At 37.8% G+C, this 72,089-nt stretch overlaps 4 protein-coding genes across 6 annotated transcripts in view; 2 read left to right on the forward strand and 2 right to left on the reverse strand.

The window, feature by feature from the left end:
- The first annotated feature begins 31,336 nt into the window (after window positions 1–31,336).
- LOC126600625 (transcription factor EGL1-like) lies at window positions 31,337–35,910 on the forward strand. The gene is made up of 8 exons (XM_050267222.1): window positions 31,337–32,523; window positions 32,940–33,194; window positions 33,497–33,593; window positions 33,741–33,755; window positions 33,927–33,983; window positions 34,087–34,953; window positions 35,032–35,475; window positions 35,621–35,910. The coding sequence occupies exons 1-8, from the start codon at window positions 32,423–32,425 to the stop codon at window positions 35,687–35,689; spliced, it is 1,905 nt and encodes a 634-aa protein (XP_050123179.1). The 5' UTR covers window positions 31,337–32,422; the 3' UTR covers window positions 35,690–35,910.
- Window positions 35,911–40,991: 5,081 nt separating this feature from the next.
- LOC126600634 (uncharacterized) lies at window positions 40,992–45,611 on the reverse strand. The gene is made up of 6 exons (XM_050267235.1): window positions 44,922–45,611; window positions 42,521–42,771; window positions 42,035–42,410; window positions 41,803–41,934; window positions 41,537–41,712; window positions 40,992–41,384 (listed from the first exon to the last, which is right to left on the reverse strand). Exons 1-6 carry the CDS (start codon window positions 45,471–45,473, stop codon window positions 41,261–41,263), a joined length of 1,611 nt encoding a protein of 536 aa, XP_050123192.1. The 5' UTR covers window positions 45,474–45,611; the 3' UTR covers window positions 40,992–41,260.
- A 9,521-nt stretch (window positions 45,612–55,132) lies between these two features.
- Window positions 55,133–57,032, forward strand: LOC126598355 (probable carotenoid cleavage dioxygenase 4, chloroplastic). The gene has a single exon (XM_050264710.1). The coding sequence runs from the start codon at window positions 55,155–55,157 to the stop codon at window positions 56,919–56,921; it is 1,767 nt and encodes a 588-aa protein (XP_050120667.1). The 5' UTR covers window positions 55,133–55,154; the 3' UTR covers window positions 56,922–57,032.
- A 14,658-nt stretch (window positions 57,033–71,690) lies between these two features.
- Window positions 71,691–72,089, reverse strand: part of LOC126600972 (uncharacterized) — a 5,634-nt gene continuing 5,235 nt past the window's right edge. For all 3 annotated transcript variants that reach the window (XM_050267663.1, XM_050267664.1, XM_050267665.1), the window contains one exon: window positions 71,691–72,089. This exon is cut by the window's right edge and continues 519 nt beyond it. In XM_050267663.1, the coding sequence (XP_050123620.1) occupies window positions 72,067–72,089 (23 nt within the window). In that variant the 3' untranslated portion in view covers window positions 71,691–72,066.

A 72,089-nucleotide genomic window follows, 5' to 3' on the forward strand; every position in this document is an offset into this window, starting at 1 on the left:
TACGTTGTTCAGCTAGTGCGGTTACGTACGGGTAAATTATGTTTGTGGAGATGAGATTTCATGCATGCATGCATGCATGTACAATATTAATTAGTAGCTATGTCAGGTTGATTAGTTTGATATAATTTGTATTCCTTCCCACTAGCTTTTGGGTTTGTTTGCTAGTCCTTTAATCTGAAAGCAACTCTTGCAATTAGACTGTCAATCAATACCCAATTAGCCAATTAGGCCATTAAACATGTATATCCTTTCAAATTTAAATTAATAAGATGGATTAGCCGGTAAACGCACTTAACTTATAAACATATTACTTGGTATTAGCAGCTGCTTTTGGCATAGACATATATATATATATATATATATATGGCTAGAAATTAATTATAGAAGGGATATGGTGGATGTGTACTGTATACATGTAATCAAAACCGTTAATATCATGTGAAAATATACTAAACATGTACATGCATTTGAAGAAAAAAAAAATGCTTAAGCAGATCCATTGATTGACTTGATAAATTAAAGTAACAAGAGTTTTAAGCTCAATTAACTCATTTTAAAAATAAAAGCCCCCAATATATTTTTTAAAACCTAACTTCAATGTAGTTTTATATATAGTGTTTAAATGAATTTATCCTTAACTCGAGATTCAGAAATTGGATCCCTCTCTCACAACTTTATTTGATTATTAAAATGGTACGATTATTATTTGGCACTTTAAAATTTTTATTGTGCACACAAAACTTTTGATGCATAAAAAAATACTCGTGAGGAATTCACAATAAAATCTTCAACAGTGCTGATAATAGCACCATAAAAGAATTCAACACCCACATACCAAATGAACCTCTTTCACTTTTTTTTTTAATTTTTTTTTATTTTCTTCTAAAAAAGGGGCCATTTGGTGACTTCGTCATGGCAGCCTATCATTTCGAGGGTCGAAAAAACTTATAAAGGCATTTCAGCCTCCCCTTGCCACTATTGTGCGATTTACCAGTGCTAGAAATTGAACCTAGGCAAAACATGATGTATATGGGTTTGGAATTCATCCCCACCACTGAATCACTGCGTGGTGGTTTAACCTCTTTCTGTTTTCATTTTCTGGAAAAGTTGTTAGTCTAACCGTGTAATGTAACAAGACTAAAATTTCCATATCTTTAAATATCTCATTAGAGTTGGAAGTTTCAAGTTTCAACCATGAAACCCTAAATCCGTTGTACATTAAAATCTGCTCTCAAAGTTGTACATTTGAAATCTAGTGGTACTCCTCTTTACCGGAAGTGAGAGATTTTAGGTTCGATTCTCGTCAAAAGAGAATTTAAACCACATTATCGTTAACACATTGTGAAGCTTAGCTAACTTTCTCATCCTCTTAACGTGATAATATTATTTATTAAAAAAAAATTCTAGTCCCAATAAGTAAAGTTCACAGTGAAGTCATAAATAAATGAATATGTAAAATCCCAAATCAGAGTTAAAACATTTTAATTTGCAGTAATAGTAAGTGCCATGTGGTTATATATGTAGTGCCAAAATAAATTTGTTCTTTTCTGGTTACAAATAAATAAAGAATGAAATAGGCAAAGAGAATGAGGTGGCCAATAATCCACGTCCAATCCCACATGTTTTAGAAGATTAATGTTCTTGACAAGGTCAAAAAAGTGGTTGAAAATAATGACTTAAGTTAACCAAGTATATATTATTGGCAGGATCTATGACATTACTTGGGAAGAATGACTATTGAGTCATTGACCGCTACAGTTTAAACAATGCGATAAAGTTATAAGCTATAAGATGAGAGTTGTTGGTCACATCACATGCAGAACTGGTAATTTCATTGTTTATTATTTTATGTAATTATGTGTGTGTTACGTATGATTCGCCCACATGTCTACTAATTTGTAACAGTTGAGACATTTCAATTGTGGAACCTTTAGATAGTGAAATAAACAGAGATACTGTTCGGAATAAAATAAGGATAATGCTAACTATATCAAATTCTTAAATTAAATGGTGTGTCATCAATAAGAAATAAGCACATTAATTAACATTTAAATGATAATCCAATCATCAACAATTATGTTATTTTGTTTACAAAATTTAATTTAAAAATTTAATCTCTCTAATATTACACATAAAATAAATCAATGAAATCGAGTATACGTGGTTAACCAAACCAAGCCAGCCGACTGTTTTTGGAACATACACCATTGTATTTTTAGTTCTTCTATTGACAATGCTGAGTTGTTTAAAGGATTTAAACAGTATAAAGTCGTATAAACGGCATGCAATGACACCTAACGTCACTCCACTTTACTATTGTAATTACATTTATGTTTAGGGAACTGTTATTTGCACTTCATAAATCTCATTCTACTCTTTATTAGTGTATTTTTCTTTCTAATTATAGAAAGTTTGGAATGCCAATAATAATTCCCTACGTATATTATATTTTGTAATAATTCTAAAATCGAAAATACAAAATGTATAAATCACCTCAACAATACTAGAACATGTTCTAAACTGAAAAAAGGTTGCTCGAAATATATGATGTTTAGGGATGGATCAATTTAAAGCGTTAATTTTCAGATTGCAATTCTTAAGTCATTGTGTTCAAATTTTTTAGTATTTAAAAAGTTGTTAGAGAAAATTGTGTGCTAATTTTTGTTGATTTAAGTAGAAGTACAATATTTTATGGCTTGATACAAAATGTAGTTTGTTATAGGTATCGATATTCTTTAAGATGTACGCAGAAAATTGTGTGCTAATTGTAAATACAAAATGTACGTAGAAGTACATTATTTTAAGTTGTTATAGATATTGATATTCTTTAAGATCTCAAGAGAAAAAAAGTTCAATAGCAATGTAATTTGATTGTGAAGCCAAATTAAGGTACATATATACAACTCTTATACACTCTTTCTTTGCCTCAAGCCTCACAAAAACAGAATCTGAAATCCATGCATATCCATGCATTTGGTTAGCGTCTTTACGCGTACATAGTGTTTTCATATTTAAGTTGATTTGATGGTATTTGATTTGTTAATATCTACATTTACATCAACTCTTTCAAATATTAGATGTTATGTCTGGAAGTTCATTTTTCTCCTTATGTAATATAGTGATAATAAAGTAGCAGTTGAATATGCATTGTAAGATCATGAAATGCAATTAGAGCAAAAATACCAAAAGATGAATAACATAACTAGACATACGATCTATCAGATTCAGAGAGGCTATATTCATACCCATATACATAAAGATCGATGCATATGTATCACCTAATACTTGCGCATCACCAAACCCTTCACTCACCACGTTAAAGCCAAGAACATGCTTGTGAACATTTGCTACCATGTATAAGAGAAACCAAACTGAAAGTGAAAGCTAGGTCTCAAAGGCTGCACATCATTTTTGGTATTATTTCTTTTGTTTTTCTAATTACGTAGACATAACTTTTCTTCTTTCCCTACAAATTCTGACATGATAAGACATGGGTATCTTTTTTGTATTTCGTTTTTGTGATATATTTTCTCTCCTTTCCCTAAAGTCAGATTTTATGATCGAATGTTTATAATTATAATCATTGGGTAAAGGAAACTAGAGAACGTGCATCTAGGATGGTAATGAATCTAATGATGGTCGACATATTCTCATGAGAACTTGTCCCGTATCCGTGTGAAGCATGTTGGATCAATCATTGACTTTAGATAGATCATTTTGTTTTTTAAATCAAATAAATGTGTCGCCAATGTTTCTTGCAAACCTTTCAATTAAATACGAATGTTAATTTTTTTTAAAGTGTGTTGGGAACGATTTTTACACAAGTGTGGAAGAGGAAAATAGACATGTTAGACATTGTTACACTACTATATATGTTAATGCCTAAGTTAGACTTAGTGGAGGTTAATGAATATGCAAGGTCTAGTTTATTGGTAGAGGAACATACACCTCTCCATGGTAAATGACCATGTCTTTATATAGTAACAAGCATGAACTCGACCGTGATTCTTTCGGGCACATGAGGAGTCCCGTTATTGGCTGATTTGAGACCTGCATAAACCATCTATTGAGTCATTAGTCGTTTGACTTCAAAAAAATGTAAAAATATGTGCCAATTAAGAATTTGGTTTAGGAATATCTCTTAACCATCAAATATCATGACCTATAACTGGGTTATGATTAGAATTACAATTAGGGGTGGGCATAAAAACCGCCAAACCTTAAAACCACATCGAACCATATGAAAAAAAAAAAAACTGAAAAGAACCGTGTTGACTAGAAAAGTCAAATTTGAGTAAAAAACCAAACCGAACCGTTTATTAATAATAAATAAATAAATTATATATACACACATGTTATGGTATAATAGGTTGAAAAATTAGTTTTACCAAGTTGTAAAAGGCTGCAATTTAATAGAAGCTAGAATTTTTTTTTTTTTTTGGGTGCAATTGCTTGTTATATCTGATTATCTTATGAAAGTGTTCTAATTTTTGTGTAGTATACTGAACAAATTGACCCCAGAGAAGTTTGACATCCTCAAGGGCCAACTGATTGATTCTGGAATTACCACTCCAAATATTTTAAAGGTTTGTATTAACTAAATGTCTTTGAAAACTTCTTACTCCATACTAAGCTATTACTTTCCTGCTGATGAGCTTAAGGGTTCAATTTGAATTGCAGGATGTTATCTTTCTGATATTTGATAAGGCTGTGTTGGAGCCAACCTTTTGTCCTATGTATGTGCTTTTATGTTCACTCCTTAATGCAAAACTTCCTCATTTCCCACCTGAGGAGGCTGGTGGGAAAGAAATCACGTTTAATTTATGTTCAGGATACTTGAAAGATCACATCATGTAACGTTACCAGTCCTCACTTTGAATATTTCTTTTTGCTTGCTGCTGTTGTGTTGTATGCAACTTTATATAATCAGTTTTAGAAGATGTATTTTTTTTTTGTTGAAGAGTTTTAGAAGATGTATTTGAATGCATGATGATTTGGTGTTCAAATAATTTAGTATTCAGAACCGTAAAACGGCAAGAACCGAATCGGAACCGGTGTGGACCAAACCGTAAGGTTCTAGTAATAAATTTAAGCAGAACCGCACCATACTGAACCATTGATATTTTCCAATTTCGGTTTCGATTTAGGGGTGGAACCGCACTGTGCCCACCCCTAATTACAATCCGTTGCTGATCCTGAGGAATCATTTCTTATCCAGCCTTAGAGCATCCCCAATAGGTGTTTTATCCTCCTTGAGACTATCACATTTGTAACTTTAATGAAAAATTTCATCCCCAATAGGCCAGAAAATGGGGCTACTGTAAAGTCTAGTTTTAAGTGTTTGGCTTTCCTTGTCAAATATTATATTTGTGTAACACATGTTCAATTTAGTTGTAGACTACATTATCTGATTATGGGATGCTGCTACTGGGATTAAACATTCAAGGACGTGGCTCGCCTTCGTCAAAGGTTCGTTCATGTATGTGCATCTCATACCTCTATTTGTGTTGCATTCTATCTAGGTTAATTGTCTAGTCAGTTTTGCGCATGATGCGAAATATATAAGCACACAAATTAAACCCTCTTTTTATCAATTGTAGCGAAGTATGTAAGTAGGGATCGTTCTAGGCCGGATATTAGGAGGGATTGCTAAATCGCTTGAAAACTGACTCATAACGTAAAAACAAAGTTTAAAACACTAAACTAGACTCAAAGAATGCAAAACTAAACTCTAAAACACTAAAACAAACCAAAAGACTCAAAACAGCACAGAAACACTCAAAACTGCCTTAAAAACACAATCTGGCAGTTTTGAACACAAAACACAATTTGGACGAAAATAGGTTATAACTTGACTCAAGACACTTAAAAACACAAACTAAATTGATTTCTAACTAATCTAACACTTCAAAACAAAGGGGGATTTGATTTTGACGAAATTGAAAACAAAACAGAAACTTTGTAAACTCAACGGTTTTTAAAACGAATTTGGTTAAAGTGAATGGATGGAAAGCTAGCTAAGGGGTTCTTCTCCACACATGTCACACTTGCATACAAAACGATTTCCAATTGCTTTTCAATAACCCATGAATTCTTAACACCCCAAGTTAATTAGATACGCTTAAATTAACTTTCAGATTTCCCTTAAGTCAATGAATTGGATGGAAAAAGCGCATCGCAATCAAATTATTCCTCAAAAGTTCCCTACATGAAAGCGCATAATAGAGATACAATCAAAGATCATTATGTTCAATGAAAATCATAAGTATTGACGAAGCACTCATAACTATGAAAGCGCATGAAACTTATGCCAAGAATTTACTTAACGCGATTGTGATCAACAACCTTCACTACTTATGAATATAAGTTCATAACGATTAGGTGAAAATCCCTTATATCCTAGCATTAGATTTATGCATGAAAATTAAGCGTGCACTCTCAACCAACACACACAAATCAGTTTAATTCAAATAGATAAGCAAATTGAATCCACAACTTATGAAACGCAATTGAAAGTAATCAAATCATATAGCAAGCATAAACATGGTTTCGAATCCCCCCTAGCCAAGGGGGGGTTTAGTTCCTCATATGCATAAAGCAAAGATAAATAAGTTTAGACATTGAAATCCAAAGAAAGAAAACACCTAAACACTCCAACTTGGGCAGCAGGTGCATCCATAAAGTTCCTCCTTCCTCCTTGGTGCAGCACAGAGATTATGGATAGGTTCTTGGGGTTATGAATGGTGTAGAATGGATGGGGGTAGTATGGTGGTGTTTAGGATGGATTGGTGGTGCGGCAAAGGGTGGTTTTTGGCAGGAATTATGGAGAATGGTGGTGGAAAGCTGCGGCAGAGAAGAGGGTCAGGTTTCTGGCGTGAATTTATGTGTATGATGGGTGGTAATTCGGCCAAGGAGTTAACATGAGTATATATAGGCACTTAAAACCCAAGGGTGATCAGATATGGACTTGGATAACCCAAATCTACAAGGAAAAAGGCTTAGAAATCAGAATCCACAAGGGAAAATGTCCACAAGGTACGGTAGGTTTGGATAGGGTAAGATAAGGCTTCTAGAAAGCCTTGCAAGGCAAGAAAAAGGGTTCTAGAAAGGGATAAGTGCGGCAAGGATTAGGGGAAAAAGGATAAGGCTTCTAGAAGCCCAAAACCAAGAGGAAATAGGATCTAACCCACGGCAAGGATAAGGAAATGTTCTAAAACCTTTCTTTTTGTCTTCCAACGCTTAGGAACCTTCTAATGTTGCTGAAACTTAAGGCCATTTAGGTTTAGGAAAGATCAACCCAAAATATCAACTTTTAGGCTTAACTTTCCTACTTCAAGTAGGAAACCTTGTTTGAATAGGAATCTTCATTCTTCTAGGAATCCATCTTCAACTAGGAATCCCTCGTTGGTTAGGAATCCTTCTTCAATTAGAACTTTTTCTTGGACTAGGAATCCTTCTTGGACTAGGAATCCTCAAATCTTCAAATCTTCAATTTCGTCCAAACCTTTTGTTCCAAGCATGTGCTTATTCAATCCAAGCTCACTTTTGCTCCAAAAAGCTCCAATTTGCATCTCTTTGTATAATATGCCCTTAAAACCTGAAAACACATGAAAATAGCTTAAAAAGATTACTTTAACTAAGAAAACATAACGAAAATGCATAAGAACTAGCTAACTAAGGCACATAAATATGCTCCTATCAAATTCCTCTACACTTAGCTTTTGCTAGTCCTCGAGCAAAACAAAGAAACAAAGAAAAACAAAACGAAACAAAACAAACAAACAAAACCTAAACCTTCCAACGTTTACCTCAGAGATTTCCAATGCACATGACATATTAAAAATCATCATTTCCACAGATTTTAGTCATCTTCACACTTAAACACATACTTAATCATAGTCACCACATACTAGTTCACATTTAACCAATTAAAACAATGTTTTGAATGTAGTAACATGCCTTAGAGAAGTTGCTCAATTCCTTACAAGATATGCACTCAATTTTCACTCAGATTTTCTAACTACACACCCTATACTAGTTATATGTGAGAAGATTGATGTAAACATGAAAACGAACGCTCACATATATGTATAACAAAGAAAGCAATTTCCGGAGTTAATAAGCATTAAGATATGATCCCATGAATGGAATGCTACTACTTAGATGCAAGAACCAGTGACACCATATGCTCATACCAACTTCAAACTCCACAAATTGAAACACATAATACTCAAGATTGAAGTCAAGGGTTGTAACGGGGCTTGGGGTATTGGCTAACAAAGAAAGATAGGGATAACAAACGTTCTTAAAGCAATAGCAAGCAAAGCAATGAAATTGAAACTTAGAATTCACTTTAGAATGCAGAAATCAACTTCTAAACATAAAGGGAAGATTCATGCAACACTTAGGGTCAAATTCAAGCGTTTTGGACCATTTCTTCAACAACCATACTTTAGAGCTTGTTTTCCCATCTTTTCACTCTTTTCCATACTTTTCACAACTTTTCTTTTCTTTTTTTTCTATTTTCCACGAATTTTTTCTTTTCTTTCTTTTTTTTTTTTCTCTTTTTCTACCCGTGCCACATTAAAGACTTTGGCACCCACATACATCCTTTCCCCCACACTTGTTTTCTGCAATACATTAATCAAAAGGAATTCATCTTGAGTCATGCTTTACTATGATTCAAGAACAAGGGTATGGATAGTCCTAATCTAGGCTAGGTGAGGATAGTGTGGGTTAACAAAGAATATAGGCTACACAAGGCTCAACGAGGTTAAAACCTACAAAACAAATGAACATGGGGGACACAACAATTTGGCTTAAGTGGTGGTCACTACACAACTTCATCTTGAATATGTGTTATGCAAATCAATAGCATGCTTTGAATGAAATGGGCATGAGTTCTAGCATTTGGAACTAAATGATGAAACGCATTCTAAGTAGTAACCAAGCAAAGACTAATGAGATCATGCAACGACTTTAGAAAACAACAATGCACAGATTATTAACTCTCCAAATAAACGTTTAGGCTCAAGTCTCACAAGGTTGTAGCGTTAGTTTGAGTTCCTTCCTTCAAGCATGTTACAAAAACTAATTTTTCCTTTGTGATTACATGTGAATTCATAAGTTATAACCACAACCAAGCATAAACCAAAGAGTAAATCAAACTTCCATCCATGTTTATAACTCTCTTTAACAGTCATGCAATTAAATACCGAATCCTCATCATTGTGTTGGAAGGTACCCTAAGACACAAACAAATACACAAAAACAAATCAAAACAACTCTTTTTTTGGTTTTTTTTCAAAACAATTTTTCAATTTTTTCTGGGTTTTTCGGATTTTTATGTAGAACACACTAAAATGCATCAAAATAGCTTAAAAACCACTTAAAACAGCAAGGAACAACATTGGAAGTTATGGGTGATAAAACCCTACGAATTTGCATTAAAACACTTTGGTTACCCCTCCACACTTAAATCAAACATTGTCCTCAATGTTTCAAGCATAAACTAACAAAAACAAACATAAACAAACAAACAGCAACTAAACAAATCAATATGGCAGAAACGAAACAACAACAAAGAGAAGGGTTTTAGGAACGCAAATCTGGAATTGGAGTGCTTCCTTGGTCTTCCTTTGTTGAATGCATGGGTTGCCTCCCAAGTAGCGCTTTCTTTAATGTCGTGCAGCTGGACGAAGCACCAATTCACTCCCCATTGGAGCCCACGGCATGCAAGGGGATGTCATCCACGGCATGCTCCACAAAGTTGTCATAGTATGGCTTCAATCGGTGCCCATTCACCTTGAATTCTTGTCCAGTTTTCATGCTTTGGATTTAGACTGCACCATGCACAAAAACATTAGTAATAACAAACGGACCAACCCACTTGGAACGTAACTTACCAAGAAACAACCGAAGGCGGGAATTAAAGAGTAACACTTTCTGCCCGATTGAGAATGATTTGCCACGAATCATCTTGTCATGAAAAGCCTTGGTCTTCTCCTTGTAAATCCGAGCATTCTCATATGCTTCATATCTAATCTCGTCCAGCTCATTTAATTGGAGCTTCCTATGTACTCCAGTGGCATCAATATCCATGTTAAAGGTCTTGACCGCCCAAAATGCCTTGTGCTCAAGCTCCACGGGCAGATGGCAGGGCTTACCATAGATAAGCCGAAAAGGTGACATGCCAAGAGGAGTTTTGTGAGCCGTTCGATAAGCCCACAATGCATCATCCAAACGCATGCTCCAATCCTTTCTTGTTGGACCCACGGTCTTCTCTAGGATTTGCTTGATCTCTCGGTTAGAAACCTCTGCTTGGCCATTTGTTTGAGGATGGTAAGGTGTAGAAACCTTATGGGTGACATTGTACTTCCTCAACAACGCCTCAATGGTGCGGTTACAAAAATGGGAACCTCCATCACTAATTAGAACTCGAGGCATTCCAAACCTACCAAAAATGTTAGTTTTCATGAAATCTGCAACCACCTTAGAATCATTAGTACGGGTGGCTTTTGCTTCCACCCATTTCGAAACATAATCCACTGCGAGTAATATGTAAAGGTAACCATGCGATGAAGGAAAAGGACCCATAAAATCGATGCCCCAAACATCAAAAATTTCAACAGGAAGTATGACATTTTGCGGCATTTGATCCTTTGCCCCTATATTACCCATTCTTTGGCAACGATCACAAGACATGCAAAAGGTTCTAGCATCTTTAAATAAAGTTGGCCAATAAAAACCACATTCTAAAACCTTAAGGGTAGTGCATTGTGTCCCAAAGTGTCCCCCACATGCATAAGTGTGACAGAAAGTTAAAATTGAATTAAATTCCATATCATGCACACACTTACGTACAATCTGATCCGAGCAATATTTCCACAAGTATGGATCATCCCAAACATAAAATTTAGCATCCTTTTTCAATTTATCACGTTGGTTTCTGTTTAGGGTGTTTGGAACGTGTTTGGACCCCAAAAAATTTACCAAATCGGCATACCAAGACTCACTTACCTTTATGGACAACAATTGTTCATCGGGGAATGTCTCGGCAATAGGTAGGGACTCCTCATTATGCACCATTCGGCTTAGGTGGTCAGCCACCACGTTTTTACTTCCCTTATTGTCCCGAATCTCAATGTCGAACTCTTGAAGTAGCAACATCCAATGAATTAGCCGTGGCTTGGCTTCCTTTTTAGTGAGCAAGTATTTCAAAGCTGCATGGTCAATGAAAACAATTACTTTAGTACCAATTAGATATAATCTAAATTTATCTAGAGCAAACACAACGGCAAGAAGTTCTTTTTCCGTAGTGGAATAGTTCAATTGGGCATCATTCAACGTCCGTGAGGCGTAGTAGATGACATGCGGCCTTTTGTCTTTCCTTTGGCCCAAAACAGCTCCTAAAGCGTAATCGGACGCATCACACATAAGCTCGAAAGGTAAGCTCCAATCTGGTGGGACAATGATTGGTGCCGTGGTCAACAACTCCTTGAGTTGATTGAATGATGCCGTGCATGCCTCATTAAACTCAAACGTCACATCTTTTTATAGGAGTCGGCAAAAAGGTTGGGCAACCTTTGAAAAGTCTTTGATGAACCTACGATAGAAACCTGAATGGCCAAGAAAAGAACGAACCTCTCTAACCGAAGTAGGAGAGGGTAAGTGACACACAAGATCTATCTTTGACTTATCAACCTCAATACCGTTTTTAGAGATAATATGACCTAAAACTATGCCTTGTTTAACCATGAAATGACATTTTTCCCAATTAAGAACAAGGTTAGTTTCAACGCAATGTTTTAAATCAAGCTAAGATTATGCAAACAACCATCAAAAGAATCACCAAAGACGCTAAAATCATCCATAAAAACCTCAATTATTTTCTCAACATAATCAGAAAATATGCTCATCATGCATCTTTGAAACGTGGCAGGTGCATTACATAAACCAAAAGGCATGCGACGATAAGCAAATGTACCAAAAGGGCATGTAAAAATGGTTTTTTCTTGGTCCTTGGGTGCTATGACAATTTGATTATAACCAAAATAACCATCAAGAAAACAATAGAAAGCATAACCGACTAACCTCTCAAGCATTTGATCAATGAACGGCAATGGGAAGTGATCATTCCTTGTAGTGGCGTTTAGCTTCTTATAGTCGATACACACCCTCCAACCAGTTTGAATGCGAGTAGGCACAAGTTCATTCTCGGCATTTGCTACCACCGTCACTCCGAATTTCTTCAGAACGCATTGAACGGGCGAAACCCACCTATTATCCAAGATTGGATAGATAACTCCACAATCTAAAAGCTTGATGACTTCTTTCTTCACAACTTCCATCATAGGAAGGTTGAGTCGGCGTTGAGCCTCTCGAGATGTTTTAAACCCCTCCTCCAAAAGTATGCGATGCATGCAAGTTGTGGGGCTAATTCTTTTGATGTCGGCGAACGTCCACCCAATTGCTATTTTGTACTCCTTTAACACCCTCACTAACTTACCTTCTTCTTGTGCCGTGAGTGAGCATGAAATAATGACGGGCAACGTTTCATCTTCTCCCAAGAAAACGTACTTTAAATGACTAGGCAATGGCTTAAGTTCAAGTGTAGGTGGCTGCACAACTGAGGGAAGCATCTTTTTAGCCAAAACTGAACTTAAAATAGGGTCTAAAAACTTACCAGATTGTGGTGGCAATGACTCAAGGGCAGCCACCATCTCAATGACACCATCACTAGGGGCCACGACAAAGGAGTTTCCATGCATGCCATGGGTTCCAATGGTTGCTGCTTCAATGTTTTGCTTGTCCATTCCTCGTGCAATGACCAATTCAAGTGTATCGTCGTTCAATTTGTCAAAATGGTCCTGCGCCAAAGAGTCAATTACATCAATAGCAAAACATGAATGATTCTCGCTAGGATATTTCATAGAATCAGAAAGACTGAAATTAATAACTTCCCCATCAAATTCCATCGTCAATGTTCCATTAAACACATCAATCTTTGTACGAGCAGTTTTCATGAATGGCCTTCCAAGGATGATGGGCAATGAAGGGGCATCGTCTAACTCATCCATCTCAAGCACGTAGAAATCTGCCTGAAATATCAAATGATTAACCTACACTAAAACATCTTCCAAAACTCCCTTTGGATAGGCATTAGATCTATCAGCTAATTGTATAATCACACCATCATTTTTCAACTCTCCTAGGTTCATAGATGCATAAATTGAATATGGCATGACATTTATAAATGCACCTAAGTCTAACATGGCAGATTCAAACCTAGTATTACCAATGACACAAGGAATTGTAAAACTACCCGGATCTTTGCATTTAGGGGGCATTTTGCATTGTAAGATGGCTGAGACGTTTTCACCTACTTTTACAACCTCCTTGGTCGAAATCCTCTTCCTAGCAGTGCAAAGTTCTTTAAAAAACTTGGCATACATCTTAATTGCATCCAAAAGGGGGATATTAACTTGAACTTTCCTAAATGTCTCTAGAATGTCCTTTTTAGCTTCCTCTTTCTTTGTTTGCTTAAACCTACTAGGAAAAGGAACATTCAAAGGAAAAGCATTAGTAGGAATTGAATTGGACACGTACTTACCTTTATTGGACAGATTGGATGGCTTAGGATCATTTAGGGCCTACGGCAATGGTGTTTCCACCTTTGCCGTGGGTTGGCTTTGTTCCTCCTCTTCAATTATCAATTCTTCCACCTCGTTTGGGGCTGATTTAGATGGTTGGGGGGCTGTTCCCACTTGTTTTCCACTCCTTAGCATGATTGCCTTGGCAGATTCAAAGCCTCCTTTTGGATTCACAACGGTTGAACTAGGCAACTTGCCTTGCTCTCGAAATTGGCCCACAAACTTCGCAATCTGCCCTACTTGCTTCTCCAACTCATCCACCTTCTTGTCCTTAATTTGCATACTCTGCGCCATAGAAGTTAGTAATTGAAAAATATGATCATTATCAATAGAAGAACCTGATTTGTTTTGGGTAAGTTGTGCTTGGGGTTGCGTTGGTGCAAACGACTTTTGATAGAAACCTGGGGGTTTGTTGCCTAAATGTGCTATGTTGTTGGCCTTGTTGGGGTTCTCGCCATTTGAAATTTGGATGATCCCTCCATCCATCATTGTATGTATTAGAAAAGGGATCATTTCTTTGTTGGTATGGCTGCCCAAAACCCACGGCATAGAGGGTCTCCCACCTTCCATTATCTATCAACTGTGGGCACTTGTCCATAAGGTGTCCTTGCATGGAGCACATGCCACAAGCACTTACATTTTGTACTTTTGGTCCTTCCACAACCTGAGAAAGAAGAGTAGTAAGGTTAGCCATTTGATTTTGAAGTTCGGAGATGGCACTTACCTCATTCACTTGGTGTTGCCGTGGGGTGCTCCTTTGTCCAACACCTTCGTACTGTTGAGCATTCAGCACTCGATTAGCAATCAATGTCTTTACAGCCATGGGGGTTTTGTCCATCAAAGCTCTTCCTGCTGAGGCATCTAGCATTTGACGTTCGATTGGCAGAAGCCCCTCGTAGAAGTATTGTAAAAGAAGCTCATCCTTCATTTAATGTTGTGGACAATAAGTAACAAGAGATTTAAAACGTTCATAATAAGTAGGAAAAGATTCACCTTCATCTGTTTGAATTCCACTTATCCTTTTTCGTAAAAGAATAACTCGAGAAGTTGGGAAAAACTTCTCCAAGAAGGCCCGTTTCATGCTCTCCCAAGATGTGACAGTTCCGAGAGCTAATTCATACAACCAATCTTTCACCTTTTCCATGAGAGAAAAGAGAAACGCCTTCATCTTCAATATGCTCCCGTCAACGTTGATAGGAGTCATGCTTGAACACACCACCTCGAATTCTTTCAAGTGCTTGTTAGGATCCTCCATGGACAACCCATGGTACTTCGGAATGTGGTGTAGCAAACTTGACTTCAACTCAAATTCCTCGGTCTTTCCTTGGGCAGCCGCGGGATATTGAATACATAGGGGTGCGGCATTGTCCAATCCCGAAGCCGAAAGCTCCTTGATTGTACGATTGTCTTGTGCCATGACTTCCTCTACTTCACCCACTCTTGCCGTGGGTTCCTCTTCTTCACCCTCAACTTCGGCTTCTGAATTTGAACTTGATTCACTAGGTTCTGGATTCTTCTTTTTTCGTCTCAATTCTCGCTCGAAATCGTCGTCAAAGTCTAAGATGTGTTCACGAATCGGATGAGAACTCCAAGTCATAAACTAGTACCTAAAACAAGAAACAAAAACAAGGTTAGAATCTGGAATGATTTACACAAAATGAAATAAAACAATCCAAGGGATTAGCAATGTTGCTAATCCCCGGCAACGGCGCCAAAAATTTGATGCGAAATATATAAGCACACAAATTAAACCCTCTTTTTATCAATTGTAGCAAAGTATGTAAGTAGGGATCGTTCTAGGCCGGGGATTATGAGGGATTGCTAAATCACTTGAAAACTGACTCAAAACGTAAAAACAAAGTTTAAAACACTAAACTAGACTCAAAGAATGCAAAACTAAACTCTAAAACACTAAAACAAACCAAAAGACTCAAAACAGCACAGAAACACTCAAAACTGCCTTAAAAACACAATCTGGCAGTTTTGAACACAAAACACAATTTGGACGAAAATAGGTTATAACTTGACTCAAGACACTTAAAAACACAAACTAAATTGATTTCTAACTAATCTAACACTTCAAAACAAAGGGGGATTTGATTTTGACGAAATTGAAAACAAAACAGAAACTTTGTAAACTCGACGGTTTTTAAAACGAATTTGGTTAAAGTGAATGGATGGAAAGCTAGCTAAGGGGTTCTTCTCCACACATGTCACACTTGCATACAAAACGATTTCCAATTGCTTTTCAATAACCCATGAATTCTTAACACCCCAAGTTAATTAGATACGCTTAAATTAACTTTCAGATTTCCCTTAAGTCAATGAATTGGATGGAAAAAGCGCATCGCAATCAAATTATTCCTCAAAAGTTCCCTACATGAAAGCGCATAATAGAGATACAATCAAAGATCATTATGTTCAATGAAAATCATAAGTATTGACGAAGCACTCGTAACTATGAAAGCGCATGAAACTTATGCCAAGAATTTACTTAACGCGATTGTGATCAACAACCTTCACTACTTGTGAATATAAGTTCATAACGATTAGGTGAAAATCCCTTATATCCTAGCATTAGATTTATGCATGAAAATTAAGCGTGCACTCTCAACCAACACACATAAATCAGTTTAATTCAAATAGATAAGCAAATTGAATCCACAACTTATGAAACGCAATTGAAAGTAATCAAATCATATAGCAAGCGTAAACATGGTTTCGAATCCCCCCTAGCCAAGGGGGGGTTTAGTTCCTCATATGCATAAAGCAAAGATAAATAAGTTTAGACATTGAAATCCAAAGAAAGAAAACACCTAGACACTCCAACTTGGGCAGCAGGTGCATCCATGAAGTTCCTCCCTCCTCCTTGCTGCGGCACAGAGATTATGGACAGGTTCTTGGGGTTATGAATGGTGTAGAATGGATGGGGGTAGTATGGTGGTGTTTAGGATGGATTGGTGGTGAGGCAAGGGGTGGTTTTTGGCAGGAATTATGGAGAATGGTGGTGGAAAGTTACGGCAGAGAATAGGGTTAGGTTTCTGGCGTGAATTTATGTGTATGATGGGTGGTAATTCGGCCAAGGAGTTAACATGAGTATATATAGGCACTTAAAACCCTAAGGTGATCAGATATGGACTTGGATAACCCAAATCCACAAGGAAAAAGGCTTAGAAATCAGAATCCACAAGCGAAAAGGTCCACAAGGTACGGCAGGTTTGGATAGGGTAAGATAAGGCTTCTAAAAAGCCTTGCAAGGCAAGAAAAAGGGTTCTAGAAAGGGATAAGTGCGGCAAGGATTAGGGGAAAAAGGATAGGGCTTCTAGAAGCCTAAAACCAAAAGGAAATAGGACCTAACCCACGACAAGGATAAGGAAATGTTCTAAAACATTTCTTTGTGTCTTCCAACGCTTAGGAACCTTCTAATGTTGCTGAAACTTAAGGCCATTTAGGTTTAGGAAAGAGCAACCCAAAATAGCAACTTTTAGGCTTAACTTTCCTACTTCAAGTAGGAAACCTTGTTTGAGTAGGAATCTTCATTCTTCTAGGAATCCATCTTCAACTAGGAATCTCTCGTTGATTAGGAATCATTCTTCAATTAGGACTCCTTCTTGGACTAGGAATCCTCAAATCTTCAAATCTTCAATTTCATCCAAACCTTTTGTTCCAAGCATGTGCTTATTTAATCCAAGCTCACTTTTGCTCCAAAAGCTCCAATTTGCATCTCTTTGTATAATATGCCCTTAAAACCTGAAAACACATGAAAATAGCTTAAAAAGACTACTTTAACTAAGAAAACATAACGAAAATGCATAAGAACTAGCTAACTAAGGCGCATAAATATGCTCCTATCAGCGCACTGAGTTCTAGTTATCTAGGCACACAGATTAAGATAACCCATATGGGATGACTGACACCTTTTTTATGGTAGTCAGTTTCTAGCCATTGATTTACCTAGATTTCTTTTGCAGTCGACAAGTGTCATTGGGACTAGTTGGTTGATGGAAAATCAGATTTCCTTGGGTATATTTGTTTCTAAGGTTTCGTTTTGTACTTGGGGGTTCAAAATTTATTTTAGAGAGAGAGTACTTTCAAAACTTTGAGCTTGCCTCTTCTTCATTTGAGGAACCCTAGCTGCAAAACCAAGTTTAAGCATTAAACACCTAATCATTGTATATTAAGGTTGCATTGTTTTAAGGTTTTGCATAAAGTTCTTGGTCTAGTTTTAAGCTTTAAATCCGTTTTAGACCAAGTTTTTTTTATTCAAGTTAGATTCTTCCTTCAATTGTTTGACTGGAGAATTTGACTGGTCGATTGAATTCAGATTTGCATCAACTTCATCACAACATTATTTACATAAGTTGATATCGATGCCACAAGGTGAAGAGCTTAAGAGGAGCTGCCACTTCGTGAAAACCAAATGAGTTCATCTCGTTGTAAGGCAAGGTTGCACAAAGGTAAAGCTGCTATATAGATAGGGATCTAAGAATTGAGTTTGTGTGGTTTTTGTATGAACCTTTGTTTACACTAATGGATTAGACTCAATGGTGAGTCTTCGGTTTTTTAACCCAAAGGTGGGTTTTTCTGGCCAAAAACATCTCGTGCAATTTATCGCTTTTCAAATTTACTTATCTTACTATTTTCTTGTGATATATGTTCATCATTATTAGCAAATAGATAAGTCCATGCAACTAAGATTGTCAGAGTTATAATGTGCACTAAACTGGATCTTAGTTAACTAGGAACACTTCAGTAAACTGAGCCTTGAATTGACTACTTTCGTTGTTAGAGTAAACTAACATATATGATCTTAGCTGATGAGTATTGCTGACTACTCAGACAAGCACGTATATAGATTTTAAATTGCCCAATTTCAATTGGTATTAGATCTTTTCTCTAAATATACATAGAGTAATCTCTGGGAGCTACTGGTAGTAGATGGAATCTCATCATAGATCATGATCGTGTTGCGGGATCTTGCAACTCTCCTTCATTTTTTTATGGTACAATTTATGCTACTTGGAACGAGAAGTTTCAAATCTTTCTTGAGGCTCAAGATCTTATAGCTGTTGATTATCTTACCCTTGAGTGGAAGTCTCCATCGAGGCTTGTCAATGAAGAGTCTGTGGTTAAGCCAAAAGGTGAATGGACTCAAGGAGAATTGCTTTGGCCATGGTTAATACGAAATCAAAGAATGCTATTGTTTATGACATTTCGTCTAATCAGTTTGCTCATGTTCGATATTGCACAATTGCCAAGCAAGCTTGGGACAAATTCTGAATTCTTCATGAGGGTGATAAACAAGTGAGAGAACTAAAGCTCTAGATGACTCTTTCAAAATTTGAAGATTTGAGAATGCTCGAGTTTGAAACCTTCTCCGCCTTTTATGAGAAAGTTGAAATGTTGACAAATGAAGCCTTGGAGTTAGGGAAACCTATTGATGAAACAACCATTGTTCAAAAGATTTTAAGATTCTTACCCAAGAGATTTCAAGCAAAGAAGGCTTCCATTCAATAGTTCAGGACCTAAATGTGATTAAACTTAGAAAATTAGTTAGGAAACTTATCACCTATGACATGGAGCTTGATATGGATGAAAATGACTCCAAGAAGAGAAAATAAGTGGCCCTTCAAAGTGTTGTGAACAGTGAGGGTGTAAGTGACTTATGTGGACAAACCTCAGAAGATGATCTTGCCCTACCTGTCAACCAATTTAGAAGGATTCTCAACAATAAAAGAAGTGAGTTCAAAAATATTGGGGAGTCCTCTATAAACTCAAATCACCAATCACATAGAAAGTTCACTTTTGGTAGAAAACAAGGAAAATTTACAAGTAGAAATGACAAATCTCCCTCAAGAGAATATGGTCTCTGCTTTTCTTGTGGTGGTAGTGGACATCGTGCTGCTAAGTTTACAAACAACAAGGAATCTAGTCAGAAAATGGACAAAGCAATGATGGCTACTTGGAGTGAAAGTGAAGGTGAATGGTCTATGCATTCTGATGAGTCGTCAAATGATAAAGAAAAAATTGTTACTTTTGTTGCTCTAATAGAGGAAATTCTCCATGTGATGATGATCTTGTGTTGAATGACAATGAGAAGATTACTTATGATGAGTTATGCATTAAGTATGATACTTTATTTGATGAGATTTATGCTAGAAAAGTGGAGAAGATTAAGCTGACCAAGAAAGTTTCCAAGTTGCAGAAAGAAAACAAGTCTTTTCTTTTAGTCAGAACTGAACTGGATGAAAATATTGGTTATCTTGAGGCACATATTGAGGAGCTGAATGAGAAGGATTTTCATTACAATGATAAAGAGGAAAAAGATGATGTTATTGCTGTTCTTGAAGCTAAAGTTCAAAAATTGCTGGAGTCTCAAGAAAACTTGATGAATCAAATTCATGTGTTGAAAGCAAATAATATTTTGTATCATAAGGCTAATCGGAAACAGCTACTTGAGCTAAATGAGGAAAATGACAAGGTTATTTGTACTTACCATTTGACAAGATGCTGAGTTTTGGGAAACTTCATAGTGACAAAAATGGCATTGGTTATGTGGAAAATGGCTCAAGTTCAACAGGTACCAAATCAAGATTTGTGAGAGAATCTTTTCCTATGGCACCTAAAGTCAATCCAAGCTCGAAGTCTAGATTTATTCCCACATGTCATCACTGTGGTGAATTGGCCATATTTGTCCTAAGTGTAGGAAACTTCACTCTAGGAAGAATGATACTTTGAAGAATCAAGTGGATCGATTGGTCTATGAAGTCAACAGAATTGCTCAACTTATGCAGTTCTCCAACATGGAAAGTGTGAAGCCTTGCTCCAAATGGGTTCAGAAAGTCCCCAACAAATGCCTTGTTGTTCTCAATGCTCTCTCTGCCACCAAACCAAATGTATGGTATCTTGATAGTGGGTGCTCTCGTCACATGTCTGGGGGCAAAGATGTTTTCCTCTCTTTCAGCTTTCAATGGCGGTGGCATTATTTTTGGTAGTGGAGACAAGTCCCAAATCACTGGAAATGGTAGTGTTAATATTTTGGGTCTTCCTCAACTTAAGAATGTTAGTTATGTAGAAGGGTTGAAGTCAAGTCTCATTAGCATTAGCCAGTTATGTGATGAAGTGGCTGTTGAAGTTTTCTTTTCTAAGAAAGGTTGTCGAATTGTGGACGAACATGGAAAGAATATTCTAGTTCTTCCCAGATTTGGAGACAATTGTTACATTCTTGATGCTTCAAATATTGGTGATTCCCCAAAGTGCAGCAAAGCTTGTGATGATGTTAGTGTGTTATGGCATAAAAGACTTGGTCATGTCAACTTTAAAGATCTTCAAAAATTGTATAATCGTGAGGCTGTTAGAGGCTTACCTCATCTTTCAATTTCTGACTCATGTGTTTGTGGATCTTGTTAACTGGGAAAGCATACCAAAGTGGCTCACAAGAGACTAAATAATATTGTAACTACCAAGCCTCTACAATTAATGCATATGGATCTTGTTAGTTCAATTCAAACATTGTCTATTAGAGGGAAGAAGTATATTATGGTAATTGTGGATTACTATTCTAGATATACCTGAGTGTGTTTCTTGATGGAAAAATCAAATACTTTTCAACAGTTCCTCACTGTGTATAAAGTAATGCTAAATGAATCTCTAACCTGTCGTAATTTTCTTGTCAGAATCAGAACTGATCATCTCATTAAATTTGAGAATGCTCTGTTTGATGAATTCTGCTAAACCAACGGCATCAAACATGAATTTTTGGCTCCTACCACTGGGGTTATTGAAAGGAAAAATCGTGTAAGATGATTAGGGTAATGCTAAATTGCAAGAATCTGGCAAAACACTTTTGGGCCGAAGCTATGAATATTGCATGCTACTTTTCAAATCGTCTGTTTCTCAAGCCAGACACTGATGTGTTTGGAAGTGCTTGCTATATTATGAGAGATCGAGAACACCTAGCCAAGTTTGATACTAATTGTGATGAATGAATCTTCTAGGGATTCTCCAACACCCATAAGGAATATAGGGTTTATAACCTACGAACAAAAACCATCATGGAGTCCATAAATGTCAAAGTTGATGACTCTGCTATTCCTTCTGCTCCTGATGTTGAAAATGTTGATTTCTTCTCTCATCCCTCGAACGATAATGGTGGTGCTTTTGGTCAGTCAGGAGAGCGGTCAGAAAGTGACACAGAAAGTCAATCTAGCTCAAATCAAGATTCTTGTATTGTGTTTGTGGATAAGCCAAAACGGGCCTATGGTCATCGAGTTGAAGATTGTGGGTCCTGTTGACCAAGGCGTTAGAACTCGAAGACAACTAACTGGTGAAGTTGCAAATGTTTGCTTTGTCTCCCAGATTAAGCCCAAGAATATTGAACATGCCAACTAGGCTAGATGCATTGATAATCGAAATAGTACTTATGGGGGAGCTTTATTTGTTGAGAACAATTTGGTTGTTTGACACAACAAAAAGAAAAATTATGTCTCTTTGTCTACTAGTGAGGCAGAGTATGTAACTGCCATGAGTTGTTGCACTCAACTGATATGGATGAAGTAAATGCTCAGTGACTATGATATCTCTCAATTGACTTTTCTTGTTTATTGTGATAACATGAGTGCTATTGATATCTCTAAGAAACTTGTTTAACATTCTAGAACAAAATATATAGATATAAAGCATCATTCATTGGAGATCTTGTGGAAGGTAAAATCATTACCTTAAACCTTTGTGCCAACTGAAAGACAACTAGCTGACATCTTCACTAAAGCCCTTGATAATCAAATGTATGAAGATCTTCGACAGTCTATTGGTCTTTGTGACATGAATTGAATAAGTTGTATAGCCTTGCTTCCAAGAGTTGAATATTTTTGTCCTATGTTCATATTATGTAGGAAGTGATGTTTCTTAAAGACAATGGATTATTAAATGCTTGGTTAACTTTGGAAATGCTTTTGAGATTATGTGCTTGGTTCTATGATTTCAAAATTGCTATCACCAATCCTATCCCCTTACCTTGACACATCACAATTGCATCATGAACAAGTGTTCATCTCTGTATTACTGTCTTTGTATGCCCTTGAAAAGTTATCTCTTGAGAATTGCATTGCATATTATTTTGTCAAACACTTGTCTTATCAATTCGGAGCATCGATATTCAAACTGTTTTTTCTTATCCTTTTCATGGCTTGTTCTGTAGCTGTAGTTTATTGGTGCAAAGATTCAAGTGTTATCTTGATCTTTATCATTTTAATGAGTTGCCTTCAGTTGTTTTGGTACATTTGTCTATGCCTGTGCCCAAATTTATGTTTCAATGAACATCTTCGGTTTTCTGTTAAGTCACTATCCCTCGTCAGTAAAATAAAGTCATGATTTAGGATTATGGGGGAGTGTGTTTTCATGAAAAGCATCATTTATGGGGGAGTTAAATCACAACGCATGCATCTTTTTGTGCTTACTTGTTGCTAGTCTTATTGTTGCTACACCTTGCTTGGGCTTATCCATATGATATATTACAAATTCTTTATCCGATGTGTTCTTGTTGTTTGTGTCCTATGTTTTTGCAACAAATTTAACTATTCTATGCGTTTTTCCACCTTGTCTTTGTCTTTCCATGACAAAATGGGGGGGGGGGGGATTTTCGTTGTGTTTCATATCTTGCAAGCCTTTTTTTTACTCTTGATAAATTTCACTTGTTCTTGTCAAGAGTTGTTCATATGCATGATTCATTCCTTGGCTATTCTCTTGAGTGACGTGGAGTGAAATTAGTTCTAGGCTTGAGGTATTTTGTCAAAGAAAGCCAAACAGGGAGATTGTAAAGTCTAGTTTCAAGTGTTTGACTTTCCTTATCAAATATTGTATTTGTGTACCACATGCTCAATTTAGTTCTAGACTACATTATCTAATTATGGGATGCTGCTACTGGGTTTAAACATTCAAGGACATGGCTCACCTCACGTCAAATGTTTGTTCATGGATGTTCATCTCATATTTTCTATTTATGTTGCATTCTGTCTAAGTTAATTGTCTAGTTAGTTTTGTGCGGTGACTTCTAGTTGTTTAGGCACACAGATTAAGACAGCACACATAGGCTGACTGACACCTTTCTGATGGTAGTCAGTTTCTGACCATTGATATGTGTAGATTTCTTTTGCAATCGAAAAGTGTCCTTAGAACAAGTTGGCTGATGAAAAATCAAATTTACTCGGGCATATTTGTTCCCTAGGGTTTCATTTTGTCTTTGGGGGTTCATAATTTATTTTAGAGAGAGAGTGCCTTTAAAGCTTTGAGCTTGCCTCTTCTTCATTTATGGAATCCTAGCTACAAAACCAAGTCCATACATTAAACACCTAATCATTGTATATTAGGGTTGAATTGTTTTAAGGTTTTGTATAAATTTCTTGGTCTGGTTTTAAGCTTTAAATTCGTTTTAGACCAAGTTTTTGGATTCAAGTTAGATTATTCCTTCAACTGTTAGACTGGAGAATCTAATTGGTCGATTGCATCAACTTCATCATAACATAATTTCCATAAGTTGATATCGGTGCCATAAGGTGAAGAGCTCAAGATGAGCTGCCATTTCGTGAAGACCAAATGAGTTCATCTTGTGTAAGGCAATGTTGCACAAAGGTAAAGCTGCTCCATAGATAGGGATCTAGGAATTGAGTTTGTGTGCTCTTTGTGTGAACCTTTGTTTACCTAATGGATTGGACTTAGTGGTGAGTTCCAAGTTTTTTTAACCTAGAGGTGGGTTTTTCCGGCCAAAAACATCTCGTACAGTTTATCGCCTTTCAAGTTTACTTATCTTACTCTTTGTTTGTGATATATGTTCATCATTATTGTCAAATAGATAAGTTCATACAACTAAGATTGTCAAAGTTATAATATGCACTGAACTGGATCTTAGTTAACTAGGAACACTTCAGTAAACTGAGCCTTGAATTGACTACTTCCGTTGTTAGAGTAAAATAACATATTTGATCTTAGTTAATGAGTGTTGCTGACTAGTCAGACAAGCACGTATATAGATTTTAAATTACAGGTTATTCCACATGATACCAATTTCAATTACATCCACCATATGAGCTAGCAACTTCAATCTTTGGGTAGCAAAAAATTATGCTACATCTAGCCCCAACAAGTAGGGGGACCCACACCAAATTGGGGGCCCAATCTTGGTTTTTTGTTTGTTTTTTAGTTTAGAAATGGGTGAGCCTTATTTTTAATTCCAAAACATGATTTTATGGGTTTATTTTTCAACCGTTTAGGATTTCAAGGTTTTTTTTTCAACCATTTGTTTGATTAAGAAAACATATACAAACAATGACTATTTTTTGTGTGATTGATTAGAAAAAACCATAGTGCTTTGTGTTCAATTTTCTTGATTGAAAATTTCATATAAAAGTGATGAAATTTAACATTGGTAGTTTAGTGACCTAAACCGAAAATATAAACAAATAACATAACAAAATTGTGATAAGATGATCCAATCCAATTGTTGTTACGAAATGAAAATCTTGTTTGACTTCGGAGAATGTGTCAATCAAAGAAATAAATCAATGGATGAGATTGATATAATATAATCAGATCAAATAGTTGTTATGAAATGAAATCTTTCTTGTTTGATTTCATAGAAACAAAACAATGGACGAGATTGAGATAGGAGAGCCTACAATAGTGCATAAGTGATGAAATCTAACTTTATCATAATTTGAATTTTTTAAGGTTAAAAAGTTCATAAATTAAAATTTAAGATAACATGTCCAAAAATCAAGTTAAGAAAAGTTAAGACAAAAATAAATTTACCGCGTAATCAAATTACTACATAAATAAAATATATAGCCCCATATAGAGTCCGAAAGATATATAGGCTCTCATTGAGAGAGATTCTTTTTTAGAGCCCCAAAGAATATTTGGAACTCTAAATTGGACTATATCCACCACTTTTTTAACCCTATATAAAATCCCTCATTGGGAATGCTCTTAATGGACTAAATCCTCTATAAGCATTGCTAGGTCTAAAGAGGAGTTTGAGTTTTGTTATGTTGCCTCGGCAGCAACAGCTCTAATAACGGGCATATATACTTGTCAGTTTCAACTTTGTAAGTTGTGAAGCAATATTGATAAACAATATTGATGTTAAAAGCTCATTAGTTTACATAAGAAAGGCAAAACGTGAAGACAGACCAAGGACAACGTTTAGGTGACAAAAAATTGTATTATGTTGTTGTCCCCTTCGCAGGTAAATACACATGGAACATGATTCCATGAGGCTCTCGTCCGTACACCATCAACGAGTACGTAATGTCAAGGAATCAAATCGTGAACATGAATTTTTATTACAAGTTTATATGTACATGGACACCATTAATAATTGAATAATATTTGAAACTGTCTATGTATTTATTTTTCTTAAAAGGGCCTGCAATTTTGTTAATTAAGTAATTGACAACAATGTCTACTTATTTCAAAAAACGTCATTCTAAACTCTTAGGAACACAGTTCGTCCCTTGTCACTTTTACAAGGGAGGAGTTCGGGCACATGACATTTTTAGACTGTTCTAGTTCTTTCATTAGTAGTCACATTTGAAGCTTCAGTTTAATTAGTTAAGCTCCTTTCATAGAGTATAGAGTGAAAAAACTTTCTAGTCTTGTATTTCTTTAGAAGCAGATGAGTTAAGCTTTGAACAACGATGTTACAACCTATTCTGTAAAATATTATATTTTATTCTTGAGACATGTGAAATACCATTTTGCCCTTGAGTGGGTGCCCTAATAAATTTTCGAGCCACGACACGAGGTTATTAACTTTATACTTTCTTAAGTTTCATAGTTATGTTCTGGTACTTTATTTTAACGTAAAAAATAATTTACGAATCGAGATCTCGAGGGCCTATTTGTGAATTAAAATATATGTAGGGGCAAAATCATAATTTCACTTAAAACTATTTTAAGTGGGATTATACCCACTCCGTCTGTCTCTCTATCCTCATTCATGCGAACCCCTATCTCTCTCTTTAACTCTCAAGTCTCTCACTCTCTCTCTAGAGCTCCGAGAGCTCTCGTCATTCTTACTCTTCGAAATTGAAGTAAATCGGATTCCAAAATCATGAAACCTTAATCCTTGGGATGAGAGGAACATATCTATGCCCATGCATGTGCCATCGGAGCACTAGGCAGTGACCTACCATGGGACCCAAGAGCTTCGAGCTCTAATTCGCTGTCTCAGGTGAGATTTTTTCTTCCTCTTCAATTTCTGGGCTTATATTGGTGCTAGAAATGAATGTTGTGTTGGATTTAAGCTTGAATCCGTGTTTTCAGCCATATTATATTATGGATATGCATGTCCAGCTTCGACTTTGAATTCTGGCGAGAATGTCATCGAGTTTGAGGTCAGTTTGGGTCTATAGTGCCTTCATTTTGTTAATCATTCGTTGGGAACTGAAATTGGTGAGGTTTAAGCCCAATTTTCGTATTCTAAATCTCTGCATGTTTCTCGGTGTATAAGCACATTTTTCAGTCATCTTCTCTGAGCAAACTCCGGCTAGTTTGTGAATTCTAGAGCTTGTGCTCAACTTTAACCAATCTCAGGTACTTAGATATTCTTTTGCATGTGAATTTTAGTTGAGGATCACTAAGATTTGACATGCATGCACTTTGCTCCCAATTTCGAGGTGGATTCGACCTCTCCTCCTTTTAAATTAGTTTTGGGTAAGTCTCGAAACCTTATGGGACTAATTTTTGTGAAATTTGTATGGTTTTTGGTTGAATTCAAGCTCAAAAGACCCCTTTAACCATTTTCTGGGGTTTTTCCAATTTTCGGCGACGGTCGATAGCGAAAGGCTGCCGTCACCATTAAACTTAACGGCAATGATCACTGTTCCGTTAAGTTTGATGGCATTTCTTACCAGAGAAGGTATATCCTATTAAGCCCTTTAAATTCCTACCACATCAGCGCATGGGTTTGGCTTTGGCTCCGGTGAGTATGATGTCTACTTGCGGAACTAGGGCGGCGAGTAAAATGATGGCCCACGACGGTGCATGTTTTCTGGTGGTGACACGTGGCAGGAGCACGACGTAGAGTAAGGCTGATTCAAATTATGTAATTTCAGAAGTCCGATCATGGACTCACCAACTCTAGGCGAAGTTGTATCAGACAGAGTAGGGCGCCACCATCACTATACTCTAGGGCAATAGGCGGAGTCTTAGCGACTCCGCTGGATAACCATGCTTGTTCTCCAAGGCATTCGATCTGATCCGGATACAGACACAATTAGATCCTATAATTCTTGGAGTCCCTACAATCTAGGGTTAAGCATGCGCCTCAAGTAATCACAACTCCTACTTACTAAATATCCTCCCAGCTTAGAACTAGGATTTTATCCTAAAAAGATCCCTCTCCCACGGTACAAATACACCCATCTAGAGTTCATCTATGATAACACAATCTATTCACTTTAATTCTCTTACCCACTGCTCAGGTCTCAAATCATTCACTTAAACAGACTACCCTTGATTCTTCTTTTCCTACACCATCTTTGTCCACGTTCTTTTTTGTTTTCTCCCTCATTTTCTTGTGTGAGCTTAGAATAGTAATGTAGACATGCAAATTCGATGAACATAAATTTTTTTTTTTGAAGCAAAGTACGATATCCATTAAGCAAACAAAGAATATGTACATACTGAGGGTAGTGTGCTCACTGGCCTCGATAAAAACCTTGTTGAGGCTTTCAACTAGGTCTAAGGAAAAGAGCGCCTTCACAAACTGAAACCTATCCTCAAATGAACAATCAACATGAAGAAAAGAAACAATTACAATCCCTTCTCAACTAATATATCCTGAATCAAGTCCGGAGGTTCCTCAAACCACACTACCTCCTGAAAGCTACTAAGACCCATCCTAGCAAGACGATGCGCCACCCCATTTCCTTCCCGTTGAACATGGCTGATCTTCGAGTGCGGCATTCCTGCAAGAAAACTTCTCAAGTCGTTGACAATTGGTCCAAGAAGGGAAGAATCGTCCCCCTGCCCCTTCATAGCAGCCATCACCAAACTCGCATCCCCTTCAAATATAATTTGACAATCTTGTAACCGAGAGCACTGCCTGCTATGCAGCCAATAACTCCACGTGGACAGCAGATGACAGTTTCTCAAAAGGACCTACAGCAGCCGCCACAAAATTCCCTCCATGGTTTTTTTATTACAACTCTGAAACCTCACCGATGCCTATTCTGACTCCAAGCCCCATCAAAATTACATTTGAGCTAACCCTCGCCTGGTTTGTTCCACTTCTGAACCACTATACCAACCTTCTGTCCCCCCGTCTTATCCCATTGGTGGAACTCGTGCATCCAACCCTCTGTTCGAATCACCACTTCATACGGTTGTAACGATATACCATTCAAAATCACATCATTCATATGCTTCCAAATAGACCATAGCAGCATCAAGCAAAATTCAAACCCGTTTGAAGGGAAAAACATGGAAATATTCTCCAACCAAGACATCAGTGGCAAACGATTACCCGTATCTACTCTAATACCCAGGCTTCGAAACCAAACCTGTTTGAATTTTGGCATGGAAATTATCACCAAACACATTAAATTTTGGCATGTGAGGGCCTACATGGCATGCAAGGGGCTTACATGGCATACGACTCATCGAGACCAGACAAGTCATCAAAGATACATGTCAACAATTGGCGGAAATTAATATTTGATTTTAATTTAGATTAAACAAATTAATTAATTTAAATTAAAGCAAATAGAAATGTCAAATTGGGCAAGATTGATTATTTGATTTATTTAAATTAAATAATTGATTTATTGATTGATTGTTGGAAATAAATCACGAACCAAACAAAAAATCAAGTCCAAATCCATCCGTAGGCAAGGCTCAGAAAGTCTATAAATACAAGACCCCAAGGCAAATGAAAGAGATCCAGAAATCATTCAAGAACCCAGACATAGCCAAAAGCTCAAGCACCCAAATCCCCAAAACACTTAGAAGAATTCAGAAAGTTCTTTGTGTTCCTCATCAAACCTTTGAAGAATCATCAAGCATTACTACCTGTGCCGATCCTTCAAATCGCCAAGAGCCAAAACCTCGCGGTAACTGTTCATCTAAGATCGAGTCATTGCAACCCTTGGATCGATAACCTACACATCAACATATTTTTTGGAGATCGAATTAGAGGAAACTTGTAAACAAAGATTGTAACCCTACAAATTTACTTTGTACACATGTTCTATTGTTATCTGTTACAGGAAATTTGTGTTTAGCTCTTTCCTTTTGCACATTAAAGTGAGGTGTGAGTTCTCTAGGTCAAAACGTGATAATAGTCAACTTATTAAGTTTTAGGTTGGTTCCTGGAGTGTTTTGTTGGTTTGTAAGGCAAAGGGTAATGGCTTTTTTTCACAGCCTTCCCACGTGAAATTAAAGTTATATGCTTGGATTTTTGGTGCTCCCTAGCAGTTCAAAACCTTCACACTTTAATTCCATGTGGGCCCAGTGAACTTCGTAACCATCCACACTGCAACCTATTTGGCAAGCCCATTACATGGCTTAGGCCTACTTAAGCATGTCGTGTGCTTGGTGTGGTATGAATAAAAGTATTAATATAATAGTACTACAACATAGCTTAATCAATATGCGTGATTCCTATGGTCTTAGCATGATTTTTTGAATGTCCAAACTATAAATTATTTGTGTTTGTTGGCGTGGTATGATTGTGAATGCACGCCCTTCGTTTTGCACTTTATGCATGAACTTAAGCTTGGTTTGCAACAAACACACAACGATTAGGCTTCAAAATAGAATTGGGCTCCATGGTGAAATTCTTTTTTTAGCCCTAACACATGTGATTCACTATTGAGGGTAAGTCGTGCCGGTATTTGATGGAGAAGAGGATAAAATTTCATCAAATCTAACAGTGAATTGGCTGATTTTAAATATTTCAGAAAGTTACTAAAAAAATAGTTCATTGAGTCAATTATAACTGTAATAATAGTTGAAGGAGCCAAACGACAGTTTACTCTTACTCTTTTAAAAGTAATCTTTATATGATTACGACATCGAAAATACCTCAATCGTAACTACTAGACAAGAATTGCACTCAAATAATAGGTATCGTGCGTCTCCATAAAAATAGATTTTGAACAGATAAAAATAGATTTTGACATTGAGACCATCTCCAACTCTGGGCTAAAAGCCAAATTACCCCCCCCCCAAACACTCTCCAACCCATGCTAAAATGTTAGGCTAAATGCCAAATACTATTTCTGGGCCAAATACCCCCCAGCTTTCCCCCCGGGCTAAATGCGAAATGTTTATCGGAATTTAAATTTTTTTAGATTAAAATGTTCATAAAATTAATTTACAATAATCTACATATTTATTTTAAAAAAAAATTGATTTAAGAAAAAAATTTAGGCTAATTTCATTTTTTAATAATTCCGGGCTAAAATTTTAGGGTAGAAGAGTTGGAGCAGAAAAGATGTTTCTGGGCTAAAAGCTAAATTTTCCGGGCTAAAAAATTTGGCTTTTAGCCCAAGGATTGGAGATGGTCTAAAACAAAATAAAAAAAGAAAAAGAACTAAATAAAAACTAAAAAGAAAAAAAAGCAAGGCAAGGGAGACAATAATTAGTCTTGGTTTTTTGTTTATAATTCCTCACCAAATCCCACCATTAAGCACATACGACGCCTGCTAACAGCGATTGTGCACTTGTTCATGTGACCAGTGCTTGCTGTACCAAACTACTGCGTCTCTTTTCTGTCTCCCTCTCTCTCTGCATTTCCATGTAATTTGGGTCAAATAGAATTCCCAACAGAATCCCTCTCTCTTGCCATCCCATAATCAATCTGTGCTCTTTTGGGTTTTGCTCATAAAATCCATGAGAGTAAGCAATGCAGGGGAAACTGGGGCAATCATTTCCTACCCGTTTTCCCAGTTTTGACAAGTTTGGATTTTGAGTTTTTTTTGTGGTGAAAAAAGATAGCACAGATTGGGAAAGTTGGTGTTTTGGCTCTTTGTTTTGTGTTTGTAGGCCCAAAATATTTCAGTTTTGGCGGTGATAAAAAAAACCCAGATCATTAATTGTTGGGTTTTATTAACCTATTAATTTTGTGTTGGTGTTAAAAGCTTCACGGTGTTGCTGCTGCTGCTCCTGCTGCCCCCACCTCTTATTGCTGGTTTTCTATAACAGTTAGCTTGTAGCTCTTTTTACAGTAGAAAAAAAAAAAAAAAAGAGCTAAGATATTGTTTGCTTTCCTTTTGTGTTTTTTGTGTAATTTCATGAAAGTGAGTGTTGTGATTCTGTTCAAAAAGGGAAACTCATTCACTACAGGTCCAAGTGATGGCCTTTACTTTCTATTAACTAGGTTTTTTTTTTTTTTTTTGTATTTTTGATAATACTAAGCATTACCTGCTTCTCTTTCCTCTACGGACTACCATTTTAGAACCAAATTTTCTCTGAAATTTCCAATCTTGGAGGCTGTTTCTGCTTCAGTAAGATCATGCTGCTGCCTCTGAGAGTCAAACCCCATCTGGGTTTTTGGTGTTTGAGAAATAGCAGCCTGTATTTGAGCTAAAAACAGCAGGTCTTCTGAGTTTTCTGGGGAAGTTTTTTGACAAAAGAGTAGAAACCGAGATTTGGGTTCTGCTGCTCGGAAGTGAGTAAATCAAAGGAAGATTTTATCTATATCTGGTGGTGATTGAGTGGCTTTTGTTTCAATTTCCAAAGTCAAAGACTCAAAGTTTAAAGCTTTGGATATGGCGGTGCCAGAGAACCTGAGAAAACAGCTTGCGCTTGCTGTGAGAAGCATCCAGTGGAGCTATGGAATCTTCTGGTCCATTTCAGCCAGGCAACCAGGGTACTGATTTTTCACCTTATTTTCAACTTGGGTTAGTTGAACTAATACTATGTATGTATTTTGGCCTCCAGAAGGAAAAAAAAAGTTCTAATTTTTGTACAAAATTTCCCAGAAAATCTTTGTTGTTTGTTGTTGTTGGGTGTGTTTGTGTTTTGAATTTCTAATTTTCTGCAACTTTTCCCCCCATCTTTTTGTTGTCTTGGTTTTGTTATTCTCAGTTCAAAGAACTCCTGTTCTTCTGCATTATCAGCAGGATTTGAAACTTCCTCAAATAAAATTGACGTTGATTAAATAATTAGACTAAACCCTTCAGATTAAGGCTAATCCATTCACTCTCTGATATATAAATCTCTTAAAATATTATGGCATTGTCCTTATCTTATCTGCATTACGAATTGCAATGTTTAACTTTGTAGGGTGTTAGAGTGGGGTGATGGGTACTACAATGGAGATATAAAGACCAGAAAAACAGTTCAAGCCATAGAACTCAATGCTGACCAAATGGGTTTGCAAAGGAGTGAGCAACTGAGAGAACTTTATGAGTCCCTCTCAGCGGGTGAAGCAAGTCCGCAGGCTAGAAGGCCTTCAGCATCATTATCACCCGAAGATCTCGCTGATACTGAGTGGTATTACCTAGTTTGTATGTCGTTCGTCTTCAACATTGGCCAAGGGTAACTTTATTCTTCACAATTCTTCTGTACTCAAATAGAATCTTAGGGCAATTCTGATATTATATTCATTGATCAACCATAGCGTCAATTGCGAACTTTAGAAGTTGAAGCTTGAAAAGAGATTTCGATTTGGCTACACAATAAGCACTGTATTTTGTAAAAGACAGAATATATTTTGTTCTACATTCATGTCTTCATATAGCCGACCCCACTTAGTGGGAAAAGGCTTTGTTGTTGTTGTTGTTGTATTCATGTCTTCATAGTTCTTATAACTTACAATGCTCTTCCCTAAACTTTTTCAGGTTGCCTGGAAGAACATTAGCAAATGGTAAACCTACCTGGCTATGCAATGCTCACTATGCGGATAGTAAAGTGTTTTCTCGTTCACTACTAGCAAAGGTAGCTTTCTGTTTCTTCATTTATATAAGTATCATGATTGGTTTCTGGTTCAAGTTACTTGACTAGTTTGCTCAGAATGAAGAACTAAAACATCTGTTTTCTGTTTGGTTTTCTTTCGATGCCTGGATTTGTACCTGTCACCCTCAGAGCGCATCCATTCAGGTACGGATACAAGCATAAGATAAATTTTCTGGTATATGTCGCCACAGTTTCAGACAGCAGATTCGGAATTGTCAAAAAATGTTTTCTGCAGATTATACAATTATATTGGGCAGAATGAATGCACAAAGCTGATTTCTTAATCTAAGCATGTTTTTCTTATTTGCTTTCCAGACTGTTGTATGCTTTCCTTTTTTGGGAGGAGTGATCGAGATCGGTGTGACTGAGCTGGTAGGTATTATTGCTTTAGAATCCTGCCTCAGGTATATTCAATTAGAATTACATATTGTTTCCGAATTCTGATCCACTGCATATTTTTGCATTCTTTTTGTAGGTTCTGGAGGACCCTAGTCTCATTCAGCATGTTAAAACATCTTTCTTGGAGGCTCCGTATCCAATAATAGCTTCCAAGAGAACCAATCCTAGTGCAGGAAGCACAAGAAACGACAATGATCTTGCCTGCGCCGTGCTTGATGATGATGTGGTTGACACCAAATTCATTCCTGTTGTAGGATGCCAAGAAATGGATGTGACTTCACCCGATGACAGTTCAAATTGTTTGGGTCGTCCGAATCAACCAGTTGATGATTCATTCATCGCTGAAGGGATGAACAGGGGAGCCTCTCAAGTGCAAAGCTGGCAGTTTATGGACGACGAGATAAGTAATTTTGTGCATCATTCCATGGATTCCAGTGATTGTATATCTCAGACTTTGGTGTACCCAGAAAAGGTCCTCTTCGGTCCTAAGACTGAGAAGGTAAATGATCACTGTCCGCATGAACTTAAAGAGTGCAATAACACAAAAATGACCTCTTCGGAAACTCAAGGCAATGACTTGCAGTATCAAAGTGTTCTTTCTGCCCTTTTAAAGAGCTCACACCAATTGGTTTTAGGGCCACACTTCCGGAATTCTCATCAGGAATCCAGCTTTGCCAGTTGGAAGAGAGGGTGGTTTGTAAAATGTTGGACACAAAGAAGTGGAACACCACAAAAACTACTGAAGAAGATTTTGTTTGAAGTTCCTCAGATGCATGTTGATTGTGTGCTAGTGTCCCCAGCAGATAAAAGCAATGTAAATGGAGTTTGGAGACCAGAGGCCGATGAAATTGGTACGAACCATGCATTATCTGAGAGGAGGCGAAGGGAAAAACTGAATGAAAGATTTTGCATTTTGAAATCAATGGTTCCCTCAGTTAGCAAGGTAGGTAAAACTCCATTTAAGATTTTGTTTACTGACATCAAATGCAAAGTAATTTGTTTTTCGACTTTGTTTACACAGGAGGACAAAGTATCCATATTAGATGATGCAATAGAGTATTTGAAAGATCTTGAGAAAAGGGTTGAAGAGTTGGAATCGTTACGGGAACCAACAGATTCAGAAGCAAAAATCAAGAGGAAACTCCAAGATACAGTTGAAAGAACATCTGACAACTGTTGCAACACCAAAATTAGCAACGGGAAGAAGCCCATAGTTTATAAGAGGAAGGCCAGTGACATGGATGAAACAGAACCAGAAATCAATCACATTGTATCGAAGAACAGTTCAAGTGACAATATTACAGTGAATATGACCAACAAGGATGTTCTAATAGAGATGAAGTTTCCTTGGAGGGAAGGAGTGTTGCTAGAGATCATGGATACCACAAGCCGGCTTCATTTAGATACTCACTCAGTTCAATCATCCACCGCAGATGGGATTCTTTCCCTGACCATTAAATCCAGGGTATGAAATTTTAGTTACATGAAGAATATGGTCTATCATTACATTTTTCAGTGGTTTAAGGGAACAATTCACCATTATGTGATACACTCGGGTTCCTGGAGGCCTACTGCAAATAACTAACCATCGTTTTCTTCTTAATTTGCAGTTCAGGGGGACGAGTATTGCATCAACGGGCACAATCAAGCAAGCACTTCACAGAATTGCCAGAAGTTGATGTATCTCGCGTTCTTAGTGATCTCTCGAATCCTGTCATTGTACAATTGCATAACGTTGAAAGGATCTGTAGATTGACGGTGTAAGAACCATGACTCTGAGGATTTTTTTTTCCTGCTGGAAGTAGTCGTCGTCATATTCTAGTGAAAGGAATTAAGGACTTGTGTTAAATGCATAATTTTCTTCAAGAATTTATTTATATGTGATTCTGTACCTAAGAAACCTGACCTGTAGCTTGGAGTTTTAAGGCAGCATTTCCTTCAGCACAGTTTGATCAACTCAAGGAGGCTTAGAAATCAGTTTGTTATAGAACCAAATAGTTTTAGACAGAAAGAAGCACTATTATTGTTAACAAGTTTGCTTCAATGGTACGTAGCATTGGGTGGTACAAAAAAAATGAATGATTGAGATTAAAAATCGAAGATTTAAGTTCTAACAGCTAAAACGTGTGTAGTATTCAAGCGTTGAACCCATACCAGTTTGTTATTGCTTGCACAGAGAATGGATAACATTGCACATAAGAATGACATTGAAATTTTTAGAAGTCGATTGTTCGCCATTCGAGTACGAAGATTAGACAAGGTTCGTATGACATACATGTTTGTATAAATTTTAAGATTTAACGATTTAGACAGTGTTTTCTTACGACATAAGTTGTATGCTTGAGGTCATTATAAATACAATTGGCAATGTGCAAAATAATTATAGAATTTGTAAGAAATTACGACAAAGAATGCTTGCAGCAGTAGACAGAAAAGAAAAGGTAAAAGTGTAATGTTTTTGCAGTGGTCCATTATTATTTGACAACACTCATACCAACAAGGCAAGACCTGAGAGCCCCCATTAAAACGTCTGTATCATAATTTGACTTTGCAACCACCGCGTTTAGGCCTCGTCTAGGCACTAGGCGCGACTATCCCAATTAGTCCTTAAGCACCAACTCGCCGCCTGATTAGCGCCTAACGTCTTTTAGAAACTTACTTCCAGCCATGGCCTGATCGAATTGAGCATGCTGCTGCTTTCTCCAAACTCCCTCGTCCCCTCCCGTCTCTCTTTCAGCCATGGCCTGATTGTAGTCGGCGTCAACGTCAATGGCTTTCCGAACGTCACTATTATTGATGTTTCCTGTAATTCCTGAGTTCATTCCAAATTTGACAACCCAGAGAAGACAATTTATTTCACTAACAAGGTCCTTTAAATTTTTTTTTTCTTCACATGATAGATTTGTTAGATTAGAGATTGACGAGGTTTTTTAGATTAGAGATTGACGAGGTTCGAACCTACGCCGTAGTGCAAGGGCAACACTCTCTCCATTGTTGCGGTAAATAGCCACTTGCTAAGTTCCTTTATTTTAGATCCCTATACTTTTTCCTTGCTTTCTCATTATTATTATACAAAAAATAAATACATATACATATATATATATATATATATATATTACGCAAGATTTTTGGCACAAACTTATTATTAGATCAACTCATTTTTAATGGTTGAGATATAATCTGACATGTCAATTAATTTTATCAAACAAATGTATATTAGAAATAAAAATTGAACTTTGAATTATAATTTCTCAATTATTTGTATTAATTATGTTTAAGGGAACTATTATTAGGACTTCAAAAATCTCATTCTACACTCCTCATAAGTGTTTTTTTTTTCTTCTAGTTTTAGAAAGTTTGGAGTGCCAAATGAGATTTTAAGAGTGCCAATAACAATTTCCATGTTTAATTCTCTCTTTTTTTTCCCTTTAACGGTCTGCTCGATCTCATACATTTTTTGGTTTGGAATTCTCTCTTTGCTTATGACTTGTGTTGAAATTCTTCAAGGACTTGTTACTATTTAATTGTACTAGTCCACCTAATTTTGTTGTTAAGAATTACCAGATGTGGTGTGGTCGTCGTAGAGTTGCAGCCTAGTATTTATTTTCAATTTTAAGAAACAAACCCAAACCCAAAACCCCTTTACTTGGTGGCGGCGGCAGCGGCGGTAAGAATTTTTCTTCTTTTCTCAGTGGTGTTCAGCCATACATGATTTCCCTATTCAATATAGGCGTGTAACAAGTTTCCTTCTCATCAAGGGTTGCGAAACTTGAAGAATAACCAGAGCACCATATAATATCTAAGCAATGTATTTTTTAAATAAAAGTGAGCTAATCTAATGGTCTAATATTTGTGTCAAATCTTGTGTAAAAAATATGATGCCACGGATTTGCCCCCTTATATATTTATGTATATTACACATTTTAAAGGTATCGGGAGCATAGGTCTATGCTGACATCATAAGCCCACCATAAGAGAAAAAAATAACTTACGCTGAATCGAGTGATGAGACAACTACTTTTATACTTGAGTTGTTACATTAATCGTGATGAGAATTGTAGAAAGATTTATGTCAACATTTGGTAGGTATTCATGCACCTTAGGGTCATGCTAATTTGTAAAGAAGAATTGATAAAAAGGGTTCAAATGCATAATTAAAGAGATGATGGATTTCACCCTTAGGACCTCAATGTCTAATCATTCTACCTTGGATATATTTTTAATCCTAGATAAGTACTCCAATCAAATTTCCAAATCCTCAAGAGTTTGAAGGTGCTAAGGTCAGTGCACTCATGATTAATCTATGGATTGGATTCATATTTCCCAAAGGCCCCCAATTGTCAAAAAATAATAAATAGAGACAAGAAGTGAAAGCAACAAAGTCTACTAAGCAACACAAAAGTTGAATTTTAACCCTACTGTAGTCATCTCTTCGTACAAGCCCCATCCCATCATAGTCGAGCGAATTTTAGGTTGGCTTTTTAGCCAAAATGATTCTGAGATTTTCATAACACATCATTTTAGTTCTTTAAATTTAAAATTAAAATTAATAGAAATGGTCTTTGAAATTATCCACCATCCATTATTTTGGTCATTCCATTAAAAAATTCCGTTAAGTGGTTGATGGATGGTAGACAATCTCAGGGACCAAAATTATGTGTTATGCAAATCTCATGGACTAAAATTATGTGTTATGCAAATCTCAGAGACCAAAGTTATGTGTTATACCCTCAACTTAACGAAGTTTTTTAACGGAAATACCAAAATAATGGGTGGTGGACAATTTCAGGGACCACTTCTATTGATTTTAATTCTCAGGGACCAAAGTTATGTGTTATGCATTTCAGAGACCATTTTGACTAAAAAGCCTTCTAGATTCATTGAACTCCAACAGGATCCTCTCCGAATTCTCTTTGTGAGGATCCTGGAGATCCGTGAATCGTGTCCGTTCATCGTATATCATGTGATCAATTTTTGTCAGGTACTGTTTGTTTTAATTTTAATAAAAAAAAATTAAAATGATTTCTGACCGCACGATGTACGATAAATGGACACGATTTACTGACCCCCAAGATCCTCAAAAAAAGGATTCGACGAGGATCCAAATTCCATTGAACTTGAGTCTATCGTTACCTAATTTTGACTTGGGAAATTCTTTCTTCTGGACACCCAGATAAAATAGTTGTTTAGTAACATTATATTAGACTAAAAAAGGCTGGATGAAGAGTGACGACATGAAACGAATTCACTGTCACTTAACGTCCCATCAATATCATGTGTCAAATATTAAAACTATGATGAATAGACCAGAGTGAGAGGTACAACTGGATGAAGAGTAACGACATGAAACGAATTCACTGTCACTTAACGTCCCATCAATATCATGTGTCAAATATTAAAACTATGATGAACAGACCAGAGTGAGAAGTTTTCTGGACGCCCTGATAAAATAGTTGTTTGGTGACATTGAATTAGAGTAAAAAAGGTTGGATGAAGAGTAACGACATGAAATGAATTCACTGTCACTTAGTGTCTCATCATATCATGTGTTAAATATTAAAGGGAGACTTTGGATGCGGTCCCTAACTATGAATATTATTTGACTAAAACCTTGTTGGTTTTCAATTTTTGATCCAAGTCCCTGAAATTAATGTGATAATTTATTTCTATGTACGTTACTATATTTTTTAAAAATTAAAAATTGAAATTTATAGTTGTTTGTATTAATGAGATTTTAAATAAAAAAACCATAATTTGTGGGATTAAAAATATTAAAATATAAATATATTATTGTGTGTGTGTGTATAAACATGGGTACATTCATAAAAAAATTAACCAACAAATTAGTGTATCAAAACATGGGTACATTCTTCAAAATCACAAAAAAAAAAGAAAAAAAAAAAGACATTAGGCTAAATAAAATGAGTAAATTTCTTCGATTAAACTTAACATGGATACATTCTCAAATCAAATAAAAAAGAATGTACCCATATAAGTTTAAAAATGGATTAGAAAAAAATTGAATATATTTTATATAGAAAAAGGCACATTTTACATATAACAAATTGGTATATTTAATAATGAGTACATTTTAAGATTAAAAATTTGAAAAAAATTACATGAATGGTACATATAATTAGCATGGGTACATTTAGCAAAATAAAAAATGGGTACAAATTAAATAAATAAAAAAATATGGGTACAAATACAAATAAAACTTTATAAAATATGGGCACAAAAAAAATTAATATATGAGTACAAATTAAAACTGAAAAGAAAATTGGTACAAATTAAAAAAAGATAAATTAAAAAATGGTACAAACTAAATATAAAAATATATGATAAAAAATTTAGCCATAAATATTAAATATACTAATTGTAACATTTTTAACATTAAGTGAATATATTTAGAAATAAAAAATATTTTATTATTGAAATAATTAATGATGTTATTAATACCAAGGACCTTGGTCAAAAAATGAAAAGGAATAAGGTTTTGATCAAAGGAGTAGCAAAAGGAAGGATGAGAACCTAATTTCTCCAATATTAAAACTATGAGGAATAGACCATAGTGAGATGTTTTCATGTCTTTGAGCAGATGGGTGAGAATGAGATGCCCTCTCCCCACCCCAAAATTTCTCCCAAACTTTCCACCCCATAATTTCTTCTAAAAATGGACATGAATTTGTCATTTGCTTCTACATTCTTGTTCAGAAAGAATGAATTGAGTTCGTATAGGCATTTTAGATGCTGCTATTGAAATAGCCCTTCTAGCTATATTTTCTGCTACTCCGCTCATTTCATAAAGTAACTACCGGGTTCAACAACAGCTACCCAATATTCGAGAGATCCTTTCCCCAAACCCATGTGTTTTTATAGGTCTTATTGTAACAAGTTTGCCTGAAAATATGTCTTTGGCTAGAGTTATTTACGCTAATCACCTCTTGAGGTTTTTCATATTTTAACAAAAACCCCTTCAAGTTCCAAAAATTAACTATCATCCTTTTAAGGTTATAAATTGTTTCACATAATCCCTTCTGTTAATTTCCCGACAGAAAATTACTAGACCCATTGAACAAGATTCCTAAGGCCATCCCTAAAAACAAACATAGAATACAACTTACAATCATGATGTTCGCATAATGTTTCATGGAATTACCATTCAAAACCCTATCCAAAAAATCATAGCTTTGTGAAGACTAGTTAACTTTGCCACAAGAGCAGTCATGAAGCATCGAACGGACGAGGCATCATTCCCACTCAATTGTTGATGGGGGCTTTGACGTAATGTCTTGAACTACTCTGTTTACACCCCGAACACTATTGCAAATCTTTCGGGACACATCATCAAGGAACTTATGTTCAAAATAGTACCTGAAATTTTCAAATTCGTGTTCATATCATCAGGGAACTTATGACCATCGACAAGTGCTGTTAGCACGCCTAATGACTTAGAGAACATACACAACAAACGTAAAGGTAGGAAATGATAAATAACACGATACGTGGCACAATTGAGGGCATACCAGTCAGCTGTCATCCCATCTTGACTTGTTACAGCTCTGAGGGCAACAACGTGAGAATGTGTTCTTTGATCGCCCTGAACCCCAACAGATCTTACAGGCAAAAAGACCGCAAATGCTTGCCAGATTGTATCGTACAACCCAGCATCTTTGATTGATCGTATGAATATCTCATCAACCTGAAAAGAAGTAAACAAAGAAAAATGTGACCAACAAATATTAGAAAACCAAAGTAGTCAAGCATCTAACTCCATGACAAGCAAATATACCAGGCGGAGGATATCCAATGCATTGCCTTGAGTTACATCACCCAAGACTCGTACTGCAAGGCCAGGGCCAGGAAATGGATGGCGCTTGAGAAATCCCTGAGGAACATCTAAGATCCTCCCTAATTCACGAACCTTTATATGTCAGGGAAAGAAAGACGACAAAATCAATAATCGTGCACCAAAGGAAGATTAATGCATGGCATATTCTAAATAGGAGGAGGGTGGAAGCTACCTCATCCTTGAATAGAAGTTTAAGAGGCTCAATGAGCTTCAGTTTCATGTCTTTGGGAAGCCCTCCAACGTTGTGATGGCTCTTGATGGTGTGAGAGTGGGTCCTTCCACTTCCAGGTGGTGGGCAAGATTCAATCACATCTGGATACAGGGTCCCTTGGACCAAGTAAGTAGGTTTCCTCCCTAATTTTTGCTCCAAATCATGTGCAAAAGCATCAAAAATGCAAATGAACTCCCTTCCAATTATTTTCCTTTTTGTCTCAGGATCAACAACACCTTTAAGCTTACTAAGAAATTGTTCTGTGGCATCCACACAAGTAACAGGCAAATGAAGATCTTTTTCAAAGGTTTCCATCACACGTTCTCTCTCCTTAAATCTACACAAAGAACAAAGTTTAATAAGGGAAACACAGAATAGACAATTTATAGTCTACAGTAAATGCAAAGTGTTAACCTATCCATGTGGTTAAACTGCTTCTGCTCTCACCTCAATAAACCATTGTCAACGAAGATACAATGAAGCCTATCGCCAATTGCCTTATGAACAAGAGTTGCGGCAACTGTGGAATCGACACCTCCTGATAACGCACATATGACATGATCTTCAGCCCCCACTGTGCTTTTAATCACTTTTATTTCTTCATCCAATACATTTTCCATACTCCATCCTGCACTGACTTTACAAATATCAAGTAAAAAGTATCGAAGCGTCTCCATCCCTTCTGGCGAATGAGTCACCTACACAGGATTTTCAAATCTCATTTACTGAAGCAATTTTAAATACCAATAACATTTTGAAATTTCAACCAATAATACTCAACATTTCAAATGCTAGTACAAACAAGAAGGACAATAGGCATCCTAGAGCAATTCATTAACATGTTACATCACTTTTTTTTTTACCACAAGACGACTAAGTTCCAAACAAAAACCGAGACATACAAATGTTTTCTAGAAATTTCAATGAACTGCACACAATTATTATTATAAAAAAAACACAATGAAACATTACAGCAGAGTCAGAACACGTGAAAAAATATAGCATTAACAGTTAATGATGAGAGTTATTTTTATGCTACACCAAGATAAACATAGCCGTTCGACTATCATTAAACATCAACACCCAATTCAATAACATACTTCAAACCAATAACACTCTGAAGAAACCCAACTGCTCCACAGAATTTAAATAATTTAAGAACGCTTAACTTAATGTACCAAAACTTGTTTGAGAAGAAACGAACATTTTATAAAAGAACAGAGAAATACACAGAAGTGGATAAGAAATCCACCAAGAACAAAAACAAGAAAATCTCTCAAGAGGATCTGGCTACATCAACAAAACCTAAACCTAAATCACTTTACTGCTGCTAACATATCCCAAAGTAACTGAGAAAGAGAGTAATTTTTAAAATCATTTGAAACTGAAGCCCAGAGGGCTGCCCAGAATCTTACTCTTCCCCAAAGTACTTCTACCCCCACACCAGTATAATCCTCAAAATTTCTTTTGTTATGCTTCAACCAAATGTTCCAAAAAACTGCCGAGACCAGACAACCCCACAAAGCTTTAGCTTTCCTCCCAATTCCTAGGGCCTCAAAATTGGTGCTTAGAAGCTCGAAACAACCCTTTGGAATGACCCAACTAACTCTAACCTCCTGAAACAATTTCCACCACAGTTGAATCGAGTAAGAACAATGGAGAAAAATGTGGTTTACACTCTCCTCCTTAGCTTTGCACAAACTGCACCAATGGGGGGGGGGGGAGAAGCAAATAAAAGGGCTTCTCCTATGAATTTGGTCACAAGTGTTGAGCTCCCCATTAGCCACAAGCCAGACAAAAACTTTGACCTTCGAAGGAACTTTTGATTTCCAAATCTGTGAAGAGGGTGGAAAATGTTGCACAATCCCATTGTTACTTAAGAAAGAGCGATAGGATTTGCACATGAACAATCCTGATACGTCCAGTTTCCACCTTCTGTTATCCGTTCTTGATTGAGACAAGCGAACATTTTCCACTTTCTGTAATAATCTAGCCGCCTCTTCTATCTCCGCCTCATTCAAATTTCTCCTGAAATCAAAATTCCAACTCAAAGAATTGATAGAATGATCCGCAAAACTTGAGATATTCTGATTGTGCAATCTCGATAGCAAGAATAATCTAGGAAATTGCTCAAGCAATGGTCCCCCTTCCAACCACCCATCCTCCCAAAATCTCACCCCCTCCCCTTTGCCCACCTCAAACTTGCAACATTGAAGAAACAAATGAGAACCACACGAAATATCTTTCCAGGGGCTACGACATGAACCCCTCAGCGGAGGATTTGCGTTCCATCCGTTATTCTGCAGCCCATACTTGCTTCTTATCACCTTGTGCTAGAGAGTATGTGGTTCCTTTGGGAATCTCCACAACCACTTAGCCAATAATGCTTCATTCCGATTCCTCAAATTCCCCACGCCTAAACCTCCTTCCTCTTTACTTTTAATAACTATCTCCCATTTTACCAGGTGGCTTTTCTTTCCTTCCTCCACACCTTCCCACTGAAAAAGTTGTTTTCGTCACTTCATACCAAAGGATGACTACAACCAAAAGGATGCAATCAAATAATAAATAACCATGCCAACAGCAAACACCAAACTTCCTAAAACTGATAATCCTCGGAAAAACATACACTGATCGACATAAATTTTCATAATTTACATAATCTAAGAACACTAAATTTAATGTACCAACAACAGAAGAAGTTTAATTTCTTAATACCAAATGATGACTAACACCAGAATGATTCAATCAAATAATAACATAACCATGCCAGCATCAAAAACCAAATTTCCCAAAGCAAACTATCCAAAAACCAACTAAACCAAAAATTCAAACCAAACCCAATTACCTCCGGGTGGTACTGCAACCCATAGAACCTCCTAGCCGGACTCTCAATTGCAGCCACCGATCCCTGCTGGCTCCGCGCCACGACCTCAAACCCTTCCGGCAGTTTCGCCACCTCATCACCGTGGCTCATCCAAACCACCTGCTTATCCCCAACCTTCTTGGACCCGAAAATCCCGGTGTTTCTCTCCACCTCAACCTCCATCCTTCCATACTCCTGCTTCTCCCCAACCTTAACCACTCCACCGAGCCTCTGCACAATCAACTGAAGCCCGTAGCAGACGCCGAGCACGAACACGCCGTTGGCCTGGGCCCACTCGGTGAATCCGGCCGGGAAGCTGGGGGAGTCCGGGGTGTGGACGGAGTGGGGCCCGCCAGAGAGGATTACGACGCGGGGGTTGAGGTCGGTGATGGATTTGAGAGGGCTTGTGCCGGAGATGCAGAGGGAGAAAACGGAGAGGGATCGAATCCGGCGGGTGATGAGGTGGGTGTATTGGGAGCCATAGTCGAGAATCAGGACCAGCTCCGTTTTCACGGCGTTTGGGTCCATGGACATGGTGGCGGTGGGCGAGAGGTGGCTAGGGTTTATGCGGAGGTGTGGGTTTTTGAGGTTTGAGTGTGAGTGGCTGTGCGTTATGTTGGAGGGTAGGGTTTAAGGAAATTAGGGTTTTTGGAATGTTTGGCGGGAAGGGGCCTTGGTTGGTTACTTATCCTGTTTTTCTTTTCTTTGTTCTCCATTTATTTTGGGTAACAATAACCAGTGACCGCGCTTTTCTTTTCTTTTTCTTTCATAGCTAGGAATGCTAACGTTTCAGTTTAGAGATGGAAATATTATATTTATCATTAAAATTATAAAAAATAATTATATTCAAAATTGTAAATTAGCTATCGGAGATTATCCATAATCATATTCATCGGGTAACGGATTCTCTATCAGTTACCGATTATCTCCATCTTCGTCAATAGTTTTAAAAGACGTTAGGCGCTAGTCGAGCGGTGAGCTGGGGCCTAGCGCTTAGATGCCTAGGAGGATATAAGTAAATCTATTATATTTTATGTAAATAAGTGTCTATTTATACTTCAAATATATATAAGTTCATCATAAACTACAAAACAGAATGAAAAGTGAGAAGAAAAAAAAAATGTGGATGACACGTGGCGCCCAGTCATTGTCCACATGGGCGCCACGTCACAATTAACGGCAGATTTAACAGTTTGACTAACGGATGTATGAGATTGTCCCAAAATTTACACATTAGGTATGAATCTGAGACGAAAAATACTTGATGTACTAAATGTTGAAAACCACGAAACATGAGGGTAGTAAACAGTCTTTTACCCTATATATTATGAAGTATTGGAACATAATGAAAACATGGGGAACAAGCCTATAATGTGTGTTCATTTAAGTATTCAATAAGTCTCTTACAATTTATTGAAAAATAAAATAAAATTCAAAATGAAAGTTATCTATTTTCTATTTAAGTGAGTTGCAACTTGGACGGGTGCTTATGAGGTTCTGGACGAGTTAGGCGGGAGCCTCAGCAGGTTTAGGTGTCCTTTCTTAATTTTCAAACGCCTAGACATTAATCGGAACAGTAATTAGCCGCCTAGCTCTTAGGCGGGGCCTAGGCGGGGATTTTTAGAATAGTACTAAAAATATATTCGTTCAATTTGTGTATTATAATATAATAGATACTAATGTCGTCATTATAATATAATAGATATGTTGATGCACAAAACCGGAAGGTCTTGGAACAACGTAAATCCGACCGTGAATCTGCAAGAACGTAAAGAACACAAGATGTATCGTGGTTCACCCCAATGTTTGGGCTACGTCCACACTGATGTTGATATTGTTTCACTCTGAATGGTGAATATACGAGAAGACTAGAGGCAGTGTGCTCTCTAGCCTATTTCTGTGTTTGCCCTCTTTGAGATGTTTTCTCTCTTCCTATGGCTTAAACCTTGATCTCTCTAATGAGGAGAGTGATGAGTCATTTTATAGAATAAGGGCTCCTCACTTATTACGTATTTGCCTCTTCATTTATTACATAATTACATTTGAGTCCTCCGAGTATTTATACGAGGTCTAAATACGGAGGCCCTAAATATGGTACAAACAAGGTATATTGGTGATGTAGGTTGATCTTTGATCCCTCCCATAAGCCATTGAATTCTCATTGGTTTTAATTCAAAACTTTTGAACTTTTTCACAAAATGCAACTTTTGTATTTCTCAAGGTAATGAGTTCGGTGAATATATATATTGTATTATTCGAGTCCCCCCCCCCCCCACACACACACGCGCGCCCACCCACCCTATACTATACATTATATATAATATGTATTGTTCGGGTCGGTTTCGGAGATGGATACAGATCGGGCCCCCTATAACCATATCCACAACCATAACCGAATAATACTTTCTGTTTTTCCCCATATTCAAAATATAACTGAATTTTCATCCCAAATTCGTTTCATTTAGGTGGTTATCCACGGTTACACTACATATTCAACCCAATATTATATTTTTGGCATTTTAAATAATTTTAACCTGAATGTTATTATTATTTTTTGCTTTCATGATCGACCCTGGTTGGTCCCAATCTATTGAATTAATTAAAGTGATCAACAATCCATTAATCTGACAATTAATCCAAAATTATTGGCCTCAATCTCACTTTTTGGCAATTAACGATTCAATAAATTATTTTGTTTCTTTGAACCGTTGACTCCCTTTCGTAGTCCCAAAGAACTCACACTTGAGTTCCTGAAGCAACCCAAATCCACTAAACTTATATGTATATTGTATTCTGTGTTCTTGCAAGAACCTCTCTTTTATGAACTAAACGTTCATAAACTAAATTGAACCTGTAGTTTCAAATTTAGTGCCTTTGAAACCCGAAGTTTTCATAAAACAATACACTCATGAAAACCCGACGTTTTTCATGAAAACCATGTCTTAGAACTTGAATGTTCTAACTTTGATGCTTATGGATTATTCATTCCTATAACACCAATCCCAATCTTATTCCCTCCAATTCAGTGGATTGTCGAACCGTTACAAGTTCGATTTCCCTTATTTGGATGTTTCTATTAGAAACCACTTTGTATGGGGTACAAAACGTTAATCTCCACTTGACTACCAAGTAGCTGAGAAACCATTGAAGCCAACAATGGTAAGGAAAAGCTGAATAAGCCTCTGCCATGCTCTTCATTCAAAGAATTATGCCTGAAGCATGACAAACGGAAGTACCTCCCGAACAAGGATTCCATGGCTCTTTGGCTCGCTCATACGGACCATCTGATCATGCAAAATATTGCCTGAAACACACCATGATTATGTCCATGAATGAGTACGATTCTGAAGTTTATAAATCCGATAGAATTTTGACTGGAGAATACTTTTTCTCTTCCTTCCTTGTTTCTAACTTGTTTCTGAAGCAGCAGTGTAGAAAGTGGAAGTTAAATTCTTGGATCTGATTACTACCACAAACATGAGAAAAAGGTATAGACCCAACTTCAGCTAGAGTCTACCAAACGATATAGACTCAGTTCGGTGGAGTCTACCGAACGATATAGACTCAGTTCGGTGGAGTCTACCGAACGGTATAAACCTAGTTCGGTTAGAGTCTATTGAATGGTGGTGCCCTGCTTCGACAGGGATGCACCGAAAGGCATGCTCTGCTTCGGCAGAGGTGCACCGAACGGTATTGCTTTGCTTCTGCAGAACCTACCGAACAGTCCTCTCCAACTTCGACTGGAGCCTACCAAACCCAAGTCAAAGTCTGTCTCTCTCACAATCCAATTTCGAGTGTGTTTTTACAACATATGGTAGAATCAGGGCCTACCAAGGTGTGGCATCATGCCCGAAGCATGATCTTTGGCACCTAAGACCTAAAACTTCAAGAATAAGGGATAATATTTCAAACCTTAACCTTGCAGAATCTGCTTCCGTTTTAATGGAATAGATCATTGGTTATGCACCTGTTTGTACACTTACCAATGTCGTTGAGGAGTACCATTCTCGTAGTCAATGTGTGAGACTAATTTTGCTCCACCAAACATCGTTGGTAAAGCAGAATTTTGACATGGCTAGCCTTGTTGCCCAAATCCCCTTAGTAACTTTGGTTTACTTTGTGAACATTTTTCCATGTTCTTGAATTCAAGTTTGGTGTTTGTTTTAGTTATGGATAATCTTATTGATATTGTCCTCGAATACGAGTTAATTGAATCATGTTTGTTGTATACATGTGACTGAATTCCATTAAACACGTGATTAAGTGCGAATGTGGGACAATTAGTTGCCTGGATGAATGTGATACTACCCACACTAACTTTACGCCTAAATCACATTTCTAGCAACGACTTCAAGTCTATCTAACTTGATTAAGAGCATTGGAACACTCATTGTTGTATGAATGGTACTACATTACCATTTAAGAGACCTTATATTCTCCCCGTTCCAGAAGAACGTCATTGAGTTTTAAAGGATATTCGAGATGACAATGATCATGAAGGAAACCACTGAAGAAAATAAAGTGAAATATCTTTGCACCACCTCCAAAAATGAGCCTGAAGCTTTGCTTTAGGGCTAATAGGCTGTCTCCCAACTGGGAACACACCACATGTGGCCAGCCTGGAGCCTGGTGATTGAGCAGTTTACTTGCTTTGGCATGACCTTTTGGGACATTTAGGTCAAACAATGATGCTACAACGCATCTCCTTACCCTAATTAAGGATATTGTGCTTACAAGCATACTTTGCCAAGCCTGCTCGTTGGGGATATTGATTTTCCAAATCATCCCTAGCAAAGATACGAAATCACCTTTTTCACAGTGGATTCAAGGGAATATATGTGGACTAATTCAACCAAAATGTGGACCATATAAATACTTATGGTTTTGGTTGATGAATCGACAATCTAGTCACATGTTTGTCCACACATATGGCTGCCAAATCCCCTAGCCGATTAAGGGTTCACCACCCAACTTATCCCTTAAAGTCCAGGAGACTAGATAACGCTGGAGAGTTTATATCAACGGTTTTCGATAAAGTATTGCATGTCTTTTGAGTTTATGATTGAACATCGAATTCCCATGTTCACCCCAAATAGCCTCGCCTAGAGATCATAAAGCACAATTTAAATGATCGCTTGGACCTTGGTGAACGTACCAAGTTTTCGGTTTCTTCCTAAGGGTATGCAATCTTGTACGCATCTATGTTGGTTTGCCATCAGGCCCATTGCCACCCAACCTATTCGACGTTACAGTTGGTTACTGGGTACGAACCTGACGCTTCGTATTTACGCGATTTGGGTGTGCATTCCATGTGCCATGTTGCACCGCCGCAACGTACCAATATGGGTCTTCAAAAGAAGAATGTGAATCTTTGTCGATTATGATTCTCATTCACCTTAGTTCTCTTAGAGCCCTTACAAGTGATCTCTTTGCCGCTTATTTACGAATTGTCACTTCAATGAGACAGTCTTCCCGCTGTTAGGAGAAGATATGAACGTTAACATTTCTATATAAGTTGATTGGACGTTGCCCACTATCTCATCTTGATCCTCGTACCGTATAAGTGTGATAAGCAAGTGTGATGAATTCTAGCTTTCAGAATATTGCTCCAGATGTATTCCTTTGATCTAGCTAAATTGACGAGATCATATAACAATTGCAAACATGTCTGTAAGGATAGACGTACTTAACAGACGTCGAGTGAACATCCCAGGAGGGTGTGCCACCCCTGTTGGATGGTTTGGACTCCCCAGTTGGATGGTTCGGTATACCCGTGGATAGCCAATCAATCTGTTTTGACGTAGAATACGACATATCACTTGATTCATAGGATTCACTTCCTTAGAAGAGGAGGACACGACATAAAATGAATATATACTTGATTGCTGTCTCAAACATTTCCATCTCATAAGATTAATCCAGATTACTCCCAAGACTTGAAGTTCTTGGTCCAGTATGCTAGTTTGAATGAGAAAATGGAATTGAAATGAGATTACCATTGATGATGTTTTCACTTATATGGTAGTTATCGACATAAATGAAAAGCAACGATATCGAATCGTGTTCCGTTGATTAAGTGACAATGTATAACTGATTGGACAACCGAAACTACAAACCAAGTTAAATTCCTTACCAAAGTGTGTTTTGGACTTATCTTTTCTACACTGCCCAAGGTAACCCTGTTATGTTACAAGTGGGAAAGGAAGCGTAATGAGATGAATGAAATAGTGCAATATGATTCATGCCTTACGGCGAAGGTTTCTCTCAAACGCCTTGTGATTGATAGCAACATTATGAAATGTGGTTGAATGAATGCCCTTATGTGTTAAACTATGAAGTCTTATTATGAATTGCTAGAGTTACAGTTTATGTCGTTGACATGAATCTCACTAAGACTCTAGAAGAGCTTGAGAAAACTGTCTCACACCTGTAGACGAAATTTCTGATGAATGATCTTGGAAAAACTCATCTTGACTTGAAGTTCAAGCATTGTTATGGGGTACTTTGGTCTACCAGTTGAACTACACCCCGAAGGTGTTACCTTTTGAGTATACCTATGATCTTCCATACGCTATATGCAAATGAGACCCTTTAAAGGTTATGAAACATGAAGTTCCATAAATAAGTTCAACTTTGTGCTTGTTATACTTAGCTCATTGCAATTAGAAAGAACATCTCATTCGCGGTTGATCTATTGGTAAAGATGTAGCACTGTGCCTACACACAGCCACTGAATTAGTATTAAAGACGTTTCTGGCCATCCTAAAGGTACTATGGATTTGGGCAAATCCCAACGCATCCCAAGAAGATCTGACCCTCCTGATCCTCGGAATGATGCTTTCCTTGTTTGTTATCCTGACGTAAGTTACTTATCAAGCCCGCACAAGGCACATCCCCAAATGGTTATGTATTTACCATTAGAGATATCGTAATATCTTGTAGGTCCACGATATGACCTTAGTTTCAAAATCTTTGAAACGTTCCAAGACTCACCTCACTTCACTACGCCACACGTGAGACGTGGTTAGGAGTTTTTGTAGAGCATATTCGAAGTATTTGCTATTTCCATCCATCGTTGAGTCTCAAAAATGATTCATGAAGACTATGTCATATGTATTAACCTGACCAAGACATGATACATCAACAAAGTCAACACCAAGACATATTGCATCTACATCTACATTAGCAAAGCATCAGGAGATTGAAGTCATGCAAACCGATCCTAGACAACCTTGCCGACCTCTACACGACTTTATTGCCAAAGTTAACATTCCAGAAGCTTGTCTGAGGAATTGGTATGCCTAACTATTCTTATGCGATGCTTGTAGTTCTCATTTGGAAGTTCTGTCAAACTCAGAGGGAGTATCTAGAAGTATACTCACTTGATCTTAATGTTCTATTTTTCCTTATGATTAGGAGCATTTTTCTCATTGGGCTTTTGTTACCTAACTAGGTTTTAACGAGGCACCCATTATGGGATGATCATACCCTTGTAAGCTCTTCTACTTGCGTCCAGAAGATGTATAGTTTTGACTTAATATAACTTCTCACTTTTCTCTTTAGTTTATGGGTTTTTCTCCCACCTTGGGTTTTACCATAGCGAGGTTTTGTGAGTTTTACCTTTTTATGCGTTCTTCTGTTAATTTGAGACTCGCATTCGCTCATTGTGCCGACGACTTCATCAACTATACTTACTTCATCGCTGAAGACCTGATGTGCCATTTACTTGAGTATTTACACACTTAAATGAGAGTGTTGCAGTCCTATTAGATTAGGAATGTGATTGTGTAAATCCTAATAGATCTAGGAATATCTCTTTATATTCCTATTATGAGTTGATTACCTATTAAGAGTTGTAATTCTAAAAGGGTAAAGATTTTACCTATTCTACTATTATAAATAAAGGCACAATAGGGTGAAATAGAATACACCTCACAATTGCACATCTCTCTCTTTCTCTCTACTATTGCTGCACCCTCTTTATGACTTCTATAATTGTTCAGTAAATTATACTTACAACACTTTTAATCCCTTCATGTTCAGGGGTGTAATATCTACACACCCCATTTTACTTCTCACACACCCTTCTAATTTTCAGCCGTTCGATTGAAGAAGATCAACGGACATAAATTAACATGGGGTGTATGAGAAGTAATTGGGATGTGTGAATAGCACACCCATATGTTTATACGTCAGTTGACCAAAATAAGAAGAAAAAAAGCAGCCTTTAATAATGCAAATTCCACACATCTCTATATTTATATGTCAGTTGACCAAAAATAAGAAGAAAAAAAGCAGCCCTTAATAATACAAATTGAATTATTCAACGAAGCACGTTACATTGTCTAGAACGATATCTGGAATAGTAGATGTATAGGCTGGACTATAGCTGGCCACTTAATTTGAATCATTTAAAGTTAGCTGACAAAGGAACAGTATTGGACGTCAGTGTGAGGTCATATAAGTACACAATTGAATACGAAGTCAATTTGAAAGGGATGTCGTCAGTTTGAGGTCAAATAAGTACACACACTACATAAAATCGAATAAATATTGGCAGAAATGTTAAATATTATTGATATTAATATCGCGAGATAAAATCCAAAAATACTTGAAAAATGCTGAAAAGTCTCAATCTTGAGCATAGAGGGATTCGAACCCCTCACTTTGTCAACCACGCACCTGGGCCTTATCCAGCTCGCTATAAATGTGTTTGTGATTACATATTCAGCCTGTGATATTTATATGGTGGTTAAGATGTCTGTAAGGCTTGTACTAATTCACTCATGTATAAAGTATAAAATATTGTGTTAATTCATTATATATAAATGATTATAGTGTGTTTAAACTTCTTTCATTAATTACTACATATTTTCTACACTCACAATGTTTGCCAGCTCGCTATATAATCAACTTAAATCAGTTAAATCCATCATGCAATGCATTTCCTTCCAATTTTTTGTGATAAACTAATAGATAATTAACTAAATAAACATCCTGCAAAGTTTCAATAAAAATTTCCAAGTTTTTTCTTATAATTTCCGTGGTTTTTATTCAATTTTTATCGATATCGATAATTTCCCAACATTTCCATCGAAATTTTCGTGTTTTTGAACTACCGATATTTCCGATATCATCGATATTTTAGATCTTGGTAGTGAGTGGAGTATAATACTCCCTTTCTATTCTCATTCTCTTCTTTCTTCTTCTCTCACATTTTGTTTTTTATCTTTTTGTTTCTGTAAAAAAATCAATATAAGATGTGAACGTTGCTTAATCATAAACGTTCAAGTAAGAGGGGAAGGAAGATGAGAGAGATTAGAAGGGAAGATAATCCTCTTCCGTTGTGAGTTTGCTATGGAAATCTTAGATTATCTTCAACCGAAATGGCTAAACATAACCCCGTCCAGAATTGTAGCTTTGCAAAAAATTATTTTTGAATGAATAGTCTCATACCATTACCATCCCTAACCGAAGACGCTAAACATAGTGCCCTCAATAATTCATTAATTTTAACTTTATTGATTAATTTAATTAAGCTACCGTTGGATACTTTCAAATCTAGCAATTGAGTTTCAATTAATTATTATAACTAATGAGCTGGGCCCTAAAAAATGGGTTAAGATGAGGGCTACATTTGACTAGCCTAATGCCTCTTTGGCCAAATAATAGTCTGTTGGGATCCATAGCATTATAGCTTAGCCATCAGTTGGAGATGAGTTTTTTGACAAGTCAGGTCATTTGTTGGTTTTTGGACCTTTAGCCCTCTCCATTGGAGATGGCCTTAGAAGTTAAAAGGAGTGTTCAGAGCACAGTCCAAAAGCTTAGGTTGTTATTATTATTTTCTTATAATTACAAATGATATTACTATTATAAATTAGATTAAGTGAAAAGGTAATGGTTTGAATCAAAATACAATGAGTTGAAAAAGTTGCTATTAAACTTAGTTTATGATTTTTGCTTAAGATTAGATTCAAGTGGATAATTCACCAGATTCAACATATTTCAAGTCACATGAGCTTGTAGTGTGTATATCAAACATAGTCCTTGCAAATTGAGAACCTGTATTTAGCATGTATTGTTTGACTAGAAGTCTACCCTATGTTTTAAGTTGATAACTTGTTAATATGGACAAAATTGGGGTCAAGTAAATTGACTTGGAATTCATATTTAATTAGCTCAAAATCCTAACATCCCTTCATTGCATGCAACGTAATGATCCCAATCTCCATGGATGCGTTGTTTTCTTCTTTTTTGCCCACAATTTCCACTTATAAAAATCTCAATAATCCGAACACAAGAAAACTACAACCTCCAAAGAGAACTAGTCCTTCTCCATCCTTACCCGTACTAGCTGCTATAGCAACAAATGTTGATGATGATATTGCTCCAAAGAAACGATGTGCGATGATCTTGAAATCTCTGGATGACTTCATAAACAACTCCATAGAGCCTCCAATTCTTCGACCTTCAATCGACCGGAGGCTAGTAGTCTCCGACAATTTTGCTCCGGTCACCCAAGAGCTTCCCCCAACCGAGTGCGAGCTGATACATGGCTCTCTGCCACCATGCCTTGACGGTGCCTACATCCGCAACGGCCCTAACCCCCAATTCCTTCCCCAAGGGCGGCCTTACCACCTTTTCGATGGCGACGGCATGCTTCACTCCATCTTGATCTCCCAAGGCCGAGCAACACTTTGCAGCCGCTACGTCGAGACCTATAAATACACCGTGGAGCGCGAAGCCGGATATCCTCTCTTTCCCAGCATCTACTCTTGCTTCAACGGCCTCCTTGCTTCTACCATGCGCGCGGCTCTCCTGGCTACTCGAATCATTATTGGTCAGCTGAATCCTGCTAACGGCTTTGGTGTCGCAAACACCAGTTTAGCTCTCTTTGGCAACCGTCTCTATGCGCTTTGCGAGTCTGACCTTCCTTACGCCATGCGATTGACATCGAACGGAGATATACAAACTCTGGGGCGGCATGATTTCGACCAGAAGCTCTCCACGAGTATGACAGCTCATCCAAAGACAGACCCCGAAACAGGAGAAACCTTTGCTTTCCGCTACAGCCCCGTGTTTCCATACCTCACCTATTTTCACTTCGATGCAGACGGAACAAAGCACCCGGACGTGCCCATATTCTCTATGCGCCATCGATCTATCCTCCACGACTTTGCAATCACCAAGAAATATACCATATTTGTTGACATACAAATGACAGTGAATCCCATTAAAATGATCACTACGGGAGGAACTCCAGTCGTATTTGATCCCTCCAAAGTGCCTAAGATCGGAGTACTTCCCAGGTACGCAGTTGACGAGTCTGAGATAAAGTGGTTTGATGTTCCGGGGTTCAACATCTTGCACACCATTAATGCATGGGACGATGATCAAGAAGATGATAGCATTGTTCTGGTTGCACCAAATGTACTGTCCGTACAATACGTTTTTGAGAGATGGGATCTGTTCCGTGCATCGGTAGAGAAAGTGAGGATCAATCTTAAGACAGGGATCGTGACAAGGGAACCCATCTCCATAAGGAATCTAGAATTCGGAGTGATCAATCGGGCTTACGTGGGGAAAAAGAACAAGTTTGTGTATGGATCTATCTCTGAAGAATCAATGCACCCTGATGATTCAATACCGAAGTGTGCAGGGTTGGTGAAGCTGGATCTAGATGTGTCGTCCAACGGGGATGAACCCACGTTGGCCTGCAGGATGTACGGACCAAATTGCTATGGCGGTGAGCCTTTCTTTGTTGCTAGAGAGCCGGAGAATCCAAACGTGGAGGAGGATGATGGGTACGTGGTGTCATTTGTGCATGATGAGAAGACAGGAGAATCTAAGCTCTTAGTGATGGATGCGAAGTCCCCGCAGCTTGATATAGTGGCGGCTCTGAAGCTGCCCCGCCGGGTTCCTTACGGCTTCCATGGCCTCTTCGTGAAGGAAAGCGACCTTCAAAAGTTGAATGAAAATTAGCCAAAACGATCAATTTTTCTTGTCACAATTGTTTATGTGGTCGATATCTATGTTGCAAATATTGAAGTATAATCTGTTAAACTAAAATTATTTGGTCCCATTTCGAACTTACTACTAGTGTGTATAAGTATAATGTAATGTGTTAGGGTAGGAATTTCCTTGGAGAAGGCCACTAGCTCGAGCACACAGCTCCCTGAGGAGTTGACACTTTGGTTGGTTGTTGGGCTCCTTCTTGTTGAGAGGCTGCAAGAGGAACAAAGTTTGTTCTGAAATGTACCTTTGTGGGGCCTTAGGTGTAGGCCTTGAGGCTCACAATCAAAACTAAGTGCTTAGGCGTGCCACTGTCATCTCAGTATGGCAGATGTATAACAAGTGCGTTTAAGTCGATTGCTTGTGCCCCAAGTTATTCTGACTTCTTGTTATTAAATGATTGTTGTAGATGAGTTAAGTCTACATTAAGTTCTTTTTTGTGCCTGGAGACCAAGGACTTTTAGTTCATGATCTTGTATGCTTTAAAGGTTGAAAGTCCAGATCTAGCTTAAGCTATCAGTCTAATTCCCGTTCATCTTTTATGATAGTAAAACCACTAAGTGGACCAGATCTGAGGACCAATGGAGCTTCTTATCACCAAAAGACTGGAAATAACTTGAATATATATTGGAGAATACATCATAATACTAGATCTACTAATGGAAAGACGAAACAAAGAGAGTCGGGCAAGATTTCACCTTATCGGGCAAGGTTGAATGTTTTGCAGTTTCTTCTCTTTGTGATTACAAGGGGTTGTGTGTTTGGAATGGATGGATGGTAAACAAGTTTACATGAGAGAATCGATACTACGCCACTATGGGTGATAGCAGAGCTTTTAAACTAGACAAAAGATGGCTTTTGTAGGGAGTTATCTTGAAAAGGATTGAGGTCTGGGCTGATTACAGCTTTTGTATGCAAATATGGCTTGAAAGCAGAGTTTGTATGTTTGTTTGTTTGATTGGTTGAGTGTCCTTGTCTCTAGGCATTGTTTTCCCTTTTATAGGCAATGATCTTGGCTGTTACAAGCTTTGTTCGAAAGCACTTCAGTGAGTCATTGCCTTTTTTACATGTTTTGCCATTCAGAAAGTGCTTTTGGGTTGAAAGCACGTTGATTTCCATCAGTTGTCACTTCCCTTGTAAGCACCTATCCTTTGCATTAATGAGGGACCGTCATATTGTCTTTGAAATAAATGGATGGGCTTGGTGATGGGCCTCGGGCGAGTCTCCTTTCTTTAGTTATTTTTGGGCTTTCTTTCCTCTAGGCCCAAAGTTTAAATATTAACCCAAATAGTGCCCCTTCAATCATTGTTGAGCCTGCAAATCAAGGTGTAAATGATGATTGAACAACCACTTCACATTAACCACCGTCGCACGCCCCTACTCGGGACTCGTGCCATTTAATGCAACCGTTTGTGAACTGGACCTTTACAGTAACCCACAATCACTGTCATTAATCAACTGTTCACTATATAATTCTTTCTTAATCCCTCGGTTAAATACCTTAAGCAATTTCAAACCATCAAATTCCCAAAACTTTCAGAAACCCTTATTGTTTTCGGCTTCCTCCCTCTTTTTGTCTTAAATTCTTCTCATTCCTCATTCGAGCTCAACCAATGGCCCTAAAAATCACTCAAACTCTGTCTTCTTATGAATCTGGTGAGGGTATTGACACCTTGCGATGTTTGCTTAACATCCTTCATGGTCCTCGGGCAGGTCTGTGTTCTGAACTTTTCTTTGAAGAGGGGGTGTGCACTCACTTGGGTCTGCATGGATTTCACAAGTTCCAGTTCATGGGTCCTAATGCCGATTGGTTTACTCCTAACTCGTTCATGGTTGAGTCGGGCATTTCCTCATCTAAGTGGTCAAACCATCGCCGCGGCTTTCCTTTGATGAATGATGAAGCCTGGGTTAAATGGATAAAAGACCACGAGCCTATCTTCAAAAGGAAATGGATGAACAACGACATTTATCAACTAATAATGCTTTCAAAGACCACCATGGTTGCTAAGCCTGAGCTACTGACCACTGTTCTCCTCTTCTGGAACTCAGGCATCAATACCTTTGATTTCAGGATAGGCCCCATGTCTCCAACCATCCTAGATATAGCGCAAGTCTTCGGGCTAAGACCATTGGGCAAAATTATGGATGTGACTTATGACTGGGCCCCCTTTTTTCATCCAACTGCTAAGAGTTCAGGTGCTTCGGCTTCCCCACTCTAATTGGAATATAATTATGCAACTTTCAAGAGTTATGAGACCTCTTTCAAAGGTTTTATTCCTTTTGTGAAGAAGAATTTTGGTGCAGACTCTTCTAAAGCCAACATAGATCACGAGCACATGTACTTCCTTCTTTACTGGCTTAACAAGCATATCTTTCCCAATAAATCCAAGGAAGTGAAGGTCGAATGAATCCCTTTAGTAGAAGCTCTTCATAATTTTGACGATGTCGCCACGAGCCCATTACTTCTCTCTCATCTCTACCATCTCCTTTTTGAAATGACTCGGGGTGAACCCTTTGAAACCAACCTTAATGGACCAATCTGGATGGTCCAATTATGGTTACAATGGTATTTCCTAGAGTATTGGGCAGCTAACTTGAAGTTCCCAGAGTATCGGGCAGCTAACTTGGAGTTCCCAGAACGTGTGGCCTCTGCCCGAATTCTGGCTGAGGCTCCTCTTACTGACCATTCCACGTTTGCCTGTTTTTATTTCTTCATAATCTACAAGACTCCGGCAGATTTGCAGTGGGGAGCGTATGTTCTTAAGAGGTATCCCTGGTTTTCTAATCAAGCCTTCCAGGATGCCTTTGGAGAAGGCGCTAATTCTCTTTGCAGAGAAAACTTTATTAGCTGTATTTAACCACGGGACCTAGCCTGGGGAGTTCACAGCAATTGTTATGAACGCGGGTTGGAGGTTTATCATCCAAACTTCTGTTGTAGGCAATTAGGCTTTAGGCAGGCCGTTCCAGTCCCATTCTTTGACTCTGTTCATTGTGGTACCTCTTACCGCCTTTATTCTCCTCAAGAAATCACCTTCCGAGCTGCCCGACGTAGCCTTGAGGTTATGAGCAAGGTTGCCCAGAAGCCTTTAGCCCTTAACTTCGAAAGGACCTCTACTTTTTGCATATGGTGGGAAGCTAAATGAACCAAGAAATACGAAGGAGACCTGCGGGAAGCGCACGACCGTCTCTTAAGTAAATTTTCCCTTAAATCTTATCCCAGCTCGGGCGAGCTCGAGAATTGGAAAGAAATGATTTATAAAAAAAAACCAACTCCTTTTAATAGGTATCTTTTGTTTCTGTGATTTATGAAATTTCTCGTGATTCCATCATTCTCTTCCCCTTTTCCCTTATTTTATTTATACTTGCAGCTCAATGCAGCCTGGCAGAAATGGATGTTGGGCAGGATGAAGATGCAGCAGATGCCTTTGTACTTCAAGAAGTTGCAGCCGAGGCAGAAAGAAAAAATAATGGGGCTGGTAGGGATGTCTTTGAGTTATTTGAGGACTCAGAAGGCGAGGCTAAGCCCAAAGCAAAAACTCGGGCACCTAGGCAGGCACGGACAATTGTGGTGGAGACTTCTAATTCTAAGCCTGAAAAACAGCCCGAGCCTAAGCGGGCAACTTCAACCAGGAAGAGTACAAGAGCTCAGACCTCCAAGTCTTCAAAAGCTGCCTCTGCTTCAAATACTTAAACTGTTGCTGTTTCCATAGTTGGTAGGCAGAAACAGAAGGCCTCCAGTAAGTACATCTTGCCTTAATTTGCCATTTACATTTTACGCTTGAGAGTTAACAATTTTACTTTTCTCGCATTTTAGGACCCCCGGCATCCAAGAAGCCCACGATTGTTTCAAGGGGGGACCCTTTAAGGGCTGAAATGTATCAGCAGTCTGATGAACTTCGAGATTTAAATCTCAAAGAGCTGGAGGTATAGTTTGCCATTTCTTTGGATTTTTTTTTTCCTTTTTTTATAACCCTCTGCCTGACTGTCTGCAATAGGAGATTCGGGCAGAAATGATCTCTCCGCCTGAGGCTTTTTCTCTTTCAGCCCGAACGAGGCAAGCTCCTCATTCTCAAGCAAAATCCATTCCTTTGGTGGTGGCTTCCCTCTCTCAGTTTGATCGTTCAACTGGGAAGATGATGCACCATGTGGAAGATGACAGTAACTCAGTAAGTGCCTATTTTTAACACTTTTATGTTAAGAATCTTCTCTTTTTGTACTTACTGTCTTTTATTCTTTCCAGCCTTCCCCATCACAAGAATTCCACCAAACACGGGTTTCTACCTTTGGGGAGCCTATAGTCCCTATGATGCCCGTTGTTTCAGAGGTAACTAATCCACATGCTTTTCAAGCAGCTCCCATTGATGCACCCGAAGCCTTTGAAGTGCCTGCTTCCCAACTCAGACTTTTTTGTTTTCTTCTTCACAAGTTAATTACTGACCTTTATCCTTTCTTTCGTTATTTGTAGGTCTCTGTTGAAGGTTCGGGCACTGACTTTCATCCCTTAGTAAGCCACGATGATATCCTGTAGCAATCAAAGGAGATAACTCCCCTTCCACCTCATTCCAAGGCTCCGGGCTTAATTCAGGTGTATTGACTTTTCTTACCTTGCCCTTATTTGACTTGTAAACTTTTCTCTTAAGATGTTTGTCATGGTTGCAACAGGGTTCTAAAGAGGGCTCGGGCAAATCTCCACCATGCATAGTGCGCAAGAGAGATCTTCCTCATCCTTCTTTAGTCACTGGGATCCCAGGGCTCTTCGTTTCTAGTCATGTGAAGAAGCGAGCCAAGACCACTGCAACAACTACTTTCATTCCTGCTCCTGTAATCCTTCCTACTCACTTAACTGAAGCCACCCTTACTGCCACGAATGAAGGTGTAAGCACCATGCCCTCAGCTTCATTAGCATCATCCTTGCTCGATTTGGTAAAGAAGTTTGGGCAAATCACCTCCAACACCTTCTGAGTCACCTTTTCTTAAAAATGCTCGTCGAATCTTCAAGGATTGGATGAAAAGGGACTTCACAGCTTCTTTCAGCCTTAAGATTCTCTATGATGCAGAAAAGGCCCTTATCGAGCTATACAAAGCTCAATTGTTATCCAACGCTCAGTATGAGTCTTTTATGAGTTTCTTCGAGAATTTGCGGGCATCAAGGGATCAACATCATAAGGCGAAGCGGGCGTCCAATAGAGTGAAGTGTTTTCAGGAAAAACATGTGAAGAATATAGCCACTCTTCGACAGTTGGTGGAAGAAGGGTCCGTGATAGAAGAAAAGATTGCATTAGTTGATTCTGAGATCCAACTTTTGGAAGAGCAATTGTCTTCACTTAAACCTAGAAGGTAGAAGAAATGGAGAAGACTTCTTAAGAGATTGAGGATTATGAGAACCAACTTGTAAATAGCAACATGTATTTAGGAGAACTAGGCCGGATTTTTACTATCATGCAAACTTGCTTCTCTAGAATAGTTGCTCTAGTTGAAGATGTAAAGTTGTTAGACTAAGATTTCTGTAATCCCTTCATGAAATGAAATCTTCTTCTATTTTAACCCTATTTTTATGAATTTTTAATAGTAGCAGTCTATCTCCACCCTTCTCACCTTGCTTAGTTTTTCAAATTTGCCCAATCTTTGTCTGAAAAGCATATTCTTTAGGACTTGTTTTCATATTGTGAATCCTCATCCTTGTCAAGGCTTACCTGAGGTTTACTGCGTGCTGCTCTTCAGTTTTAGATTTAACCACAATGTCGTCAATGTATACTTCCATGCTATGGCCAATTAAATCATGAAAAATGGCATTCATTGCTCTTTGATAGGTTGCAGCGACATTTTTGAGCCCGAATGACATTACCAAGTACTTATATGCTTCGACATGACCTGGGAACCTAAAAGTTGTTTTATGTATATCTTCTTTAGACATTTTTATCTGGTTGTAACCAACATTCCCATCCATGAAAGATAGAACTTTGTGTTTGGCAACTGCATCTATGGATAAGTCAGCCATGGCATGGGATATTCATCTTTAGGCGTGGCTCCATTAATGTTTCTATAGTCAACACATCATCCAACTGCTTTAGTTATAACTTTTAATACAAGTACAATGTTGACCAACCACTCGACATATTTGGCAGGCCTAATAAATCCAACTTTCACCAGCCTCTTGATCTCTTCTTTGACATTTTCTTCGATCTCTTTTGACATCCTCTGTGGTGCTTGCTTGACAGGTTTAAATCCTTCCTTAATAGGCATTCTATGTTCTACTAAAGTTGGATCTAAACCTGGCATTTCAATATAATGCCAAGCAAAATAGTCTTTGAACTCATGCAGAAGGCTGATTACTTTTGCTCGATCCTCCGTTTCTAATAAGCCACTGATCTGGATATATCTTGGATCTTTCTCAGCTATCAAATCAATAGTCTCTAAATAGTCTTCTACTTCTAGTGGTGACTTGTCATGTTCTACGCACAAGAATTCAACTAACTCTGGATTCTCGAGCAAGTTTTTTGGCCCCGTCCAGGTCATATACACATTTAGCCATTTGCAAGGCTGCTTCCAACTCAAAACAGTCATCTTCTATTCTGCTGCTTGAGCTTCTTTTTCCCATTCATTTTCTTGCCTGGTTGAACTTTCCCTCTCTTGCTTTCTCTCTTTCCCATACACCAACATTCTTTTTATTAAGGACCTGACTGCAACCACTTGGTCATTTCTTTTCTGTTCAGACATTACTGATGTTGAGGAGTTGGGATGATATGGGGCCGATCCCATTCTTCTCTTGTAAGAGATAACCCGTGCTTTAGAATCTTCTGGGCCGCTACCTTGGTCGGGCGGTTGTTCTTATCAGTTCATGAACATTGAAGAATCCCAACACTGGGATTGTAGAAATTGACTTCTTCCACGCTGTAAGGAGGAATGGTCGTGATTTGGCCTCTATTATCTCCCAAAATCCAGGTCTTGCTTCCCTTTCTTCATGGTAAATAGCCACTTATTGGTGTAAGGTAAATGACACAGAGAGACTCTGATGAATCCAATCTCTGCCTAATAAAGCTCCGTAAGTGGAAGTACTGTCAACAACAAAAAAGGCCATTATGATTTGTTTGGAACCCAAGTCAACCTCCAAAGGCAATATCCCATGGGTTTTAGTGATGGCTCTAGAGAAGTTGAAAACTGTTAGATTTGTGGTGATGAAATCCTCCTCACTCTTGGACACCCTCTTCATTTGCTTGTATGGCAGCATATTGACTGTTGCTCCACCATCAATCAAGACCTTCTTGAAGGGTACTTCCTCCAGATGAGCAGTCACATATATAGGTTTGAAATGGTTGGCCATAGCCAAATTCGGGCGATTGAAGACCATTATGTCTATGTACACTCTCTCAGGCTCTTTCTTTATGGGCTCGGGCAAATCTGCTTTGCCCAACTCATCTTTTCCAGCTCATTCAACATTAACATGTGCCATCATAGGTTATGTTGCTAAGTAGTCACCCTTCATTGTGACAGGTTGATCATGGTCATCACAAAACATGACGGATAAAACATATGTCATGTTTACGTTAAAGTTGCTTGGTCAAGATAAGTTCTCATTTTTTCCCATAATGTGGTTCATGAACTCATCTAACCAGGTCTGTGCTTCTTCTGGTAGCATCAACTCGGGCACCCTTTCCTCTTCGGTTATGCCAAAGTTTGGCATTTGTTCTGGAACCTCGCAGAGAGTATTAACCAATAATGGTGTGGGTAACCCCTTCTCAGGTGAGATAGTTCCAAAGCATATAGTTCCTGGGCTCCATCTTGGAGTTGGCATCATCACTATATCTTCTTGAGCTATCCTCAAGATTTTGTATTTCCTAGGATGGGGGTTCTACGGCACATGGTCCCCTTCCTTTTCGGTCTTGCTATTAGCCTTTTCCACCTCTTTCTTGGTCCTCCAATGGAGTTGATTTTTTCCCCTATTAAGTACCTTTTCAAACTTTACATTCTTTGAGGTCTCTGAGGCAGCGGGGACCTTCAATGAGTTCATGTGGGCTTTATGTTGCCTCTGGACTCTTCTAATCATGAAGGCTCCTATTTCCTTAACGGGCTTCCCATCCTTTCTGATCACATACCATTTCCGCCCAGTCAGGCATGATTCTTCTTTGTAACTGGATTCACGGTTCTCCCCTTTACTCTGACATCTCTACTGGCATAGCTTGGTTGGGGTAGCCTCACATCCACCCATCTTGGCACCTTGGCCTCTCTATCTTCTACCTCTTTAGAAGCCTCGTAATCCTTGAACACTTATGACAAACCCTTTGGTTGAGAGTCTTCTCCCAACCGTTGGAAAACATTCTTAGAGGTTTCTCTTTCCACTGCACGCATGACATTTTTGCGAGCTTTTTGCTATTCTTTTGATCAACTCTTGATCAATGACGGCTCCTGCTACTGGGACTTCCAACTCACACTCACATTGGCATTTACTACATAACACCACTCATTTGATTATAGCTGCTTTAGGCTTCTAGGGCAACTTGATAACCCCTTCAATTGGCTTATCAGCTTGCCTTTATTCTTCTTTTACCTCCCAGGTAGCTTTTCCTTTCCTATTCTCAGCCCATGTCAAGTTGATCATGTTTATTGGAGCCTCTGGAAAAGGATCAGTATCAACCATCATATTGGAGCCTCTAAACTGGACATAGTTGATTATAGAGTGATTGAAGGTGTAATGCAACTTGCAATATTTCTTTCCTTTTAGCTCTTCGGGCTTGGGCAGCTTTTTTGTGCTGTCGAGCACAATCACTCTTGCCCGCACCAGCTCCTCATATATCTCCGCGACCTTGGTTAAGTCAAAGGAATAGTTCTGGTACTTGGAGGGTTTCATGGGGACAAATCTTCCATCGTTTGTGACCACTTTCTGGTCCTTAATTGGATGTACTAACCCCTTTACCGTCAATGGTTTCAAGGGGGTAGTCATCTCCGCAGCGTATATGTCCATTTTTTCTCCCTCATGGCCATTATTCTCTTCTGTCTCTTCTTCAAACTCTACTTGGTGAATGGAAGCTTTGTTTTACTTGATGCTTCTCTAGTAACAGTTTCTCATACTTGGTGGCCGCAATTACTAACTCCTGCAACTCATTGAATTGCACGTCATAAAACTTCTTTCTCAAAGGCAATCTCAACGCCTTCTGAGCTATGGATATGAGTTGTGCATGATTTATAGGGAATTGACACCTCATCCTCGTTCTCATGAAACCTCATCATGAAGTCCTATGTAGACTCATGCTCGTACTGCTTCACCTCCACATGGTCATTGATAGACATTTGGGGCTCAACCTTGTAAAACTGCTTATGGAAGGCCATCTCCATTTGCCCCTAGTTGACAATGGAATTAAAGGGTAACAATGAATACCACTGATATGCTAAGCCTACCAAGGAGTTCCCAAACAATCTTAACTTGTAGTTAGGATTGTCTTCAAATGCTACACAGTGATTAGAGAACTTGAAAATGTGATATCTGGAAGACACATTGCCATCCTCCCCGCTAAATGTTGGGAATGTGGGCATCTTGAAGTTGACTAGAAAAGGGTTCTGCTTGTCAACATGCTCAGGATAAGGCTTCTGATAAGTGATCCTAAACAGCGCATGAGCTTGTGGTTGAGCATTCTAGGCCACCATTCTCCTTAATTTGGCTAACTCATCCCTGAGTTGTTGGTGATCTATATTATCAGGAAGAGTATGAAGAGGTTCCCATTTTGGGCTACGATCATTGCCCGAGAAAGTCTATTTTCTTGGCTTGGGCTTCCTCCACTTGGCATCCCCTCCCTTACTGGCCAATGGTGGGGGCTTATAAGGAAGAGGCTTGTCTGGCTTGGTAGGCCTGCCTTTTCCACTAGATTCCCCGATCAACTAGGGCATCCCATACTTTGTCCTTTCTGACCTGCTTTGTCCCTTACCGTTAAATGGAAATAGTAAGGGGTCGGGCGACTTTGCTTCCAGTATCTTCTCCAACACTGGTATATTAGCTCTAGATCCTTCTTTGTTTTTCCCTTTATTCCCCTTTTCCTTCAGTAAAGGAAACAAGGGAATAACTGGCTCCATCATCAGACTGGATTCTCTCATCATCTCTGTAGTATGATTATTTTATGGGGTAGAGTACTCTAGATCTAGCATTCTTTGCAAATTCCCTATTAAGGAGCAAAGTATACTGACTTCTCCCCTGGTTTCCAGGAAGATTTTCTCCATGCTTCTTAATACAGCGACCATGGTAACCTGTAGGTCTTCATTTGTGATCATGGTAGCTTGATTTTCTCCATGTTTTTCCATCAAGATAGGTCCTTGTAGATATTCGGGGAGGTTCTTCATGTTTGATCTTGGTGGAGCTTGGGGTATCCTGTACTCCGTGTTCCACCTGAAGATTTTTTCCTTTCTTCTTCTTCTTGGCATACATGACTAATGTGGTTCCACCGAGCATGCCAAAACTATATTCGGGCAGGAATTTCCCTGAAGAAGGCCCCTGACTCGAGTACACAGCTCCCCGAGAAGTTGGCACTTTGGTTGGTTGTCAAGCTCCTTCTTATTGAGAGGCTACAAGAGAAGAACTAAGTTAGTTTTGAAATGTGCCTTTGTGGGGCCTTAGGTGTAGGCCTTGAGGCTCACAATCAAAACTAACTAAGTGCTTAGGCGTGCCACTGCCATCTCAGTATGGCAGATGTAGAACAAGTGCGTTTAAGTCGATTACTTGCACCCCAAGTTATTCTGACTTCTTGTCATAAAAGGATTGTCGTAAATGGGTTAAGTCTGCATTAAGTTCTTTTCTATGCCTTGAGACAAAGGACTTTTAGTTCATTATCTTGTATGCTTTAAAGGTTGAAAGTCCAGATCTGGCTTAAGCCATCGGTCTAATTCCCGTTCAACTTTTATGATAGTAAAACCACTAAGTAGACCAGATCTGAGGACCAATGGAGCTTCTCATCACCAAAAGACTGGAAATAACTTGAATATATACTGGAGAGTACATCATAATACCAGATCTACTAATGGAAAGACGAAACAAAGAGAGTCGGACAAGGTTAAACGTCATGCAGTTTCTTCTTTTTGTGATTACAAAGGGTTGTGTGTTTGGAATGGATGGATGGTAAACAAGTTTACACAAGAGAATCGATACTACGCCACTAGGGGTGATAGCAGAGCTTCGGCTTTTGTAGGGAATCCTGAAAAGGATTGAGGTCTGGGCTGATTACAGCTTTTGTATGCAAATCTGGCTTGAAAGCAGAGTTTGTATGTTTGTTTGTTTGATTGGTTGAGTGTCCTTGTCTCTAGGTCATGTTTTCCCTTTTATAGGCAATGATCTTGGCTGTTGCAAGCTTTGCCCGAAAGCACTTCAGTGAGTCATTGCCTTTTTTACATGTTCTGCCATTTAGAAAGTGCTTTTGGGCTGAGAGTTGGTTGATTTCCATCGGTTGTCACTTCTTTTGTAAGCACCTCATTTAGATTCAACCACCCCCAATCAACCTCATTCTCCCCTCGTCGTAGATCATGGGTAATTCCGATTAGATTTCGCCTCTGTCTGCGGATGTGCACGAATTTGATTCCAACAACGGTAATGTCCTCAAAAACAAAAATATCCTGTGCCAAACAAGTGAATATTTCTTTTGACAAGTAGCCGAGATATTAGTTAAAAAAGTTTTATCAAATATTTGCAATCTTCAAAAGGTATAGAGCTTGTTCGGATGTGCTTTTAAAATAATTGAAAACGCTTTTGGTGAAAATACTTTTGAAAACTATCCTTATTAAAAATGTTAGTAAATTCTGGAAAAAGCACTTAAAGTGCTTCCTGGGAGAAGCACATAACTGGTGCTTCTTGTAGAAAGCACTTAAAGTGCTTTTGGAACTCAAAAATATTTTCTTTAAAAGTGCTTTTAGTCATTTTAAAAGAACATCCAAACGAGGCCATATTATGACAAATTGTGGAATTGTGAATTTCATTGATCTGAATATTGATACATAAGGCATTGATTTATACATAAGCTATACGTTATTTCAAGTAAACAGAAGGTACAATCAAACTAATTATACTTACATCCTACAGTTACTCTAACACAAGAGTACCATATGCTAGAATTGCTCACAATCAGATGGACTATACTGAACCAGTAGTGACAAACGATTCTATAAATCATGGAGATTATTTGAGTTAATGACGGAAAATTCAAGAAAATCTGATTCATTAAAGAAGGAAAATCATTAAAAATTCATGATTTCATTGAGTGCAAGGCAATGAGACCTATAAAAAGGTGTTCTTGGGGCTTGTATTATCAGAAGTATATAAGTTTCATCCAGATATTAAGAAAATTTTGAAGATGGAGTTTAAGGGCATCTCGATGCCGATGATGGTGATCCTGTTAATCACCGGATATGCACTCGCTTACAACGATTGTCTCCGGAGCTGACTCAACACTTGTCACGACGACCCCGAAATATGTTTCGATCGATGTCATGGGTCGTGTTCCGAGAAAGCTCCAAGAGATGTGGATCGGTTTCAGTGCAACCGCAAACTTGGCTGCTCACGTGAAAAGTGTTTCAGATGTAGCCATGGTTTCCTCTCTCCCTTTCTCAACACACTTCTTAATTAGTTCTTTCTCTAATGTATGTTCTTGTGAGTTCTCGTTGCAGATAAAAAAGAAAATGGAAAGCTGCATACATCACTGCTCACACACAAACTGCAACAACAGAGATCCTTAGTCCTTCTCCTCTCTAATATATATATACATATACATATACATATACATATACATATACATATACATATACATATATATAAATTGTTTTACTATATGAAATAAATAATTAAATAAATATTCTGATGTAAACTCGAGCAGAAATATTAACGTTAAATAGGAAGATTGATCAAAATTTTCTCATGAAAAGGAATTAGGGAATTTTCCTTTTACGAAAACCAACTTTTTGTACCATGCACACTTGTTAACTAAAAACATTGCCCACAGATATGAGACCCGCGTGAGATTCACCTAGGCAAGTAATTCCATTTTCATGAGAAATGCGATGAGTAATCAAATATCTGATAACCAGTTTGGTCAGCAATTGGGTTGAAATTAAAAAACTGAACCAAAACCAGTTAGTAACTGATTCTGTGGCAAATTGGACCTTCTGGTTCAATCGATATTGAGTTGGTCCATTGGTTCAAGGTAATTAATAAATTCTAGGACACCATATGACACTTTATTTTTTGTTTTTATATAACTTTATATCTACAATAATTAAGAGATGAAAAAAAAATAAGTTGATATCAAACTCGTTATCCACAAAATTGGAATTTTTTGTTTTGTTGTTCAAGACTTTAGACTACATCTATGGTGGGAAAGGGTTTTTGAGTCTCTTGACTCATTTGAATTGGCCCAGGGCCTATGGGTGGGATGTTGAAGTTTGCCAAGACGAGAATTTAATTATGATTAATGCTTGTATTTCCCCATGTGCCCATAGGAAACTTAGTTGTCACCTTCATTTACGATTTACGCATCTTCACCATTCGAACATCACAACTGGAATTGTTTATTCTCTTTACCATCGTATAAAGATTATATATGCAAAAAAATTATTCAATTTAGAGACCTTTTAGCCATTCATATATATCAAACAAATTGACTGTTTATCATAAAAATGCTACTTATTACCTAAATCCGTAAAACGTTGACTGGTTTGACATGTATGCATCAAACAATATGACAATAATTCCCTCTTATTGGTGCAACCTCCGCCCCATAATCAAGGTTCATACTTGCCCTGCGAGAACGACTTGGATGACCAACATCACGGCATTTATCGGTTCTACCTCGAGGAGGAGATGTGCCGGACAGGGATCGCTTCAGTGATGTCCCAATTGATGTGGTGGGTTATGCTTATATGGAAAGCAACGAATCCTACATTCTTCAAAATAATGCTGAAAATCCGGCTCCGACCCAGCTGCCCTTGAGGTTTTATAAACAAAAAGGGTCAAATTGTTAATCTTTTTTATACAAACATAATTAATTTTCAATTTTATCATAAACAGGGTTAACACCAAACACATACTAATACCATCCATCCAGCTTGTATAGAGTTATCCTCCTCCCCGGAGCCATTTGCAAGCCACATACTTGCAAGGCTAAATTGAGTGACTGTGACGTTGCAGGTTTATTGACAAGTTTAAGCTGTCAATCCAGCTCCAGTCGTCTTCTTTTGATGATCTTCCCCAGTCTTGGACTGCACCTTCAACAAGAGGATAGCAAACGCTGCCAGAAACATAACCATCACTTCGTTGAAGTTTCTGGCAGCCGTTCTCATAGAAGCAGCTTATGTGCTTCCGAGTTTTGGTATACTATGAAATCAGGCAATTATATGAGCCCTAACAATTAGAGTTCAGATTACCTAATTTAATTTCCTATTCCTAATGAACATAAATTTTAGCCAAGTTAAATGTACAGAAATTCGTAGTATCGTTGTCGGCAGTAACTGCACCTGTACATGGAAACATAGAAAGGTTCCGAGTTTGCTTAACAAAAGAAGAATAGGGTTCTTGTTCATTTACCCAAAAAAGGGTTCTGATTAGAAAACACGCATTTAGTAATTAAGCTCTAATCCATAGCATTGTACAGTTTGTACTTGCACCCAAACAAGCAGGTATTCATGAACAGGTTAAGTTTCTTATGGATTAATAAATATCCAAAAGAGTGTCAATCTAAGAAATGTAAACAACACAATTTGAACGAAAGCAACAAGTAATTGGAACAGTCAACCTTTCATATTATTTATTTTCTTTACTTCGTTTTGTTAGCTAGATTGAAATACATTGTTGACTTATTCCGTCGACACTAGACCAAAGACACAAGGCTTATTATATATACATTGACCTCCCCATACACTAAAAAGATGACACTAATGGTTAGTAGCTATAAGAGGTTTGATGTAAACTATACGCAGTGTACACAAATGAGATCCAAGGGTGCCCAATACTGATCTTTGCATGCTTGTTCAAGAAGTCATAAGACATTTCTCAAGTGACTTAAAACCAGTTCTTCTAACCAACCCGAGTGCCTAATTTCCATTGTCCAATGCAGACCAAATCTATAGGTAGTATAATTTTTCAGAAGGGCTGCTAAAATATGGTTTCCATGATCA

This window comes from Malus sylvestris, chromosome 14 (assembly GCF_916048215.2).
Source record: "Malus sylvestris chromosome 14, drMalSylv7.2, whole genome shotgun sequence".
Classification (NCBI taxonomy): domain Eukaryota; kingdom Viridiplantae; phylum Streptophyta; class Magnoliopsida; order Rosales; family Rosaceae; genus Malus; species Malus sylvestris.

Bases quoted from the DNA above. Each gene is read 5' to 3' on its own strand.
- LOC126600625 (XM_050267222.1), top strand. From the start codon at position 32,423: ATGGCGGTGCCAGAGAACCTGAGAAAACAGCTTGCGCTTGCTGTGAGA. The intron at 33,195-33,496 runs GTAACTTTATTC...AAACTTTTTCAG, and splicing joins GTCTTCAACATTGGCCAAGG to GTTGCCTGGAAGAACATTAG. The intron at 35,476-35,620 runs GTATGAAATTTT...CTTAATTTGCAG, and splicing joins CCCTGACCATTAAATCCAGG to TTCAGGGGGACGAGTATTGC.
- LOC126600634 (XM_050267235.1), bottom strand. From the start codon at position 45,473: ATGTCCATGGACCCAAACGCCGTGAAAACGGAGCTGGTCCTGATTCTC. The intron at 42,772-44,921 runs GTAATTGGGTTT...AATCCTGTGTAG, and splicing joins GGTTGCAGTACCACCCGGAG to GTGACTCATTCGCCAGAAGG. The intron at 41,385-41,536 runs GTATGCCCTCAA...TGAAAATTTCAG, and splicing joins GATGGGATGACAGCTGACTG to GTACTATTTTGAACATAAGT.
- LOC126598355 (XM_050264710.1), top strand. From the start codon at position 55,155: ATGATCCCAATCTCCATGGATGCGTTGTTTTCTTCTTTTTTGCCCACA.